Source organism: Silene latifolia, chromosome 6 (genome assembly GCF_048544455.1).
Source record: "Silene latifolia isolate original U9 population chromosome 6, ASM4854445v1, whole genome shotgun sequence".
In the NCBI taxonomy this organism is placed as follows: Eukaryota; Viridiplantae; Streptophyta; class Magnoliopsida; order Caryophyllales; family Caryophyllaceae; genus Silene; species Silene latifolia.
Window position 1 is genome coordinate 17,854,097 of NC_133531.1, and position 72,089 is coordinate 17,926,185.

General features: G+C 36.2%; 4 protein-coding genes across 4 annotated transcripts; all 4 read left to right on the forward strand.

The window, feature by feature from the left end:
• The first annotated feature begins 7,983 nt into the window (after positions 1–7,983).
• On the forward strand, positions 7,984–19,859 carry LOC141586467 (uncharacterized). The gene is made up of 5 exons (XM_074407683.1): positions 7,984–8,228; positions 9,550–9,700; positions 12,540–12,918; positions 14,788–16,020; positions 18,652–19,859. Exons 4-5 carry the CDS (start codon positions 15,051–15,053, stop codon positions 18,657–18,659), a joined length of 978 nt encoding a protein of 325 aa, XP_074263784.1. The 5' UTR covers positions 7,984–8,228; positions 9,550–9,700; positions 12,540–12,918; positions 14,788–15,050; the 3' UTR covers positions 18,660–19,859.
• Positions 19,017–32,796, forward strand: LOC141587677 (uncharacterized). Its single transcript, XM_074409150.1, has 10 exons — positions 19,017–19,176; positions 19,719–19,770; positions 19,915–20,127; positions 20,698–20,803; positions 23,082–23,131; positions 25,574–26,826; positions 27,862–28,749; positions 28,935–30,247; positions 30,786–31,226; positions 31,302–32,796. The coding sequence occupies exons 1-10, from the start codon at positions 19,017–19,019 to the stop codon at positions 32,595–32,597; spliced, it is 5,772 nt and encodes a 1,923-aa protein (XP_074265251.1). The 3' UTR covers positions 32,598–32,796.
• Positions 32,797–39,003: 6,207 nt separating this feature from the next.
• On the forward strand, positions 39,004–50,125 carry LOC141586466 (uncharacterized). The gene is made up of 5 exons (XM_074407682.1): positions 39,004–39,164; positions 40,222–40,379; positions 43,150–43,258; positions 43,610–43,714; positions 49,999–50,125. Exons 2-5 carry the CDS (start codon positions 40,226–40,228, stop codon positions 50,021–50,023), a joined length of 393 nt encoding a protein of 130 aa, XP_074263783.1. The 5' UTR covers positions 39,004–39,164; positions 40,222–40,225; the 3' UTR covers positions 50,024–50,125.
• Positions 50,032–52,965, forward strand: LOC141587678 (uncharacterized). The gene is made up of 3 exons (XM_074409151.1): positions 50,032–50,048; positions 50,123–51,276; positions 52,553–52,965. Exons 1-3 carry the CDS (start codon positions 50,032–50,034, stop codon positions 52,963–52,965), a joined length of 1,584 nt encoding a protein of 527 aa, XP_074265252.1.
• Positions 52,966–72,089: the final 19,124 nt, after the last annotated feature.

Here is a 72,089-nt window from a genome sequence, read left to right on the forward strand (position 1 = left end):
CCATGCAAAATATTTACCTTGATCCCCATTAAAAGATACGATTTATATCCTTGGTGCATATAACTTCAACACTTCCATTAAGACATTTGATTTATAATCTGTTTGTCGACTAATATATTTGATTTATAACATGATTGACAAAATACAAGTTGAAGAGTACACGGAAAACTAAAAAAGTGCACGAAAGGGTATAAGACAATTTATTACAATTTACAACATTTGTCAATTAATATTCCAAGGGTTGGAATATATAATGTAACATGTCACCAATAATTATAGATTCATAGTACAATTTGATATTGTGCATACATCATAATAATAATAAAAAAAAAGGAAAACTCAATGAAACTGAAAAATATATTCAAGTCAAAAGATAATTCCAAAGAAGTTTCATAACCATATATTTCCAGATTTCATGCAATGTTTTTGATATGTGAGTATGTCATCATCCTGCAATTTTAATACAAATACAAAAATAATAATTAAATAAGATTCTGACTATTAATTAGTTTAAAACATAAGAAAAATAAAAAAGTTAAATAATTCAATTGGTTATATATGCATACTTTACCTACCAACTTTTTGGATAAAAATGAAAAATAGGATTGTTGTAATATTTATATAAGATTGAAACTATTAATTAATTCAAAACATAATAAGAATAAAAAAGTTAAATAATTCAATTGGTTATATATGCATACTTTACCTACCAACCATTTGGATAAAAATGAAAAATAGGATCGTTATGATATTTATATAAGAAAATTTTTGTAATTAATTATCAAATTAATTTCAATAATTTATTTGAGAGAAGAAGAATATTGTGTGAACTAAGGGGAAGATAAAAAAAAAAGGTGAAATAAATACAAAGTATAATAATTGTGAGGAAAACCAAAAGACCAAATATTAAATAAAAGAAAAAAAAAGTTAAATGAATATGTAAATTAATACCAAATTTATGAGAGGAAAACAAAGAGTTTGTATTAATTTGTTTTTTGTGTTTGCCACTAATATTTTTTTATTTTGTTTGTATTTTATAAGCATGTAACACATGGTATTTAGAGATTACTTTTAGTTAGATAATTACTTACTTTTAGTTAGATAATTATGTAATTGAATTATTAGTAACCAATAGAAAAATTACACGTGGATTAAAAATTAAATGCATTAAGTATGCTTTTAACTATATTGCATAGATAAAATACAAAGAAAAATAACATAAAATGTGGCACTTAAAATTGCTTAACATGACACACGTCAAATAATAAACTACTCATCTTGCCTTTTTATTATATTGTATAGATACTAATAGTTAAGTCATTTATCATACTAAATTTTGAAAAAACAATTAATTTGGAATAAATTTTAAAGGATAATTAAACAATAAAAGTGGAATAGAGAAGGTCTCATTTAAATTATCATTTACGTGATATAATTTCATGAACTAAATACATGGTATTACTATCCTTTTAAAATTCTATTATTATTAGTGTTTAATTTACTTATGTATTTACAGAATTTGTTTGTAAATTATTTAAATTAAATAAATATTTTCATTTCCATATATTTTATATTTTCCAAAACCTTATCCTTTACGTGAAATAATTTCATGAACTAAATACACGGTATTACTACCCTTTTAGAACTTTATTATTAGTGTTTAATTTCATTTAAGTATTTACAGAATTTGTTTGTAAATTACTTAAATTAAATAAATATTTTTTTCCATATATTTTATATTTTCCTAAGAAAATATTTTATATGATATTTTATATTTTCCAAAACCTTATCCTTTACGTGAAATAATTTCATGAACTAAATACACGGTATTACTACCCTTTTAGAACTTTATTATTAGTGTTTAATTTCATTTAAATATTTACAGAATTTGTTTGTAAATTATTTAAATTAAATAAATATTTTTTTTCCATATATTTTATATTTTTCTAAGAAAATATTTTATATGATATTTAATACTCATTTGTTGATTAATTAGTTCTATAAAACATCTTCTATATACAATAAAGTTTTAATAACAACAATAGTGAATTAGTGCCTTTCAAAAAAAAAAAGTAGTGAATTAGTGTCAAATCTGACAATACAATTTTTTTTTGGTTTTCAACTTCATTTATTCTTCTTCGTTCTTAATTTCTTATGTATTCAGTTTTTTATTTTATTTTATTTCGAATACATATAATACTAATCCATATGATATTTCTTGAAATTATTAACTTATAGTTAATGTGTATTTTTTTATTGTAGTTTTTTTGAGTTAATTAAGTTTAAAGATAATGGAATATGGATGGATTTTTAAAGAAAATAAGTGAATTAAATTAATGCAATATAATAATAAATTGATAATCCATGTCATATTAGTTTGCCAAGTCACATTGTTATTGTGTACGTGGCTTTTTTTCATCCCATGTGGCATTGTCTACGTGGCATTTTTATCCTAGCCTTTTAATAGTATTTATAGATTTAAATAACTGAATGTAAAATTTAATCTTGCCTATAACTAATTCTTATTTTCCAGACAAACTCATTTTCTAATCAATCTCTTTTGACAGTTTATTCTTCGTCTAAACTATAATCACTACAAGAAAAAGGGTCATTAGCAACCAACCCTCGAGACCAATAGTTAATTAGTTGCTAATTAGCGATCAAAATGAAATTAGTTGCTAATCTGCATCCAAATTAAATTTGGTTGCAAATTTAGTTGCAAACTAGCATCTAATTAAAACATGGTCGCTACTTTAAAATTACATTTATGTTGGTCGCTAATAATAGTTGCTAAATGTACAGCACATCTCAACTTTGAAATCAATTGGGCGGGGAATATTGTCATTTCAGTTTTGGTTTCCGCCAAACATGAAACTCTTGCTTTCAAAACTTCAAATCCTATATTTCCCCCCTTTTAATCTCTTCTTTTTATTAAAAACTCCACAACTCATAATTTACCTCTTATACTTCTATGTTAAGATTTTCAACTTTCTTTCGCTCCTTAATTTCTTATGCTCAACAAGATCTAATTACATATGATTTTGGATCTCACCAAATCTATCTCCTCTTTAAATGGTGGCTAAAATACCAAGTCCTACTCATCCGTTTAAACTTTTGAGCCGACATCAAGTTCGATTTGGGGGTAAATCTCGAATCAACATCGAATTTATTCAGGGGTTGCTTATTTAAAGGTTAGATCTTTAACTTTCATACTACTTGATTTAATTTATCTTTGTTATCATTGATTGTTTTGAATCATTTGTTATGCATGCTTTTTTAGCATTTTCCAATTCATACAATAAACTCATATAAAAGTAAATCTAACCTAATTTGTTCAGTTTTGCGTTTTAGGAGCAATAATTGATTTGGATGAAGACCTCAAAATTTCAAATCTCTTTGAAGGAATTGGGCAGCAGCTAGTTAATTTTTTTTGTTTAGAGAAAGTATTATTCCTCTCAAAAATTGTGTAATATAGTTACAAAGGAAGTTTATGTATTCCTTTTTCATCTACCCTTGAATAAGCTGGACTTGTTACATATGTAGATGTTAGACATGAATATAAGGTTGTAATTTTCTGGGCAAAAATATGAGTTTGTAATTTTCTGGGTTGTACAAATAATGCACTGTTTGTGTATATTAAAAGAACCCATCTTATAATTTGTGGGCCTAAATGATTATGAATTACATGTGATTTTTGATTAACACTTTCCTCTCATCCTAAAATGGATTAGGGGAATGTATTTTGTAAAGCTTTCCAAACATTAATATATTATTTAAAGTATATTATAGTACGTATTTACGTATATTTTGACCGCTCTATACTCCTTTCAAGCAAAATAGCTAGGGGAGGACACTTTTTTTTAAAACCTCTAAATACATTTTGCAACCAATTTAACCGACTTTGCTACCAAACTTTGGTCGCTAATTAGCATCTGTCCCAATTAGTCGCTAATTAGAGTCCAACTTATATGGTCGCTAATTTGCCACTATCAGTATTGGTCGCTAATTTGCTACCATTATCATTGGTCGCTAATTTGCTACCATTATCGTTGGTCGCTAATTTTCGACTAACTCTGCAACCAACCTTAATCTGCGACTGAGCTTACAACGACCAACTAAAATCGGTCGCTAAATGACTTTTGCGACTAACTATTGGCTGTTAGCGACCAACTAAGTTGGTTGCTAATGAGGGTTTTCCTTGTAGTGAACATATTTAGGCGTGTGTCCGACAGTGTCGGGTGTCTTGTAACACCCCACGTTAATTGAAGATGTCTAGTGATAGATTTAAATGACTAGTGCTTAAAGGGATGAAAGTACTACTCATATCAGTGTACTTGGCTAAGAGTAGTCTTGGGATAGGTGACCTGGGAAGGTTCCCGGGATGTGCACGAGTGATAGTGCATTTTCTATACATTTTAACTCCTTATATTAGCTTTATTTCACATGTCATTTAGCACTTATCTTAGTGTTTTATGAGCTAATATGTGTATTCTAGTATCTTTGCTTGTCTTGTCACATTTTGTAGGTACTTAAGCTTTTTGAAGGTAAAATATTACAAATAAGCTACTAGAAGAAATAAGCTAAGTAAGAGCACAAGTTTGGACTAAGTGTTAGAAGTGCATGAGTTTTGCATGAAGAAAGTGTTGAATCAAAATGAAAATACGAGCAAAGTCAATGTGCAAAGTCAAGCCCAAATTCAAAGTCCAAATTATGGTGGAAAATATTGGATGCTAAGAAGAGCTTAGGATGCTTGGAAATTATTAAGATGCTAATCTTAACGCTCTTAATCTCACCATTAAGCAAGACATTAATCGTCAACATAGGATACCATTTGCAATTAAGGACAGAATTAAGAGAAAATATGATGGACACTACGACCCCGATCGGGGTTGCCAAATCCGATCGGGGTTGGCTCCTCCTTGGTGCATGCGTTACTCCTATTGTTTTCCTATAAATAGGAGCCTATGCTCGACCATTGGGGACACCTCTAACAACTCTTACACATATTTTTCCATCTAAATTCTCTCTAAATTTTAGTAGTTAGTTTAGGTTAGCTTAATATAGTTTAGTTTGTTTACATTTCCTTTTAGCAATTACGTTACAATTCCATTTCAAGTTTAATTCCAAGTTACATTTCAAGTTTGTTCTAGTTTCATTGTTCTTCTATTTCCATTTCCATTTCCATTTCCATTCAAGGTAATTCTTATTCTATTTTCATTATGTTATTTATCATTTCATTTAGCATTAGTTTAGTTTGCATTTACATTATGTTAGAGTAGTTTCATTTGTCTAGGGAATGAAGTGAGCCATGCATAAAAAGTATTTGTAACATGATAAACTAGGATGATATAATTTTGTCTAATTGTTTCTATCACATGTTTGCGTCGTCACGTTTAATCTTTGGTTATCGGCCATAATCGTAGATTAAGCTTGTTCATTCGTTCTAAAGTCGAGAGGCACGGAATTGAATTAGACTAAGCATGTGTAGTAGGACGACTTAGTCATGGACGAAAGTTTTTCTAGGACCCGGTCTATGTTTGACACTAATGCCGTAAGGTGGGTGTCTCTAAGCCTAAACAATTAACGTTTCATCAACTCCTATGTTTAAATTAAGCATTTATATAATTTGCATGTGTGACCCGACTTCCCTAAATTCCTTTTATCATTTAGTTTATTGTTTTCTAATCATCAAACCAATCAACAAACCAATTCAAACGATAATCGACCTCAAGGTAAAATTCACTCCATAACAACTAATTAACAACTCCCGACTCTCTGTGAGTCGACCCCTACGTACTACATTCATTGTTTTGCTAGGGTATAAATATTATCTTTGCATAGGTGTGCGATAGCCTATCAACGAGTGAGGACAAAATGCGTTATAAAGGACCCATGTTGATCTGTGGGCCATGTACACAACATGGTGAGCTATCATAAGTAACCGCTCCCGACCAGATTTGGACCGGGTGTTACACGTCGGACACGAGACGGCTAGTTAGGATTAGACCTGGCAAACGGGTCAATCGGGTCGGGTTCAGGTCCGACCGGTTTGGGTCCGGTCATTTTGGGTTTCTCAAATTTTCGGGTTAGTTCAGTTCGGGTCAGGTCATTTCGGGTTACGGGTCTGTTTCGGGTTTGTTGGTCGGGTGTGTTTTAGGTCAAACGGGTCGAGTTATTTCGGGTCGAGTCAATGATTAAGAGAAAAAAGGCATTTCAAGTCTATTGGGGTCAAATAAAATTATGTTTTGTCGGGTCATTTTCGGGTTTGGTGGTTTCAAATCGGTCATTTCGGGTTGGGTCTGCTACGGGTCCATGAAGGCTCAGGTCATTTAGGGTCGGGTCGGGCCGATTCGGGCTTCAGGTGTAATTCAGGTTCAGCAATTCGAGTCGATTTCGGGTCTCAGGTCACCCTTTTCAGGTCGGGTTAATTTTGCAAGGTCTAATTAAGGAGTAGTGTCGGTGGTACCAAGCGTACTAGTACTTCACTACTTCCCTAGCCTAAGAGCATGAGCAATAGAGAAGATAGTATGATCCTCTTATTTGTTCGTTCACCCTCTCATTTTTTTATATATCACTTTTTCTATGACCCACCTTCATTTCCACTATGTTTATCCCCCCCCCCCTCATCTCTCTATATATTTTTGTCCACATTAGAGATGATCCTCTTATCCATCATCTACTCACTTATTTACATTTTAACTTTTTACGAAAGAAAAAAAAAGGGAAATAATACACATGAAAAAATATTATTAAATAGTTGGCACAATAGAGAGGACCTTATCTTAAGACTATGTTTATCAATAACATTTGATATTAAAAGACAAAAAAAAATCACCATAAAGTAATACTCCCTCAGTCCCGGCCATTTGTTGTCCTTTGGTTTTGACACAAAGACCAAGAAAATGAGAGGGGGCAATTACTAAATGACAAGTGGAATGAATTGAGTGTGAATGAGCAAATTACTCATCAAATTCATTCTTAAAATAGAAAGGACAACGAATGACTGAGACACCCAAAAATAGAAAAAGATAATAAATGATCGGGACAGAGAGAGTAATAAACAAATGCTTGGAAAGAAAAAATCACAACATTATGTTGCCTTGCAACACTAAAATGTGACATTTGTGTAAAAGTGTTACAAGAAAGAAGCCAATAAAAAATGGACAATTGGCATGATAAAATATAAAAAATAATGAAATGAGAGTGTCACACCAATGTTATGAATGGAGTAAGAAAAAGTAAGTATGAATATTATGGGTTGGAGGAGTGATAAAAAGTCAGAATATTAATTTTTTATTCATAACACTCAAATTATCAGTGTTATTGATGTACATAGTCTAAGAGGCTAACACTAGAGTTGGCATAAAGGGCCGCGGGCCGGCATGACCAGGCACGGCCCGGCCCGACCCGACGGGAAAATCGAGGAAGCACGGGCACGGCACGAATGGGCTTTAGACGGGCTCCGACACGATTTTATTCAGAAATCCGTGCCTAGGCACGGCACGACCCAGGCACGGTGGAGCCCGACACGCACCAGACACGACGGGCTTAGCACGACCCGGCACGAAGAATGGGCCGTTGATCATTATTTATTAAACAAAAAGTACATTGATATTTAATAAAATATATATTTAAACCATTAATCATCATCTATTAAACAAAAAGTACTAAAAATTTATCAATTATATAACGTTTTTTTTAAATAAAAAAAATATTAAAGCGTATAAGTACGGACAAGACATACCTAAAAGCCCATGGGTCGAGACACGAAAGCACGAAAATGGTCGTGCCTTGAGCGGCCATGGTGTAAGTTTGGATCGTGGGGTCGTACTGACAAGATTTTACGGCGAGATATCAATATCCGTGTCAGGGCCGCCAAATTTGAGGAAAAGACGATGACTAAGCGGCGGCACGCGCCCATTGCCTACTCTAGCTAACACTAGTCACAATCACTACCTCACCCATGTGTCCACCATCCATCTTCCCTAATTTTTCCCCCAAATTAACACAATTGCTTGATGATTGATTAATTTCCCCGCAATTATCTCTCTCCTAGGGTTTAACTTCAACAATGTTGACAACTACTACTATAACTTATCTCTCCCCCGTCGCCGGCCTTTCTCGGCGACACGTGGAATTCCGCCGCCGTCTTAACCGCTGAGAATCTCAAAATTTTCCCCAAGGAAACGACGTCGCTCCGATTGTTCTTGATCGGCTCAATTTTCAAGGTGCCGCTTAAATTTCTTGATCGTCTGGAAATTTGTTTACTTTGTTGTTTAATTCTGCAATTAGGATCGTTTATTAGGTTGCAGTACTTGTATATAAGCTATAATTCCTTTACTGGTTGCGTGCCGGGTCTGATTCATGACATTTGGATATTTCGCCTGAGTTTTAACGGATTTGTAGTTTGAGTCGGAATGGAGTACGGTGTGAGTTTGGATAATTACGTTACAGTGTAGGTGGTAGTTAGTAGGAGTAATGAATAAATTACCGGTAGTTAGTAAAATACTGTAAATACTAGGTGGTGACTGCCAACTGGTAAGTAACAGTTTTTCTTCGAAATGATTCATTTGTTTACTTAATGAGTCGAAAATGAATCAGGCAGTTTGTAGTTTCTACAAGACCGTGAGTTTGGATATCTACGTAGGTGGTAGTTGGTAGGAGTAATGAATTGGCAGTTTGTACAAGACCGTAAATACTAGGTGGTAACTGGTAAGCAACAGTTTTTCTTTGAAATGATTCATTTGTTTACTTTTCTTTTATTGTTCTTGAGGATTATTTTTTTATTAAAGTTAAACAAATGATTGAAACGGAGGGAGTAGGACGTAGAGTACATTTCAAGCAATTTAATGTGTTAGAATTTGTTGTGTATCTATATACAAAAATGTTAAGAGAAGAAATTCAAATATCTACTGTCTCAAAATTCACCGTTTCCGAGTATTTTTTTTTTTGTTTCAAAATGTCAAATAAAAGATGTTTCTTTTCATTTATATTAATCATGATTCGCTGAAAAAACGACACTTATTTTGGTAAAATGGTTTTTTGGGTAAGTTTTAGAGAACATTTCAAGAAAGAGTTGGTGTTCGGAAAAAAGTTAGAAGATGCGGGTGTTTTTAAAATGTGGCATAAAAAAGGTGGAAGTTATGAATTTTCTCAAAATGTTATATGAAAATTCTAGTATAGTGTAAGGCCTATATCTACAAATGTATAATGTATGGTGCTTGGTGCGTGGATTGTTTCATGACTTTCCTTAACATTTCTATCTCAACGACTTTGGTTCTTTAGACAATCCATACTCTATTGGGACTTTGAAATTGTTGTCTTTGTTTGTTAGTAGAATTATTTGTTGGATTGTAGATGTTCAGATGGTGACTGATGATAGTTGTATGAGTAGTGAAAATCATGGTGTTTCTGTAATTTAATGGAATCCGTACTACATGTTTCCCAACTGTGGTTAGTCAGTTTTCTAAGATACATGTATTGATGTATAGCAAGTATTTTACTGCTGAGTATTTTGTAAAACAGTTTCATACAATATGTTGTTTGTAGATGAAATTGCAAGAATTTTTTAAAATGGTCTGGATGCTTAATCTATTTTATCGCTGCTGCGGAAGGAGTGGTCTACTCCTGGATACTGTGTTACTGCTGCGTCTGATGTTATGAGTCTTCAGAAAGCTGAGGGAGCTTCTCCTGTGATGTGGTATGTCACTATGTCTCCTGTCAATTGCTCTTGCTTGATTTTTTTAATTTACTTTTGCCTTCAACTTCTGTAAGAGTTGCTCTGAGGGAGTCATGTATGATGTTTCCTTATTGGTATCTTTGTCCTAAACTCGTTGCAGCAACACTTTTCTAACCTGGTCGTTTAGTGTCATGGTTTTAAAGCACCCCTGTATGAATTAGTTGTTATTTAGTGGTTGCGACAAGTCCATGGAAGAAGTATTATTCGGATACATCTTGCAAGGGAAGCTGCACTCCGGGTTATTTGGTCAAACGATGTGACCAACCATTCATACTATCCAATATCTCACCACACTGGCTGTGTTAAGCTATCCTACGTTCTCTAGGTCTCAGCTCTAAATAGTGAAAATTCTGCCCCTCCTAATTTAGCAGCAAATTAACTACTAATAGGGATGGGTAGTAATCCTCAGTTTGAGTGCATGATAGTTTATACTTTATACACAATTTGTTATTATCATTTTGCTTCTTTTAAGATAACAGGTGGGTAAAATAGCAGTTGGTGACTTGGTGCAGTACTCCTAGACCCCCCTAATATAACCTTGTAGGGAGCTTTGGAGGCTTGGTATCTAATAAACTGGCATAAACACGACATTTCGTAGAATTCGTACCATGCTTTAAACTATTTAACAGAACTCATGACATCTTCAAAGTAACAATCAATCGACTTTAGCAACCTCAAATGTAAGCTTACAAATACAAATTAACATAATATACAACATTTTCATACTAATTTTCTTTTACACTTGGCATGAGACATATGTGTAATCGTGTATCATCGGTACAAATCCATACGGTAGTTGCTGACATAATTGTTGGCATAAAGAGGCTCATCTTGTCCATCGAATTCGGATTGTCCTTGTCTATTACTGTCGTGTGTAACGGAATAAGCTGATGATGATGTCGATGGCCCTGGAAGTGATTGGAAATCTGAAGAGTTGCTACTTAGCATGAGGACCACTGAAGCCATGGCTGGTCTGCTAGCAGCATCCTCTTGTACACAAAATAGTGCTACTTGGATACATCGAAGGACTTCTACTCTCGAGACATCGGTGCTTAATACTGGATCCACTAGTGCCATGACATCACCTGAATTCCATAATCTCCAAGCCTGTGTCAACAACACATTACCCCAGTGCCTCTATGGCCTCCGCAAATTGCGGTGCTATGGAAGGGTCGAATGTACGCAACCTTACCCTTGTGTTAGCAACACCAAAAGGTTGTTTCTGATTGACCCAAGAAAAAAAAAGCATTAGTTGGTTGGCAAGTTGTGACTTCCCCGTGTGGGGAAAGTAGCAAATTGCCCCCAAACGTTTGGGCCTTTGTACAGCTGCCAAATTTGGAAGGGTTAAAGGTTGAACATAGCGATTCATTGGAAGAGTTGTTTGAAAAAGAGGAGTACAATGGTGTCAATGATGCTTTGGCATTGTTTTGTGGGCATGTCAAAACATTAGAGTTGAATTGCTTGCCATCACTGAATATCATACCTCTGCATCTCTTTAAGAGTATTGTTTCCCTCACCTTGTTCGAATTGAAGTGGAATGATTTAATTTCATCTGACCTTAATTCATTACAACAACTTCAATTTCTATCAATTGACCATTGCCCACACATGGAAGCACTTGTGATCAACTTTGGTTCGCAACTCAAGCTCCCTAGCCTCAAACAGTTACATTTAAAGGAATTGGATTCGTTTATAGGCATTTCTTCCACGCCGGAAAACGAAGCCGTCCTACTTCTTCCATCACTTGAATCACTTGAAATCATAATCTTTCACAAGCTGGAACACTTTCGGTCGAGCTCAATTTCAGCTCCTAGTTTAGAGAACGTGTACCTCGAAAGGTGTAATAACCTGCAGCTGTTTTTGGTCAAGCTCAATCAAGGTGAATCGAGTTGCTGTCTTTGCGAAAGGTGTCATTTTTAGACTGTGATAATATCAAGTCCATTTCAACCGGGTCTCTAGCAGCACCCAAATTAGGAGAAGTGGAGCTAAATTTCTGCGCCAACATGCGATGCTTTTTCCCAGGAAACCAAAATCGTGATGGCGATCTACAATTACCTTCTCTGGAGGTTGTAGAAATCTATGGTTGTCGTATTCTCCATGCTTTCTCACTCAGACGTTTAGTGGCACCCAAATTAACTCAAATCAAATACGATGGAGAAGAGTATTCAATACTGCCATTTGACGACCTTTCACGACCTGAACCACTTCCTCCAAATAGGAAGAGCTTGATGATGATGATGATTGGTAAGTGACATCATTTATTGTATAGATGAGATCGGATACTTATATTCACCATTTCTCCTATGAGACGGTCTCACGCTCTAACATTAATCTTAATGCGAGACTCCTCACAAGTAGTAATTATTTCTTTAATTTTAGTTTTTCCTTCTTTTTTTTTGGGTCATGTTGCATGTCTATACAAATAATCATCTAAGCTTTTAGAAGCATTTTTCAACTGTGAAACACTTTTCAAAAGAAAATTAAATATTACGTTTCTTTTTCAACGGATTGGCTAGTCATTTTTTAATGTAATTTTGACTTGATCTTTCTCTTTTGCCGACAAACAAAGTCATGCTTCATTCTTGAATAAAATGAATAGAATGAACAACATTCTTACATGAAGCTAATATCTTGAACAATAATGTTGTTGGGTAGTGACGAGTACAACACTTGAATATGTACCCGTGATAGCACTTGTGGAGTTGTAGCTGCGTAGTTATTAATTAAATGGTTGATGTGCGGAATTATAGAATAATGTGTTTATTTTACATGTCTTTATTTAGGTGATGGTATTGTGTAGGTTTTGGCTCACTTTGGTGCTTCATGGTGCATCATCGGTTGGTATGGAATCCTCTTTTGAAGAAATGGCAAGTACTGTTACCATTGATGTTGAGGATGTCAATCCGCTATCAATGCTACAATAGGACATGTCTATACTACTCCCAAATATTAAGTTGGTGTTGCGATTGATATTTTGAGGGTTATAAAGTATGCAAGAAAGATATTTCAAGAACGCAAATAACACAAAAATTTTAAGGTGCTTCGCTAGCGATGTGGTAGCTACGTCCATTGTGCAAGGAGATGATGAAAATTGTATCACTGTTGAGGAAGATTATAAAATAATCATGAGGATCAATGGGATTCCTTCCTTAACACCTGCCAATTCTTAGAAACTTCCTGTAAGTTTTTAATTATATTCAAGTGTTGTCAACATGTTTCAAAACACACAATAATATACTCCCTCTGGGATGGTCATATATCAGTTTTACGGTTTCGTTATTTTTGCCATAGGAGTTTTAATAATATGGGTACTTGGTTTTGAATGGAGGGAGTAATAAGTAATTTGCTATTTATCGGGGAAGTAGAACTAAGACTAAATCTTTTATTTGCATCGCTCAGGGCCCATTGTGGGTTTAATAAAAAAAAGATGGCCACAAAGTGATGAAGATTGTGTAGACTCAAATTACGTGTCTAGATGGGGAGTTCGCGTCAAGTCGACTAACTGTTTATGAGCTATGTCGATGTTTTAGTCACAAAATTCTACTGTTTTTCATCTCTATTAGAAGTGTGTTAATTTTGGCGATTGCTTCTTGTTTTGTTTCAATCATGAAATTCATGTATGGGTGTATGGCAGTGGTGGAACTACGGGGCTAGCATGGGCGGCTACCCCTGAGACCCTGAACATTGAAAATTATGAAATTTTAATTAGAATTTTCAAAATTTTACTGGTATCCCTTTTCAAATAATTGCCTCAACTACAAATTTTTGTTCCGTTATTAATGTTTAGTGTGTGAAATTAAAGTATACAGTGAAGTTGGGAAAGTATAAGGTGAATTTATGTCAAATTTCTGACTTTCTTGGTAAATTTGAGTTATTGGTCGGCCATCATTGTTTTTTTATTGATAGTTTGATACCCAGTTTAGGCATTCACCCATTCTAGCAACTACAGTTAAGTCCCATTAACTGTGATTACGATTGTTGAAATTCTTTTTTCTTCATGTGTGTTTGCCATTGGGTAGTGACGAGTCCAACACTTGGATACATTAACTGCTTGGTTACGATTATTACACTTCCCTTGTTAAACTTCGTTTTTCTTCGTGTGTGTTTATGGGTAGATAGTGACGAGTCCAGCACTTGGACATGTACCTTTACTTAAGTATCAAGTCATTGGTTAATGTAGGGGACTACAGAAAGATTTGAGATAATTTTGCTTATTTTACATCTATTTTATGGTGTTGTGTTTATTTGGTTGTGAGGATGATGATGTATTAACTCGTCATTATTTTAACTTTGTAACACGACTATGATATCTGTATTTATATGATTATGATATCACTTATCCGTTGTTAGTGCCATGTTTGACTCAAAAAATTTCCCATAACCATTTCAACGTCATCACTTCTCCTGAATCTGTGTTTCTAATTAGTAGATTATGAAAAATATAGTTCTTTACTGGTTACTTAATGGTCGGAATCTGTGTTTATCATACACTTGTAGTTAAGTCATTAGTTATAAGTATGTCTTTCCCGTTTCAATGGAGTAAATTACTTACTATTACCTGACTCTGAACGGAGTATGTTGGGAAAGTGACAATGGATTTTAAGTGATGCAATGGAGTATTCACAAGGACAATATATTTATTTAAATATTACTCTGTATCATGTTTACTATAAAATATTAGATGATGAGAATAAGCTTTAATTTAAATATAAAGAATGATTTACAAGAGTTGTCGGCAATGAAAGCGGGTTCTAAACATTCCCACTCGTAAATTTTTTAATCAAAATAGACCACAATTTGCGGAATCTAACTTTTTCTAGCACATTAGTATAATCAAAAGGCACGTTATAAAATATATAAACCATAGCCGTGAGTCGAAGCAGTACGAATTAAGAACTAAACCATTTACATTAGTTTATTCTACTTCGTTTCTTCATTTTTTGCCACGTAAGTATATTAATTAGACAGTGATTTTGAGCAATTTACAGCTTTTGTTTCCTTTTTATATATGTTAATTCGTTGTTATTTAATTTGTTGTTTGTTATTAGGAGATACTTGAAGAAAGGTGGTAATGGCAGAGGAATGCGGAGTTATTTTGAAAGTGGTGAAGCCAATTAAGTCTTTTGTGTTTGACGCTGTGGGCGAGTATGTAGGTTACATTGGAAGCTACGAGGACAATATAGGTGCACTTCGTAAACGTCTTAGTGAGCTGTGTGATATGAAGGATGACATCGATAAGAAGGTGAAGGAGGGGAATGATAGGTAGGAAGAGATTACCAGAGAAGCTGCGAGTTGGCTTAAAGATGTCCGGATGTTGACAGAGGATGAAGAGTTGAAAGGTCTTATGTATAAGGATACTGAGACAGCGAAATTTGTGGTGAAAATGATGGGAAAAAGGCATCTGAAGACTCGTATACGCGAGGAAAGTGAGATGCAAGAGTTAGTGGTTAAAGTGATGAAGAAGCTAAAGAAAGAGATGGACAAATCCGAGGAAGAGATGATGAGGAATATCCTGGAAGTGGATTATAAGGAGGTGGCTGAATTAGTGGTGGAAATCATGAAAGACACTATTGAGGAGTTTAAGAAGCTTATGAAAGAGGACAAGAGAATGGCAGTAATCGCCACCAGAATGTTAAAGGATAGAGACTTAGAAAAGCTTACAAAAGATGACCAGGTGATGGAGGAGATTGTGAGAGAAGCTGGAAACACAAGTGATGAGGAATTTTGTCTGAAAAATAAGGATGAGGAATCCAACTCTCTGCTAGTTAAGATACCGGCTGTGGACATGCATAAGAATACGGTTAAAGAAGCTGCTAAGAAATTGTTTACGCTTCTAGCTAACCTGGTTACGCCTCTTGAGAAATTGATGGATGATGCTAATTTCAAAGAGGCTGTACCTGAGGCTGAGGGTGTCAAATTAGGGTTGGAGGTCATTGATGGACTTTTGATCAGGGGCCGTGGGTTTAAGAAGGAGATGGACGACAACAATAAAGAACACCGGGTTTGTTGTTGCTCTTCACAATCACTTTGCTATGATTTTCATGGCCGTTACCTAATTAGCAAACGTGCTGAATTTATGGCAAAACATATACACGATGATTTTATCAGTAAACTTCCGCGAGATTCAGTTATTTTGCATATACGAACAGAAGATTTACAGCCAATTCCGACACAATTCCTTAAAGGTTTGGATTCCAGGACTCAACTCCTCCACCAAATTTTGGAGAAGCTTAATAATGATCAAGTTGATTCTGTTGGTGTGTATGGCATGGGTGGGACAGGTATTGGTTTTTTTACTGCTTCCTTTTATTTTGTTAGTGCTTTACCATATTACCTTATTATTTCCTCTTTGTTTCATTTGATAGTTACTTTAATGTCATCCATTTACTACTGCATATTATTTCCTCTTTGTTTCATTTGATAGTTACGTTTTAAGTTGTCGATTTAATACTGGATAATACTTACGGTAGTAATGTTCTTGCACAAAAGATCTATGACCCCCTCTGCCATGTGGCTACTCTTAAAACTCGATTTCAAAAATAGTTATAAATAATTAAATTGAACAAAGGAATTATACGAGGGAGTAGACTACCGTTCATGGGCGAATGCAAAGGGTGGGCCCTATGGGCTATAACCCTACCTGATTTTATGACAAATCATTTTTACTAACATAAGCATTATAAGTTTGTAACAAACTAGCATTCTAGCAAAGTTGGTTGACCTTAGCAACTATGGGTAGTATGAATTAGAGGTCTCGGACGCTCTGGGTTCAAGCCTCCTATCCATCATTTTTTGTACTTTTTTGTACGCTTTTTAACCTACATAAATAGTATGGTACTTTTAAGCTAAAAAGGATTAACTGGGGTGAATTAAGCAATTGATTTTTGTAAGCTCTTTAACCCACTTCGGCCACTTGACACGTTCGACTCCTTTAAATTCACATCTAAGATGACTTAATCAAAGCGTGAAAATAAAATAATCTTTTCCTCTTTTTATAAATGTTATGTGGTAGTCATAGAAAATATAGGATTACCACATCCCGTTTGGATATTTATTTAGCTTGGTTTAGACCTATATATGATAAAAGGTCTTATGGGTTAAATGGATTAACAGGTAAACCCAACATGATTTCAACCCATTTGGATTAAATAAGTTACTCGTGTCAGGTTTGTGTCAAATTAAACCACACCAAACCTAAACCAACCAATTTAACTTTCGTGTTGTGTTGTGTTGTGTTCATGTCGACTTAGTTACTTAAATGGGTAATGAAGTTTCAACCCGAACCCGCTAACTTTGTTTTTCGGTCGTGTCGTGTTTTTCGGTCGTGTCGTGTTATTCAGTGGAAATTTTTGGAATACCCTACATAAAAATAAATATTTTAGACTGTAAATATATATAATCATTTTTGCCCCTTAACTTACAAATATTGGCTACAATGCTAGATTATTAAGTGGACAATTTTTTTTAATCATATTTCAAAAAATTTAAAATATAGCCAATAGCCCTACATGTATATAAATAATGGCTCTGCCTTGCTGCCGTAGGAAATATGATACTCCCTCCTGGTCAATCATTTTTCCCTCTTTCCTTTTCAAAGCTAGTCGGATTTTCTTCCCTCTTTCCTTTTTTAGAATGTTTTATGTGGTCTAAATTTAAGTGCATGTGGGGTAGATGGTTTTGTGTGGTCCAAAATCAATTCCTTATTTCTTGTACAAAGTGGAATGGGGAAGAAATGAGTGACTAGGAGGGAGTATATTCTTGTGGCATTTTTTATATGACTAGCTATTATAGTTAAGGTATATGGAAGTTTTTTTTTTCTTTTTTTTAAAAGAATGTGTTGTCCACCCATAAAGCTGAGACTTGACTCACTTGAGAGGCAATCTTGTGGAAGAAAGGTTTAGACTATGTTTATCCACAGACTCAAAATGAATCTTAACAACAGTAAAATATTATTATTTTATCTTAAAACTCAACTCAGACTCTTTTATTTCTTCTACTTAATCCCTAAGACCCATCAAAAATCTCAACAACAATAAATAGGACCCACTTTTACCCACACAAAATACTATTTAGAAGTCTTAAGCACCGTCTGGGAAATCAAAGACCCATCTTCAGATTTTGCTACAGCAACCCCCACTTTATTCCTACTTTTTGGTTGAGAAATGGATTTTACTATTGCTCATACCAAACTTGATACTGCGATAAACACAGCCTTAAAGGAAGAAGTTTCCTCCTTGAATGTGAAAGAAAGAATCCTAAGCATCTGACATGTGTTAGCCTTTACTAATTCACAAAAAATTTCGGAGAGATGACCCCACTAAGTTATTGAGAGATCATTGTTCCATACTCAGTACTGTGTTTTTCGTGATCCTTTTATTGTTCATCGCGTCACCCAAATTGACTCTCTAGTTTCTTACTTAGAGCAATAACAACAGTAGTTGTTTCGGAGTTGTCACCCAATACTTTATTAAAAAAGTTTATCTACTGTATTCAAAACTCAAAAGTTTGTTCATACTTTAAAAATTGTTTCCTAATATAAGTACTAAGTTTGTAAATATTGAGATTGTGATTGTTGTTAAATTATGATTAAAAAAGATTATGATTGTTGTTCAAAAGTGGGCACCTTGCAGGGAAGCGGGAGCCTTGGAACCTTGGATGTGATTCCTCATGTTGAGTGCATGTACAATCTTAGATTATCATTTTGCTTCTTTTGGGACAACAAGTTATTTTGCAGGAGCCTTGGAACCTTAGAAGGCCCAGTAAACTTGTGATTTTTGAAGCGTTTTGATGGCTTCTACTGTTGGCTTGCATTGTTATCTATAAATTATAAACAAAAAGTCGAGTTATTTCTGCTTACTGTTTGTACTGTACCTACATTTACTGTCGTAACACTCACTGATTTTCATTTTCAGGATGGTGATGCTGCCTTTTCATCATCAGATTTAGGAGAGAAGTGGGTTTGTATGGATATATTCACAGCTGCCAAATTTGGAAGAGTTACGATTAAGGGTAGCCAGTCATTGAAAGAGCTGCTCGAAAACGAGGAGTACAATGCTGTAAAATGTAAATGATGCTTTTGGACGTCATTTTGTGGGCATGTCAAAACGTTAAGAGTTGAATACTTTGCCATCACTGAATATCATACCTCTGCATCTCTTTAAGAGTATTTGTGATTTTTTTCCCCCACTTTCGCTGAATTGAAGTGGAGTTATTTAATTGAAGCTCATGTCCTCGAGGATTCTGTACACCAACTCCAATTTCTTTCAATCAAGGTGACATGGAAGCACTTGTGATCGATGCTGGTTCGCATATCAAGCTCCTGAGCCTCAAGCAGTTAAATTTATTGGGTTTGGCTTCTTTTTCGGCCATTTCTTCCATCCTGAAAAACAGAGCTGCTATATTTCTTTCATCACTTGAATCACTTGTAACCATGTCCTGTAACAAGCTGGAACACTTTTGACCAGGCTCAATTTCAGCTCTTAAATTACAAGACGCGTCCCTCCACCATTGTAATAAGCTGCAACAGTTGTTGGTAAGTAATCCAGAGGATACAATCGAGTAGCCATCTTTGCGAAAGGTGTCCTTTTTGGACTGCAAAATTATCAAGTCCATTTCATCTGGGTCTCTAACAGCACCCAAATTTAAAGATGTGATGCTCTATGTCAATGCCAAAACATGCAGCGCGTTTTCCCAGGAAACGCAAACCACAATGGCGATCTACAATTACCTTCCTTGTAGATTGTGGTTAATACAAGTTACTGTAGCTATGCTATAACTTTTAAAGTTAAGTCAAGGGACTGTAGCTTATAACATCGGAGTTGAGTAAACCTGGCAAACAGGTTACTCCGTTCGGACCATCAGTCAGTTGGGTCGAGTGATTGGGGCTCAAGTATGTTTCAAGAGTATTGTTATTAGTCATTATGGTTTTAAAATTTTGCTTTCGGGTGTGGTACTGCTTGTAATCTGCTGTTGTAAATAGATAAGAAGTATTTGCTCATCAGAGTTTCAAATTCAAGTTGTGAGGCTATTATGTACTGACCTCAGTTTATCCTTGCACATTTGACAACTGATAGTCAATCTAGAAATTGTCTTGAATGGTTGAAGTATTTATGGTTTGTGATGGCATGGTCTCAAAATTCTCTTGCTATACTATACATGTGAGTGTTCTTCTGTAGCGACGAATGCCTAGTTGCCTACTACAGACCACTACTACTCTGTAGTGGGTTAGAAGAATTCGACAGTGAATCTTGTGTCCAGAACAGTAATGGAACTAGAAAATTCTTCATTCGTCTGTTTCTGTTGCGTTTTCAGCCTTGTCTAAATGGAGACCCAAAGATTTTGATGCTCATCAATTTTTCACCTGAGCCAGCGTCAGTGAAGGAATCACTGTGCTCACTAAGATTCGCTGCATGAGTGAATATGTGTCAGATAGGAGTTGTTCATCAACAGACTGTTGAGTTCTTCTGATTCTCAGTTCAGCATTGATTAAAGGTGATACTTCTTTCCTTTTCCCTTGACTTTTAAACGTAAAATCATAGCTTTTCTTAGGTAACTGCTACATGTATAGAAATTGTTTCTAGAGTACATGTAATGTGTATCACATGACGAATATCATTGGTTTCTATCTGCAGCTTAGGTCGCGTATCTTGTTTACTCATACGTACTGAGTATATTGAATATCCATGGCAAAGCTCCCTATTTGCCCACGTGTCTTTTTTTTCTCTCCTTTTTTGTCGAAGCCTATTGTTCATTTTTGTGACAATTAAGTTCAATGAAATTGTCGAGGATAAGATAAAATTTTACAGAGTAGTAATTTTGGTTACAAACATTGAAGTTGACCTGGTGTGTGCAAGTGATTGTGATTTTGATCTCATTTCATTGCTGGATTTCTGTGGGAGATTATCAAAGAGAACCATATTTTAATCAGCATTGCTGTTGGAATAAATATGGCAACATAGAAGAGCATCAACTGGTGAAGGCAGGGAGAGGCAACACAGCAGAGGTCTTGAAAGTCGATCAAAGTATGAAGAATTCCTTAACACAGCCAATTCTAAGAACCGCCCTGTAAGTCTGCTGACTCTAATTTCCCAATTTTTTACTCCATTACTGAGTTAGGATTTTCGGCTTTGGGTTAGTAACTCCATATGCAAGAGTCTTACCAGAGGAACTGAAGAATTTCTTTGTTTTGCAACTGAAATAGGTGAAGTTATAACTTATAGGTGTAGTTACTTGGTTTTACTGATTGCTTCTTGTTGCTTTAGAATCTTCAGTATGGCAAATTGGCAGCATTCTGAGATTTTAAACTTTAAATTGTACTCCCTCTAACCCAATTACCCAATGAGAAGTGATTTATTTTCGTTTTGAGGTTTATTATAGTTATCTACTATTTATATTTAGGTAGGTTTTGGTGGGGCTAGTTCCATGCAAGTGGAGTCGTTATGTTTTGTGTGGTCCAAAGTCAGTAAATCACTCATTTTCATCTCCTTGATTTTTGTGTCAAAAGCAATAGATAACTATTGATCGAGAGGGAGGGAATATGTATGTTAGAGGGTAAGTAAATTCAAGGTGAACTTACAGTTTCAGTTGGGTCAGCTTCTCTTGTACTTTCTAATTGCGAGCTTCAGCAAAACATCACATCGTCGAAACAATATTGCTTTCTAAATAAATAGAAGTATTTTTAGTTTGTTTTGATTAACTATTATTGGCCTGGTTCGGTCACATAGTATTACACAAGAGCATATGAGATGATAAAACTACTATTTGACCCGTTTTATGTTTAAGATGGATATAGACCGTCTTAAATAAGAATTTGTACGTAAAGAAATATGCGGGTCATAAATCACAATGGCCGTTAATAACACACAAAAAGAAAGATTACAAGAATGAAGCTTCGGTAATTGTAATGTAAGACGGTCTCACTATGAAACAGTCCATTTATGTGAAAAAACATTCATTTATCATTAAGAAAAGAGTTGTCTTTTTATACAATGGGACCGTCTTACACTACAATTGTGATGGAAGTTTATATGTTCCATAAGGTTAAAGTTTAAATATGATCAATTCAAAAGGTGAGAAATTTGATGGTAATAAGGAGTAAGATTTTTTAAGAACTTTTTAAATGCAGAATTTATTAAAAGGTAGGAATTACAATAAGGGCTCGCTTGGAATGTGAGTAATTATTAAGGGAGTAATAGAGGCTAAAATAAGAAGAAATGGAAGGAGATTGGTGGTTAGTGGTGGTTGTGGAGTGTGGAAAGAAGTGGCGAGGGAGGAATTAAAATATGATCAATTCAAAAGGTGAGAAATTTGATGGTAATAAGGAGTAAGATTTTTTAAGAACTTTTTAAATGCAGAATTTATTAAAAGGTAGGAATTACAATAAGGGCTCGCTTGGAATGCGAGTAATTATTAAGGGAGTAATAGAGGCTAAAATAAGAAGAAATGGAAGGAGATTGGTGGTTAGTGGTGGTTGTGGAGTGTGGAAAGAAGTGGTGAGGGAGGAATTATTACGTCTAGATGGAGGTAATGCATTACTTGAGGGGAGAGGTGGGTAATTATTACCCCCTTAATGGATAGACTATTACACTATCTTCCTCCATTTCTATCTACATCGTCCATCTCTTTCCTCCATTTTCTAGTTCATTTAAGCTCTATTACTCCCTTAATAATTACTCTCATTCCAAGTGAGCCCTAAATGATAAAAAGTGAAATGTTAATACATAGGCCTAAAAATTCTAAACAAACCACTTAAAGGTGACAACAATGTATACTAGATTACTAGTTAATGACATTGTCCAAATCATACAACGTATGATCTAGGAATTGCTATTATGTATGTTATTAATAATCCTATGACAATTAACCAAAGTAGGTGGCAATTATTTGTCTGTACTCTTAACTGTGGTTTGGTCAACGTTTTGCACAATATTAATATATTGTGCCGATCATGAAATGACAACCACCTTGCATATATTAAACTAACGTACATTATTAATTGAATAAAGGGATTATTATGATATTAATATTACAATGTTTCTGAATATGTCTCCTTTGAACATGTTAAATCACATTATCACTTCAGTTTAAGAATAGAGGTTGGCATATGTGAAGTGGAAATGAGCCGTCTAATCCATTTTTTTTTTCGCAAATTATAGAATAAAAATGTTTATTTTTTTTTTTACAGTAGGAGACGGTTCTTTTTATACGGAGTATATAATAGCTCAATCTTATACTATAAAACTGTCTTACGTAATATTTAATTCACCGTAATTTTTTATACAATTAGATGGCATTATATATAAGTACAGCGTAATGCCAACTTGTTTACTATACACTTATACAGTTGCAACAACTTGAGAAACCAGTTGCTTTTGTTCTTCAGCCTTTCCCAAGGTAAGTTCTAAAAACAATCTTCCCTTTTACTCTTTACCATTTGTAATTCTTATTTCCTTTTTGTGTTTTAATTCATATATCGTTTTTTAGTTTTTCATTTCTTAATATTTTCTGCTTTGTTTTTCAATTCATGTTTCCTTTTATGTTTTCCAATTCTTGTTGCTTGCTGTTTTCATTATCCCTTTGTTTGAATAGAGAAATTTAAAGTACGAGGGTGAGTATTTGAAAGGAAATCATTTCTTTTGTTCGGTTAGCAAAATGAGAATAAAGAAATTTGGTAGGGAATAAAAGCAGATTTCTCCATTTCTCTCTTAAAAGCCAAATAATTTTACAAATTGAAGGGAAAGCTCCATTTAGCCGTTTTCTTAAACTTCCCTTCCCTCCCTTTCCCATTTCCTCCTTCCTTTTCTCTCCATCCATGTTTTATCTCGAAACAAGTTCTAAGGATCAGACATGGGCACATTTGTTTTTTAATTTCTTAAATAATTATTACCTTAAATTTTTTAAATATCACTAATACCTCTATACTCTATGAAAAATACCAATCGTGAGATGACAGTCGTCTAATCCATTAATTTTGTATTTCTATTTTTGTTTCTTTATCTTTTCGGATGCGAGAAACTATTTAGCTGCTACCTTTTGTGCGCACTAGATATACTCCTTCTCTTCTTCTTACGAAGGGTTAATCCCCAAGTCACTAAGCACTACCCGCTCCATCGACCATGGATCCAATTCACCAAACCATTGACTCGCTAAGCAGTTCCCTGTTCACGAGCTCATCTTAGCTCCCTAGACTCCTACCAATGTTGACGTTAATTTCGTTACCCATAGCTACTTTATTTATATCCGGGTCAGGCGTTCTTCATGCTTAATTACTTAATTCCAATTTCTTTAAAAGGTAAATTACACAAAGTATTATATTTCCTTCATCCCTCTCCCAAGTCCCTATGTTCTCTGCTTCTGTTAATGGGTGATCACTCCCTCAATTCGAACTTAACTCAATTACACAGGCTAGTCATTTACTCATTTGTCTCAACAGAACATGCCTATTTTTTTTTTTTTTTGAAGGAGGCCTACTTTAATTTTTCTATAACCCTAACTGACCTGTTTAATGCATTTAATTTCAAGCAGATCATTTTTATTCCCTTTAAACCGTCAAATTAAATTCATTAATCCAACTTAACTATATATTTGTTATTTTTAACGCAAATATAGATGAATAGCAATCGTTATTTTTAAACAGTTGGTGGAGTTATCCAGTTGACCAAACAAAATTATAACTTATTCAAATAAATGGGTTGTTTGTGTCGTCTTTGTGTACAAAGATCTCAACCCTATCCCAGTTCGTAGAAGTTTCGTGTCGTGCTTTTGTTAATTGAATTACATAAGTGGGTCACATCGTCTTAACATTAATTCGCTCACTTCTTGTCGATTTCGGGTCGAGTAATGTTTACAACCTCTAACTGAAAGTCATTGAAAGGTACTAGCATTATAAAAATGACTACCAATTAAAATATTCCAAGTATTATTAAAAGAGGTATGAAAAACATAATAAAATTGGCATTTTTTAATACAATGAATTATTATGAGACAATCTTATATAATAATTTGTGTTAATTACTTTGTTTTTTATTTATTTAAGTGGACTTCATATGTCGAGGCACTCACTTTTCTATTCAATCTCTCTCTCAAAGTACGTGAGTAAATATTACTCCCTCCTATTCTAAATAACCCTCCCTATTCAAGGGGGCACAAGAATTAAGGAAGGGAGTATTATATGGTAAAATATTTGTGTGGGGGTAGGAGATTGGAGAGAGGGAAGGTATTGTGTGATTAAAATAAGTATTGTTGTGGGGTAAGATGATTAAAATAACCATTGTTGTGGGGTAAGATGATTAAAATAAGATAAAGTATGAGTATTGTGGGGGTGGGGTGATTAAAATAAGTATAAAAGTTTGCCAAATAAGGAAATATGGAGAGTAGTGTGAATAGACGAAAAAGAAAATAGGGAGAGTTATTTAGAATAGGAGGGAGTATGAAATATAGAGCTTGTTTGGCGCAACTTTAAGAAAACTGTTTATATTTTTTAGAATGAGTTTCTTAAAAAGCCATTTCTTTATCAAGAGCATGTTTGGCCTAACTTGTTGAAAATGAGTTTTTGTTTTTCAAGCTTAGACCATGTTTGGCCTAATTTGTTAAAAATGAGTTTTTGGTTTTTAAGCTTAATTTTCTAAAAGTGTGTTTCAAAACTAGAAACACCAAATTGGTGCTTCTATTTCTAAGGACAAGAATATGTTGTTTGAGTTTTTAAAAAACTATTTTTAACTTTTTAGAAAATGGTGTGTTTGACCAATTTGTGTTTTTTAACCAAAAACACTTTGAAAAGCAAGACCAAACAATTATCTTAACGTATTCTGCAATCAATGTCTATTTTTTTCGTAGATTTGTTGGTTTCCTAGGAGAAGACGCTTCAAAAGAGCCGGTAGTGATGGTATGCGACGTTTTAACAGTGTTGAAGGCGACTAAATCCTTTTTTTATGACAATGCTAAAGAGTATGTGGGTTACATTGGAAGTTGCGATAATAATCTTTGTGCACTTCATAAAAGCCTTAGTGATGTTTGTAATAAGAAGGACGACATCAAAAAGAAGGTGAAGGAGGGGAATGATCAGCTGGAGGAGATTACAAGGGAAGCTGCGAGTTGGCTTAAAGATGTCAGGATATTGACGGAAGATGAAGAGTTGAAAGGTCTTATGTATAAGGACATTGAAACAGCGAAATTTGTGGTAAAAATGATGGGAAGTAAGTACCTCAAGAGGCGTATAAGAGAGGAGACTGAGATGCAGCAGTTGGTGCTCAAAGTGATGAAAAAGCTCAAGGAAGACGTGGACAAGTCTGAGGAAGAGATGAGGAAGATTCTAGAAGATGATTATAAGCAGGTGGCTGAAGTTGTAGTGGAAGTGATGAAGGATACCATTGACGAGTTTAAGAAGCTTATGAAGGAGGACAGGAAGATGGCAATAATAGCCATAAGAATGTTAAAGGATAGTGACTTAAATAAGCTTACAAAAGGCGACAAAGAGATGGAGGAGATAGTCAGAGAAGCTTGGTATTCAAGTGAAGAGGAACTATGGCCAAATCACGAGCATGACGAATCCAATGTTCGACAGCCTCTTCTAGTTAAAATACCTGAGATGGGTGTGAGTGAGAATATGGTAAAAGAAGCTGCTAAGAAGTTGCTTACACCTTTAGCCTATCTGCTTACACCTCTTGGGAAATTAATGGATGATGACGATTTTAAGGCGGCTGTGCCTCATGCAGTGGATGTCAAATTAGGGTTGGAAGTCATTGATGGCCTTTTGATTAGGGGTTGCGGATCAAAGAAGGAAATGGACGACATCACCAAACAACACAGGAGTTGTTACTGCTCTCCATTCACGCTTTGTTGTAACTACCATGACCGTTATCTAATTAGCAAAGCTGCTGAATCTATGGTCAAATATATACAAAATGATTTGATTAGTAAATGTCCGCAAGATCCGGTTACTTTGTTTATAAGGCCACAGAATTTGACGCCCATTCCATCACAATTCCTTCAGGGTTTGGATTCAAGGACTCAACTCCTTCACCAAATTTTGGAGAAGCTGATTGATGACCAAGTTGATTCCGTTGGAGTGTTCGGCATGGGCGGGATAGGTATTTCGTGCTTTTTTTTAAATTGCTTCTTATTGTACGTATACCAGTTTACTACCTCCCTTTTGTTTTCCTTTTGTACTTGTTATTACGTGTTTGGCGAAAATTTCAGCGAACGGTATTATTTGCAAGTGTTTGATAACTTTATCTAAATAAAAAAGGTACATTTGTAACTACCTCAAATAAAAATTTACAGATGTAGCATTATAAGTGTCCACGGGCCAGGCTCTACTCCTATGTATTGTCGGGCTGTGCTGAATTGGGCTTAGAAATCACTGGCTCGAGCACGGACTTCTGACCGGCGGACAGGGCTTGTTATTTTTTTAATTTTTTTTTGGAGGCTTAACCAGGTTGGGGCAAGGGGAGGTTGGCACTGGCCCGGCCCGTTGTGAGAGCCAGGCTATGCCGGCCAGGGAAAAGCGGCACATATATAAAAGCACTCCTTTTAAAGCTAGTTTTATTTTATTTTACCGAATTCAGCTACTTCATTCATGAGTTCATTCCGTCTAGTTTGCCAAATATCTTAGGGTTAATCGGCACCTCATCCACCTCTTATTTTCAGTTACCTTTTCACATTTCAGTTTTCATTTAAGATTTATTTATCTTCTCGATCAGATGTATACAAAACTTTTCAACTAGTAAAGTAGTAATTACTACCTACCATCGTTCCATCCTATCATCATCTCATCAATTTTGTGTCTTTGTTTTAAACTTTATTTTCATCATTATATTGTGTATTTAACATTCATTTCTACTTTATTTACGGCACCATCTACCCACATAATTTTTAAGGCTAAAACTAATAGATCACTTTGACCTCCTTAGAAAACGGATTAATTAATTTGCTCAATTTTTGGCTAAAATACTACCCTTGCGGGTGACTTTTGACCGATGTAGTATTTCATCGAATTGTGTATGGTTAGCCAATGTAACTAGAGTGGATAAGTTGAGAAGATGGATATTGTTTTTTTTTTTTTTCGTTGCATTCTAGTTACTATGTTCATTTGATAAATTGGCATCTTCTAAACATATAAACAGGTAAAACTACATTGGCGAAAGAAGTCACTAATAGAGTTAAAGACACATTCACTGTAAAGGTGATGGTGGAAGTTTCGTCTGCCCCAGACATTGTGCGCATTCAAGCCGCCATTGCTGAATCGGTTGATCTACCTTTGCATGATGTCAGCAATGTTGGTCAAAGGGCCATTAGACTATATAACAGACTAATCTCAGAAAAGGATAAGAAAATACTCATTATCTTGGACAATGTTTGGAAAAAGTTGAATCTAGATGAAATTGGGATTCCTGATACCTGTAAGCTTTTGTTCACAACTAGAGATAGAGAAGTTTGCAGAGTCATGAATGTACGAGATGTTAACATACTTAAGGTGGGTGTGATGAATACAAATGAAGCTAGAGAACTTTTCAAGAGTCAGGCTGGAAAGCAAGCTGATCTTCGATTATATAAAAACTTGGTTGAGAAATTGTTAAGCAAGTGTGGAGGCTTACCTCTTGCTATTGTAGCAACAGCGAATTCGCTAAAGGATAAGAATTTGTCTAGTTGGGTAAAATTTGCAGATGACTTGGAAAAGCCTATCTCAAGTCAAATGAGTGGCGATTATCATGATACCTTCACAATCTTGAACACGAGTTACAAGTTTATACAACCTGATGGAAAAAGGATATTCTTCTTGCTTGTTTGTTTATCCCCTCTTGGTTCAAGTGTATCAATTGAAAGCCTAATGAGATACGGCATGGGTTTAAACTTGTTTGAGCATGTGAACAATCTTTCGGAAGCCATGGAGCAAGCTGTTACATGGGCTAATGAGCTCATGCTAGCGTCAATGTTACTAGAAGGTGATGTCAAAGAGGATGTCAAGATTCATGATATTGTTCGAGACTACGCAATTTCACATGCCGCAAGAGGTACGTTGTATAAAATTAGCTTTTTGGAGTTTATGTTGCTTTCTAATGACTTTTTGAGTAGTTTCCACTCTCATAACTATTTGTGTTTGAAATATTTGAATGGCCTTGAAAGCCATTGCGAAGATTAACATCCACGGGAAAAACTAAGATAATTGTTTCATTTTTTGTCTTTCACTTGTATGTAGAGGAGGAGCACAAGTTCATGGTGGAAGCAATTCCTCGTTGGCTGGATGATGAGACTTTGAATAAGTACACTGCCATGTCTCTGACGTCTAAGAATGATTATTCTCGTCTGAGCGGAGTCGAAGCTTGTAAGCTTCAAATCCTGATACTGAAAGGTGACCTGTCGCCAAATTTCGATGACTACTTCTTCAATGGAATGTTGAATCTAAGAGTTTTAGTTGTTTCAAGCATGAACTTTCAACCTAGTTTACCAGAATCAATGCGTAAATTAAAGAAGCTGAGAACGTTGTACATGGAGAGTTGCAAGTTGGGGAACTTTGAACTAGTTGGTGAGCTGGTTAATCTTCATGTTCTTAGTTTACGCGGATCATCTATGGAAAACATACCCAATGAAATTGGGAATTTACGCAAGCTTCGGTTACTAGATTTGGGTGGATGTACATCTAGTAAGTTGCCACTAATTCCCACTAGCGTCTTAAATAAACTCTCTACATTGGAAGGACTCTACATGTATAATGAGAGGCAGTCGGTTCTCACGAAATCTGAAAATGAAGAAGCATATGCTATTGAGAATATTAGACTGACTTTCTTAAGTGCACTTGAGATAAAAGTAGAGGATAAAGAAGAACTGCCATTTGATGGCCAAACTATCAAAAATTTAGATAAATTCAAAATCACTCTAGGGACTGGTGGCTTCAGCGGAGGGGATCTCCAGAACTTTTGTCGTTCCTTATATCTTGTGTTCAATTACGACGTGAGTAGATTTATAAAGTTAGATTCTCTCAAGGTATTGTTTAAGAAGGCTGATTATGTAGAAATGCTGGACAGTACAAATTTTGAAACTGTTGTCCCACAGTTGGACCAAGAGGGGTTTAGTAGCCTAAGATCTCTCCACCTTGATTGGTGCGATGATATCAAATGCATTGTGGATGGACGCACGATGAATAACATGATAGTTTTTCCATGTCTCCAATTACTAAAACTTGAGACTTTGATGTGTTTAGAGAAGGTATGTAATGGAGATGTTTCACCAGGATCTTTTTCTAACCTACAAACTATTGAACTCTATCAATTGAATGAGTTACAGTATGGACTACCTCTTGTCCCACGTAACTTGAAAGAGATACAGGTGTCTAGTTGTAAAAAGCTCAAGTTCATATTCATTGAGGATGAAGAAGTACTAGGTACTGAGCTACCTTTTCTGAAAACATTGGAACTCAATTTTCTTGCTTCTTTGGTAAGTTTGGTTGGTCCAAAAGAGTTTTCTAATAGCTATGACGCTTTGCCGGGGCCTCGAGTTTTCTTTGGTGAGAAGGTATGTTTTTTTGTTTTTCAGACTTCCTTTACACCAAATTATTGTATACCTTCTTTGATAAGAAGATATGTTTTTTCTGAAGTTTTTGTTTCCTACTTTCTTCTCTAAATTGTCTTGTTGAGATGTGAGAATTTAAATATTTTCCGGTTCACTATGTCCCTTCATATTACAACAACATTACCCCAGTGCCTCAATGGCTCCCGCAAATTGCGGGGTAAAGGGAGGTCGGATGTACGCAGCCTTACCCTTGTGTTAGCAACACAAAGAGGTTGTTTCCGAATGACCCAAGATGAAAATTGCGTCGAGAACTGCATTGAAGGACCAGCCACTTTAGTGAGCCATTTTGATTTATTCCATTATAATCCATAACCAAAGAATATGAGTCTTTGGCTCCCTTCGTATTGTATTACCCTCATTTGTTTTGCATATTTTCTCCACAAAAACTTCTGCTTGAAGACTAATGTGCGTATCAAATACCAAGTATCATATAAGGGATAACTATACGAAGAGCGTTACATGTATCTTTGAAATGTTGCAGATTGGCTTACCATCTTTGGAGTTGTTTAAATTGGGCTACTGCGAAGATGTTGGTAAATTGTGGAGCAAGGAAATTCATACACCTGCTTTTCAGAATTTGAAGGAAATAGAAATTTCTGGCTGTCCAAACTTGTCAAGTGTCGGCTCAACTTCTGTATTTTCTAACCTTGTACAACTTGAAAACTTAAGAATAGCCAGCTCTGATGAAATGCATGAAGTCATATCTGATGAAGAAATAGGAGCATCAGAGATTGGTGAACAGAGTATCGTTTTTCCCCAATTAAAGTCATTGGAGATATGTTTAATGAAAAATCTTCAGAGTTTCTACGGGGGAAGATCCAAACTCGAGTTCCCAAAATTAAAAACGCTGAATTTGGATAACCTTGAGAGCATGAAAATGTTTGCCAAGTTAGAAAATTCTTCTGCCTTTTTCCATGAAAAGGTAACCAGTTATTTGTGAACCATTATTTACATATACTCCTTAGTTAATTGGCTAACGGAATTGTTCTAACTGTAGATTGATTTTCCATCTCTGGAAAAGCTAAAGGTGAAAAGTGTATATGATGGAGTGACGGGACTATGGGATAAGCAATCATTGACGACGACTTCAAACCCTGCTCCAAGGTTAAGCCAACTGGAGCTAGGCAGTTCAGTGCTGCTCGAAGAAGTGGAGCAACGCACTCTAGCAGGGTTGCAACATATCCCAAACATAGTCCTCGAGAATCTCTCTTCCCTCACACTCGATGGTTTCTATTTTCCAGATGGTGAGGCTGTATTTTCATCATCCAATTTAGGGGAGAGGGGTGGGTTTGTATGGATAAATTCACAGCTGCCAAATTTGGAAGAGTTAAAGGTTGAGGCTAGCGAGTCATTGAAAGAGTTGTTCCAGAAAGAGGAGTACAATGCTTTGACGTCGTTTTGTGAACAGGTCAAAACATTAAAGTTGAGGCGATTGCCATCACTGAATCTCATACCTCTGCATCTCTTCAAGAGTATTGCTTCCCTCACTTTGTTCAAATTGAAGTGGAATTATTTAATTTCAGCCCATGTCCTTGAGGATTCACTACAACAACTTCAATTCCTTTCAATTGAGAATTGTCCCAACATGGAAGCACTTGTGATCAACGTTGGTTCGGAAATCAACCTCCCTAGCCTCAAGGAGTTATGTTTACGGTATTTGGATTCTTTTATAGGCATTTCTTCCATGCCGAAAAACGAAGCCGCCTTCCTTCTTCCTTCACTTGAGTCACTTGAAATCTACGGCTGTCACAAGCTGGAACACTTATGGCAAGGCTCAATTTTTGCTCCCAGATTAGAAGACTTGACCCTCTACGATTGTAAAAACTTGCAACACTTTTTGGTGGGTAATCTAGAGGATACAATCGAGTTGTCTTCTTTGCGAAAGGTGTTCTTTAGGTCCTGCCGTAATTTGGAGTCCATTTCAACTGGGTCTCTAACAGCACCCAAATTAAGAGAGGTGCAGCTAACTTCATGCGACAAGATGGAGTGCTTATTCCCAGGAAACCAAAATCATGATGGTGATCTACAATTACCTTCTCTGGAGGTTGTGGATATCGACCATTGTCCTAATCTCCACGCATTCTCACTCGGACGTTTAGAGGCACCCAAATTAACTCAAATTGAATACTGGGAAAAGGAGTATTCAATGCTGCCATATGACGACCTGAACCACTTCCTCAAGGAAAAATATCCAATATATGTGGAAGAGGTTGGTGATTGTGATGGTGACATACTAGTTTCGTACATATCCTCTTTATTAAAGCAACAACCACAGAGCTCGCACTCTGGTTGAACGTTCAATTTTTTATTTTTAGTAAAAGCCCCACCACTTCCCACGTGGCCACGTTCGTATAATGAATTTAATTTGCTTGCTTGCTTATAAAACGCAATTACAATGTACAAACTTTATATTATAGAATAAATAATACATTAGAAATAATTAAAATTTTTAGCTTTGTACTTTGTAAATAAACTAACTCGAATAACAATACTATATTAACCCTTGTCAATGTGATATACTTCCTCCTATTCACAATAAAATTTCCTATTTCTTTTTTCGTCTATTCACAATAACTTTCCTATTTTCTTTTTTGGCTAGTATTTGTGTGATCCAAATTTAATTGTATGATGAGATAGAGTATTTGTGTGGTCCAAATTTATATATATTTTTAAATTTGTGAAAATTTGGAGGAAAATTTGTAAATTCATCTATTCTTTTAGTAGATAGGGGATGATCTGATGAGATCTGGTAATTTGAATATATTTTTTGAAGATATATTATCTCAAGTGCAATATAGCAATGATTGACAATATATTCTTTTTGGCAATGATTTTATATATTTCGATTAGTGAAAAATATATTCCAGATTTGTAATATATTAACCCAAATTTTTGGCAATGATTGAGGATTTTTTACTTGTAGCAATATAGCAATGATTGACGGTATATTCTTTTTTTTTTTTTTTGGCAATGATTGAAGATTTTATATTTATTTTTTGGCAATCAATTTTTGCGTTATTTTTGGGCAAGATCATTGATATGATCTAGATTTAACACATACTTCCTCCGTACCACACCAAAGGTAACACTTACTATAAACGGATGTACCACACCAAAGGTAACATTCCTTATTTGGCCCACAACATTACCAAGTTATCCTTATAATCACTTGATATTTACACAAAATGCCATTATATACCCCACCTACCAACCCACAATTAAACATTCAATTACATACCCCACCTATTTATTCCCTTTTTACCCTTACTTTTTCCATTTTTTCTTAAATACTCCATTTTCCTTACGTTACCTTTGGTGTGGTACGGAGGGAGTAGTAGAATAGAAGGACGTTATACATATTTTTTGGAATCTTTTTTTACATTATACTTAGCCCATAGTAGAATGTAAAGATTAAAAGCCCAATTAGAAGATAATATTTTAGGCGGAAAAAAAACATAGATTGGTCTATTCATTTAGTAATTAGGGGATGTTTTCACAGAGTTAAAGGTAAGATAAGGACCTAGACTATTCAATTTTTTTCAGTTAAGGGACTATACTATCAAATTTTCCAGTTAAGGACCTCAATGCCTTAATCTGTTAATCCTCCGTTAAAATTTCTAAAATTATATTTTCTTCTTTCTTCTTTCTTCCCTGCCATCAATTGTGTGTGCCATATCCATTTCCCTAGCTCTATTAGGCCCTATTCTTTTTGGTTTATTTTCAAATTTCACTTCAAATTTTCAAATTCTATTGATTCGATTCATTCATTTCGGCTCCATTGATTCAACTCGGCTCCATTTAGTTCAAATTTCGATTCGATTCGTTAAATTCACTCCACTAAATTCAGCCCATTTCAATTTTGCACATCTTAAACTTAATAGTTTTTATCAATATTTTTAATATTATTTATTTATTATTTTATTATTATATTATTATTATTATCATTAATTTATTATTAATTAATCATCCTCATTATTGTTATCATTTTGAATATTATAGTTATTAAAATCAATAGAATTTATATTAATAAAATAATACTATTACTAATATTATTTTTAATATGAATATGAATATTAATTATTAATAATACGGAAAATTCATGTGGTACCGTCAAACTTTGTCATTTTGCACGTGGTATCCAACTTTTTAAGTTTGTGTACATGATACCCTATATGTTTGATTTTCATGCACAACATGCCCTTTTTGTCGCTAGAAAAAAAATACAATTGCATATAACTCCGAGACCGGAATTCAGAATCGGCCAATTTTTTTTCTAAAATGATTATCTCGTCATAACCTACGATTTGAGAAAAAAAAATTGTCGACTGATATTTTATGGGGTTTTTTTAAACGGAAATCTTAAATCAACCATATTTTCGATGATAAACTTCCGAATGACCATTTTTGTTTTATCAATTTATAGATCTCGAGAAGATAATCAATTTGAAAAAAAACTTAGTCAATTCCGATTTTTGGTTTATGATTTATGCTCAATTGAAAATTTTAAGAACGATAAAAATGGCGTGTTGTGCTTGAAAATCAAATCTCAAGGATATTATGTGCACAAACTTAAAAAGTTGGGTACCACGTACAAAATGGCAAAATTCGAGGGTACCACGTGAATTTTCCGTTAATAATATGATTAATCACATTGTTAATTTTAATATTACTATTATTAATACCTAATTGTTTATTCATATAAGAACTTTACTCTTTCACATACATTTTTTCATAAACGTTCTATTTTGTACTCTTTTCACCTAAAACTAAATCAAATGGACTCTTGAATCAATATTTTTTTCCTAAAACTTAATTTAATTGCTCAAATGACTTGAAACTTACAAGATGGATTATAATTTATCAAATAATAAATTAATTTACTTTTTCATCAATTATTAATATTATTTGTTGAGTTTTAATTAATCAATCAAATTTTATTTGTTTGTTAAAGATGAAATTAGGGTCTGTCGATTTTTATTTATCTAATAATTAAATTAGGATTGTCGTTGCTTCGTGATGGCTACCTAATCACTCAAATTAGGATAATACATGGCTAGACTTTGAACAACAATCTAGCAAATCGGTGCTCCATTATTTCACTTAATAAAATTGATGGTGTACTGTGGTTCATGGTGGCTACCTAGTTAATCACTCAAACTAGTATAATTACTAGTATTAATGTTATTATTAGTAATGTTCTTCTTCTTCTTCTTCTTCTTCTTCTTCTTCTTCTTCTTCTTCTTCTTCTTCTTATAGTAGTAGTAGTAGTAGTAATAATAATAATAATAATAATAATAATAATAATAATAATAATAATAATAATAATAATAATAATAATAATAATAGTTTGCGTTTTTATAAACAAAAACAAATAATAATAATAATAATAATAATAATAATGATAATATAATATTATTATTATTATTATTATTATTATTATTATTATCATTATCATTATTATTATTATTATTATATTTAGTATTAATATTAATAATAATAATAATAATAATAATAATAATAATATTAATATTATTTCAGTTCAATTCAGCTCCAATCAGCTTAGTTCAATTCAGCTCTATTCGATTCGATTATTGTGGCTCATTCATTCATTCGGCTCCATTCATTCATTCATTTCGATTCAGCTCACTCATTTTCGATTCGGCTCAGCTCGATTGATTCACTCTAAAAAGCTAGAAAGAACAGGGCCTTACTCCCTATATATTTTCCATCTCTTTGTCTATCAGCCATCACCTTTGTTGCTCATTAGGACATTAACTAAGTCTCCCGCCTTCTGGCCTCCTTAATTTATCGACCAATTTTCTATACTTTTTCGGTAAAATTTGCATATATATGCCAATAGCAGTGGGGCAGCTAAGTTGGTATGGAAGAATTGCTGCGCCGCGGGAAATCCTTCTCTAAATATGCCTTATATAACTCTATTTCAAATCTACTCAGTACTACGGGAGGCGCTATCAGTGGAGTTTTAGGCAGCAAACTTTCTTCTTAATGTCTTTCTTAAGGTATCGTCTTTACAGATTTTAGGTTAGCTAAGACAGATAATTTTAACCATTTTTTGGTATTTGGAATAGTGAATGCTACCCGTGAATGCTACCCAAAGCTACTATGTAGCGCCTCGGCCCCTGCTACCCTATTCTAAGTGTTTGAGTGTTAGAAACGATAGTTTCTAATGGGTTGTTCTAAAATGAAGTGTCGAAATGTCTTACCATAATTAAGTCCGACATTTTTTTATCGTGTCAGACACTCCAAATGTCGGACTGTTAGTTTTCGACACACAAAATAAAGTGTCGTGTAACATAGACCATAATCAATTGATTATCCTGTTTATGAGATTTTGCCCTAAATCATCATATCGAATGCCTAAGAAGTGAAAAACCCATACCAATCATCAAAGTCCACAATTTGAGTGCTACAAAACCAAATGGGAAAATGCACGCGGTGCCCTTCAACTTTGATGTTTTGCCCGAAATACCCAATTTTTTGATCCAGAGAACTTTAAGAGACTATAATTCGTGTTTACGAACTCAGAAAGTGACGGTTTTTTTTCAAACTGATTATCTTTTCGAGAACTACGACTTGAAAAAAAAAATTGTCGAGTTTGAAATTCGTGAGCAAGAGATATGGTCACTCAAAGTTTGTTCGGTAAAAAAAACTTTGACGTACAAAAACTCCTAGCCACGGGATCCAAATACGATAATTTTTTTTTTTTTCAAATCGTAATTCTCGAAAAGATAATCGATTTGAAATTTTTTTTTATCATTTTCTGAACTCGTAGACACGAATTATAGCCTCTTAAAGATTTCCGGAACATAAAATTGGGTATTTCGGGCAAAAATCGAAACTTCAAGGGCACCACGTGCATTTTCCCAAACCAAATTGTACAAAAAAAATTGCTTCCATTTAGGCTTCCTTCAACAACATTATTTGAGTGCTGTTCTTATCTGATATTCCTAAAATAAGGATTTCTCTTCCATAGTTTGGCCGGAAGACCATTGTGTTAAAAAAGGATTGTGTAACTTGAATAGTTAAATTCTTGATATAAGATGCGGGAGACTTGAAAAATTAAATAAAACAAGTCCCAGTATTTTAGGACTTTTTTGTGAGAAGGGGGATGATATGTAACAGAAAAGTTAACGGGAGTTAACTCATAATCCCTCAAGTGAAAAGTTAAATAGTTGAGGTCCTTATCTAAAAAAAATGTGATAGTTTAGGTCCTTATATTACCCTTTACTCTCGCGCATTTTAAAAAACTATAGAGCTACTATTGCTAATTGAATTTGCTATTGCTCTTTTTAAGTTCCTCTCCCACTTTGCCTAAACTAATACTCTCTCCCAGTCATTATATTGTTCCCATTTGATATGGGTACAATACTTAAGGAAAAGTATTAAAATAAGAGTAAAAGAGTTGTGTGAGGTTGGTGATAGCAGAGAAGAATGAATAAAATAAGAGTAAAAATTATCAAAAAAGAAAATAAAAACATCCCCCTACTACTAAGGGGGCGTTTGGTTCAACAATATGGAATGGAATGGATTGGAATATGAATCCATAATGGTATGAGGTTCTAAATCCATTCCCTTATAAACTTATTTGGTTTATCTTCAAATTGTAGAAGGGAGGAATGGAGTTTGATACCAAGGGGAGAAGTTGGGTATGAGATTCTAGGGGGTTGGAATGGAGTTAGAATCCATTGGGTATCTAACTCCATTCCAAAAAACTCCAACCAAACATTGGAATGGAGCAAATCCATTCCAATCCATTTCAAGAGAGTCAACCAAACACCCCCTAAGAGAATAAAAATTCTCTTAGTTTTCCCGCCTAAAGAGAGTTCTTCTTAAATGGGCCTATTTTTCTGGATACCACTAACACAATAAGATTTGATGGATTGTAAATTCTGGACCTTATATGTATCCCACTTTTTCTATCTCATCTATGAAAGTAAAAGTTATTAATAACCCATAATTTTGGACTCTACATGTCATATTATAAACGAGATGAGTGAACTTGGTTTCGTATAAATTTAAATTTATATCATATTTATATGTTACCTCTTTTGTAAGAAATCATCAGTAGTTATTTATTATGTAAATTTTTGTCTTAGTAATATGGACTATTTTTTGAAGGATGTAAAAACACTTGTGTATTTTCTATTAGAAATAAAAAAAGTGAAAACATTATTTTAATAATTCATAAATCGTCTTTTTCGACGCGAGGAATAGTTTTTACTGCTTTTCGTTTTAAGGTCAATACGCATTTTAATAAAATTATACAACTAAATTAATAATTGTACTATTAATGTCATAAATTAGTTGCATGTAACGGTATAAAATTATTATGTTATTTTTAATAGTAAAAAAAATAACTTAACTTAAAATGTCTTCTTATGGTAGTAAATTTTTTTTTTCAACCTCTCATTAAGTATTATATTTAGTAGATTATAACATTAAATTAAAATTATACTTTATTTATGCAAATAATTTAATTGATAATATCTCTTTATAAAATGAATCTAAAAATTACCGTGCTATAGCACGGAAACTGCACTAGTATTAAAATAAGAGTAAAAGAATTGTGTGAGGTTGGTGATAAAGAGTAAAAATTATCAAAAAAGAAAATAGGAACATTAGTTAATAATTCGTTTTGAGAAAGTGGAAAAATTATAGTGACTGACAGGGATAATATATTAATCCTAGTAATCTATCATCATCAAACATCATCATCATCATCATCCTTAATTCCTCAACACCACCTTCAGCATCATCATCAACAGCAATCTGAACCAAGTATTATTCCAGTAATTTCATTTTCAAATTCTTCTAATTTATGGAATTCGCGGTATCAAATGTGAGTATGAACTTGTAATTCCCTTTCCTTTTAATTTATTTTACTATTTCTCGAATTAGGGTTTGTATTTGTTGCATTTTAGTTCTATTGCGCTGTTATTGTGATTAAATTTGTTCAATTGAAGTGAGCTGTTATTCATTTCAGCTATTTCGGGTTTGTTTATCTGGTGATTAGGGTTATCTTCTTCAATTTTAGGACATTTCAAGCAATTTAATGTGTTTTATGATGATTATATATTTTGTTAAGTACAAAAATGTGATGAAAGCTTTATGGAATGACGGCTATCGACAATTGTTTCATGTATGGTTACTCAATTCGCACATATTTTGCGTTCCTATCACAATGTATTGCGATGTTAGGATTGAATCCATCATATTACGGTATGTATACTAAGTGTGTATCATGGCATCTGATGCATGCGTATTATGTATTCGTATTGGGGTGTAATACGAAAAAGGCATTGTAATAGGAACGCTAAATATGTGCGAAGATAGGACTGATTGTTGTCTTTGTTTTTATTAGATTTATTTGTCGGATTGTAGTAATTGATTAATGATTGATGATAGTTGTATTACTGAAAAAATTGATGTTTCTTCATGACATTTCTGAAAGTTATTTGAATTTGCACTACAACACAACACATGTTTAGCTAGGTTTGGTCATCTGCCTGGGATAGATGCATAGCAATTAGCAAGTATTTAGTAAAATGGTTTTACACTTTGGTATTGTAAAGGCATGGATACTCATATTGTACATAATCTTATGGTGGTTAATAGAGGTTCCATCATAGATGTATTTTTGTCAAATAACATGCAATTGTACAATAATACATTTGTAAAACTGCCTTATTGTTGGAATCTTTTGAGTTTGCTTTTGCATTCAAATTGAGTGTGAATGATCAAATGCTTCATCAAACGCAATTCTAAAATAGAAAAAACAATGACCGAGACACCCCAAAATGGAATAGGACAACAAATGACCGGGATGGAGGGAGTAGATGTATTTGTGTCAAATAACATGGGATTGTATAATAATACATTGTTAAACTGCCTTATAGATGTATGTGTGTACATGCGGACCGTCAGCCAGCCAACATGCTTAATCTGTTATCAGTGCTACAAAAGGGCATGTTTGTGCCCTATTGTTGTTGGGACTTGGGTATATCTCTTGCCAGTTGCTCGTACTTGAATCTTTTGAGTTTGCTCTCGCATTCAGGTATTCTATATTGTTCCAGTTTGCTATTTTCGGTTAGCTCATGTGTTCCCTTATTGGAGCCAACATATGCTGCTGCAAAACATTTGCCATAGCATAAGCAATTATTTTTGTTTTCTTGTGTTTATGGGCGATTGTCTCCTCTAGTGACAAGTCATGAGCTTTGCAGAGAGATGAAATCATATCTAATATACATTGCCCTAGCTACCGTCGCTGCTAAGTGTCAAAATTCGTTAATTGCTGACAAGTGATAGTGAGAGATTGCCTACTATATACAAGTAGGTCAAGAGAAGGGGCTATGTACAAAAGTCCTTGGAATATCTAGTCTAGATTGCTGAGTAATCACATATTTTGATCCAAGTAATAGCTTAGGTTGAATTTATTTTTAAACTAGCACATGGTAGAGAAAAAAATGTGATAATACAATACTTTTGGCATGCCAAATTGATTTAATGGAATAGACTATAGAGAGATAAACACGAAACTAGAAACGATAATAACTTAAGGTCAAGGCTTGAATCTATCTACTTGGCATTTGTCTTGGTGAAGTCCTAAAAAAAATGGTAGTCATAAGTCATACATAACTTCAGTCACAAGAATAACAGATTTAACCACTAGACTTATGTGTGTTGTCAATAAACTAATGAGAATTAGCCAAAGTAGATGCCAATTTATGTCTCTACTATCAAATCTATCGGAGTATTATGCTTTTAGTTTGTTACTATGTTTTCTCAACTCGGCTCCAAATGTCGATAATGCGTCAAATACATTAAATATTCATAAATTTTATAATTTATTTATGGGCCAAAAATGACGTGTCAAACACATTAAATATTCGACCAAAATGAAATTGGCTTAATGGCTTTAAAATAACTAAAATTTCCAAAAGGAGTGTCATCCTCACATTTGACACTAATTGTTACGGTTAATTAACTCAATCATAAATTTTATCCGTCACAAGTTTATAATGGGTCAAATAAAATTCACTCGAATAGATAAAGACGAGTCATTTGTAACTTTTTAGACACCCTAATTTTGCACAAATACTACTATACCTACAGTTGTATAATGAGCCTTGTACAACCACTATACATTAATCCGAGCTTATGTGTAACTAGTTTAGACCCCGTGCAATAAATGCACGGTATAAATAGTTTTTTTTATATAAATAAATCACTTATAACATAGTGTTATTTCATTAATTGTCCATATTTCTTGTTATGGTATTTTGCTTTGTTGACAATTAATCAAGAAAATTGGGTAATGTGCTGAAATATATGTTAAACAAATCATTTTTTATCCACAAAGCTAATGATTTCAATTTTTTTAAGTTTCTCAATTTTTTGTCACGAAAGTAATTAATAGTGATTTACAGTTTTGTTTTATATGTAGTATGTATAAGTCATTTCAAATAATTGTATCAATAAAAGTAGCAATTTATAGTCTTATATAAGTTTTATTTATATTTTAATTTAAGATTTTATAGTTTAAAATTAGGTGAAAATAATATAAATTAAATAAAAAGATTAATTTTAATTAATAGATAATAATTTAATGAAATAAAAATGTAATTATTAGTTTCCTTTTTTAGTGAATGCACATAATTGTAGTTACCATCCTTATTTAAAAAGATGCTTTTTGGAGGGAAAATTGTGGAGAATTCCTATTCTTTTAGCAGATAGGGGATTTTTCTGAGCTTTTTAAAAGTTTAATTTTTTTATGGTTAAGAGTGTGAGTTCAGAAACTTTCCAGCATAACTCAAATTCTTTAAAACAAAACTCGAAAACTTTAGTAAGAGCTCGAATTCTAAATCATACAACTAGTGGTATAGTTGTTAATTATTTATCTACCTAATACTTAACCCGTTAGAGGCTGATATCAATCACAAGTGATAAATCAATTAGCAACTCTTGATTCCAATTTAATTAATCTCATCAGGGTTTCATAAATCCCCATAATCACTGCTGTAAAAAATTCGCTGGTAAGATTAATTCATCTAACTTTACTCTTAACTCATAAGTTTTGACATTATGCATTGGAATTTGATCTAGAAAAGGTTTGATTATTGTTGGGTATTCATTATAGTTTTGTAAAGATTACCATAGATAATTACTTCCCGCATTTCAATCATTTGTTTACCCTTTTTGTTCTTTATGAGCGGTATTTTAGTTAAAGGTAAACAAATGAGTGGAAGTTACGGAGTATTAATTTATGATTAATGTATTTGATCTACCTTTTTCTGTTCTTTGTGATATATTTTCGTGATATTTGATCTATTTATGGTGAAAATGATGGGTATGGATTAATTTGCTTTAATTTGTAGTGGGTTGTTCAAAGATTTGATTTTTTTTTTCTCTGATGGTGATTATTCTATTTGAACTTGGGACATTCAAAGTAATTTGATGGGTTTTCGTGATTCTTTGCAATTCACCATTTGTTATCTACTCCGTATAAATTCAGTAAAAGAGGTGAACTTTTGTAGTAAATGGCTATCTTGATGCTGGTACATTGGATATCTCTGTTGTTTCCTGTTTGTACTGCTTAATGTTAGTCAAATACACTCTTATTAAGGGATAAAGACTGCTCAAGTTGCTGTCAGTCCTGTTTGGCATTGGAAATATTTGATGGATTTTAGTGAGTAGTGTGGTTGATGATGGTTGTATGAGTAGTCAAACTGACTATGTATGCTTCTTAGCGATTCTGAAATAAGTTCTAATCTATATTAAAAGCTTTACCGGAATGATTGGTCCCTTATTTTGATATTGTCTTATAGAAGAGATGCTGCAAAAGGATCGTTTTAAGCTCAGATATTTTGTTGCTGCCGCCACTGATGTTACGAGTCTTCAGAAAGCTGAAACACTGGGAGTTCCTCTACTGATGCGGTATGTATGTGTGATATATTGCGGTGATATTTAATCCCTTTTTGACGAAAACTTCTGATCGGTATGGGTTAAGTTGGTTTAATTTGTAGTGGGGTGTTAAAAATTTTGATTTTTTTCGGGTGTGATTGTGCTTAAAGCAATTTGTGACATTTAAAGCAATTTGATGGGTTTTAGAGTTTGCTTTGTATTCTTATCTACTCTGTAACTTCTATAGTATACGGGATATCGACGAAGTTGTACATTGGATATCTTCTTTTTTGTTTGCTTCTTTGCGATTCTGAAATAAGTTTTAATTTGTACTAAGTTTACCCATTATGGTTGGTCCCTTATAACTATGGTCACATGGTACAGATGCTGTAAAAGGATCGTTCTACACCCGTATATATTGTTGCTGCTGCCACTGTTGTTACGAGTCTTCAGAATGCTGAAATATTTGAGAGTTCCTCTACTGATGCGGTGTGTTTCTGGTTAAGATTGAATTCAACTCTTGACGTATTTCTATAGCATTGTAGTTGGCTATTCCTGTTTGTTATCATACTCGGAAATTGCCTTGGTGATTTGACTTTTAACTATTAGATTGAGTACATATCTATTTCTTATTTCCAAAGCTAAAATCGCTTGCCATAGCTGAACCTATTATTTCAGTCATTCGGTGTTTTTTTTTATATTGGATATGCAATAATACCGTTCAATCATTTACGCACAAAGAATTATATATTTTTTTTTTCAAGTTGAACATTAACTCGAACGATTACAATTGTAGTTTCCCAATGTGGCGGTGATTGCATAGAAGCATTCTAGTTCATCTCCTATAACTTTAATCATCCTACAGTTTCTAAAGTTCTGGAGAACCAACCATCTTGAAGAAAGAATGTACCATTAACATGTCTATGGTAATTGGTATTGCGTATCACGCCGTATCAGCTATTAGAAAAACACTCAATGACCGAATTAATTGGCGGTTTTTCTAACATGTCCCTAGGGGCACATGTTTAGGTAGCTTAAAAGTAAAGTTTATGGAAAATATCATGTAAAAGGTAAGTGTCAGTGATGGGGAATGAAGCCGGTATGGCTAAGTGAGTGGCTGGGATGTTATGAACAGAATGACAGATGTTCAGTGGGGGGGTAATTTTGTCCATTCATGTGTTATTATATGTCTAAATAAGGAAATAGGGAAGAAAGACGACTAAGCCCAATAAGGAAATTAGGATAATAAAATAGGCTAGGAGGGAATATGTACTAAAAACTGACCCATTATGGCCGGTCCCTTATTGTGATGTGTTCACATGGCAGGGATCAGGGGCGGAGCCAGCTTTTCAAAACCGGGGTAGCGGAAAAAAGTAACCGCGAGTTCTCATATTTTGAAACATAAAATCTCATTTAAGACAATATTATCCGTCTTAAACTTAAGACGATCAAATAACCTACCATTTACATAGATAAGATAAGAATAAAATGCTTGGATATTAGCAAAACACTTGTCTCGTCTGTGCAAATGGTAGATCATTTAACCCATTACAAATAAATCTCTTCCGTAAAAGTAACCAAATAATTATTCAACAAATCATTTCCCATACTAATGCGAATTTTATTTTTTATATGAGTTATCATCAAAAATGCTCTTTCCATACTTATCGTCGTCAAATGTCCTCAGAGATAGAATCAAGATGAGTTTAAGCTATCAATAATGGAATAAGAGTAAAGAGGAAGAAGGATAAATTGAAGTTTTACTCTAAAAAGATGAATAATTGAGAAGTTAGAAACATTTGATTAATACTTATTTTATTGGGAAGCACACAAAATAAACACAAATATAAAACTTTAGGAGTAATACCCAAGGACTCCTCATTTTTAGTCAACTCAAAGCCTATTTAATTGGTTAAGAGGGGTAGCAGAATGATTCTCTCTGTTTGATTTTTGTGGACTTGGGGTAACATGGGCAACCCCATGTTACTAGCTACATCCGCCCCTGGCAGGGATGCTGGAAAAAGATAGTTTCATGCCTTTATTTTATTGCTGCTGTCTCAGATGTTAGGAGTCTTCAAAAGGCTGAACCAATTGGGAGTTCCTCTGCTGATGTGGTATGTTTCCTGTCTAAGGTTGCATTCAACTTCTGTCATAATTCTATTTAGAGAGTCATGTATCGTTGCAGTTAGCTATCCCTGTTGCCTGTTGGTTATCAAGCATTTTCTTATTGGTACCATTTTTTCCGGAATGACCGAGTGATTGCTTTCTAATTTTCGAAGGTAAAAAAAACTTGCCATACCCATAGCAGATTCAGTCATTTAGTGTTTCTCTCTTGACGTTAATGCTAAGCCAGCTAATTCTTTCTTCAAGATAGCTTGTTCTCCAGAAACCTAGAAATTTTAGGATGATTGTGCTTTAACCTTAACATTTAGGAGATGAAGCTAGAAGGCTTGTATGCGATCGCCTTCAGATAGGGAAAACATCAACATAATGTTCAGATTGGATCACATCAAATTTCTTGCCATAATTGTGTGTAGTTTAGGACGAGTTTCGGGTCAAATATTCAAAGGGTAGTTTTATCAAGTCTAGTTGGAAGAAAAGAAAATTAAACTAAATGAAACTTTTTTTGGCAACAATGTCACCATCTTTCACCTTTTTTTTTAACCAATTTGTTATTAGTTATAATTTTTTTTTTCACTTATTTGGCAGTTTAACCGTTTCAGAGAATTTTTCAATGCAATGATTATAAAATCCATCATTTTATGTTATGCATATCTCTATCATTTAATGGGTTTTGAAAATTTTGAATAGTCTACTTTAAGATGATGACTATGTCTACAAGTTAATGATGTCGTTTAATTCATACTCAGATCTAGAATTTGGCATTATTTGTGCTGTTAATAAACTAATGAGAATTAACCAAAGTAGATGGCATTCTATATCTGTACTCAATTATGGATTGGTCAACGCTTAGAAATTATTTTGTTATGCAGATCTTGAGATGATAACTTAATATGATAGTGATAATAGTTTAGTATTATAGTCTATCTGAACATGTCTCCTCTGAACATGCATAGCATCAGAAGATAAAATCTTGTTCGTTTATCACTGTGGCTAGGGGTGTTCGTTTATCAAGCCGTTGATACATTCAGCGCTTTTATGTAAACCTTTAAAAAAAAGTTTGGTATTGTATCACTACAATAACCTTTTTTTGAACGTTTGTTTTACTAAGTAGAGCTACTAAGCTGCTGAATGATATTTTTTTTTGTATTTGTATTTTTGTACAAGTCATCAAAAGTGCTGAATTATTTAGCGGCTTTAGTCCAAAGCCACTGAGCGATTCAACAACTTTGAACCGAATCTGGAAGAAAAAAATCAGACCTACATGGAACCATTTTCGTTTACTGTAAATCGAACCCCACTTTGGTAATTTATTTATTATAAAGGATCGGTTTGGAAAAAAAATTATAAAAATGATTTATATTGTTATTTTTTATTTTTTATTTTGTTTTGTAAAAGAACATAAGTCCTGAAAAGGAGGAAATGATTTACAAGGAGTTGAAATACTGTCAATTTAAAAGTTTATAATGGTAACAAGTGGGACTAAACAAGGTTATTTGTTTTAAGACATTTTCAAACACAGAATTTGTCCTTATTTGGATTGTAAAAGGTACGTAAATGTCAACTATAAATCCATCATTCTATATATTTAGAAACCCTGTATTAATCACTTAGAGGTGACAAGGATGTCAATCTATCTATTCATCTGTGCTGTAATTCTGTGAATAAAAACACAAAAATTAACCAAAGGGGATGGCAATCTATCTATTCATCTGTACTGGCAATTATGGTTTGGTCAATGTTTAGCTCTATTATTTGTTGCGTAGATCGTGAAATGACAACTACTTAATATGATAGTACTAGTATTATACTGAAATGAAAACACATCCGTCCGGCTATTTGTTTACCTTTTGTTGGCACAAAGACGAGGAGGGGACCATTTGTGGATATTGTGATTGAATGACAAGTGGACAATAGGTTATGTGGATGATCAAATTATCTTTAAAAAAATTCCTAATATAGAAAGGTAAACAAATGAATGAGACACCCAAATATGAAATAGATAAACAAATAACCGGGACGGAGGGAATAGGATTCAATCAATAATCTTATACAGTACGTTAAATAAAATGAGCAATTAATAATTACGACTAGCAAGTATAATGCCGTTTAAGTAAAGCTCAGAGAGGTGGGCAGAAGGTAGAGTACTTAGCTGTTGTTGAAAATTAAGATAAAATGTTGACTGTAAATTGAGTAATTAAATAATATTGTCAACTTAAATTATAGATTATAGATTGAGATCATGTCAGTATAAGTAAAGCATACACCCAATTTGATAAACTACACAGTTGCAAGAACTTCAGAAATCAATTGCTGTGTTCAATCTTCTTTGTTTCTTCAACCATTCCTAATCCAAACGTAAGTTCTAACGGAAATCTTCTTGTCTGTTCTTTATCAACCGTGATTTCTATTTGCTTTTTTTGTTTTCCAATTCGTATTTCATTTTTCGTCCTATTCTCTTTTGTTTCTTAGTTCAGTTTATACTTCCTTCTATGTTTTCAGTTCTTATTTCTCGCTGCCTACATTACTCATACTCTTGTGAGGGTTAGACGCAAATGCATTTCGGAGAATTACTTCATAAAATACAACTATCGGGGAAAAGAATTTGTGTTCTTGGCCGGAAATTCTATATGGCAGTGTCTAAGTGTCATATATTATGTATATAGGACTATGCCGTTGACGATGACACAAACCTAGTCCAAAATTAAAGTATCACTATGTGGAATCTTGTGTTTTGCACGGTAACTTTATATATGGAGCAAGTCTTATAAGGGACGATCTCTCATTAAGTTTATTGAGGTACGTATTATAATTTGCAGTAAAAATGGTACAAAAAATAATAAAATTGGAATGTATTATACATATTGGAGTAATAATAAAAATGGCTACCATCTTTTTCACTTTTTTTTTAACCAAATTGTCTGAAGTGATTTTTTTAATATCTACTTTTTTTTTTACCATCTTTTTCACTTTTCACTTTCATCAAAGGATTATAAAATCCATCATTTTATATTTTTATATTATGCATATGTTGAGGTGGATGTGCGGACATATAAGGAAAGACCGATTAAGGAATGAGGTGATTAGGGAAAAGGTAAAAGTGGCGCCAATAGAGGACAAGATGATTGAAAACCGACTAAGGTGGTTTGGCCATGTGAGAAGGAGACCTATGGACGCACCAGTTAGGAGAGCCAAGAGGGAGGCTGGCTGGCTGGAGAGTGGAGACTTGGAGAACAGAAAAGGTGCCTAGAGGTAGAGGAAGACCGAGACAGACAGCGTTGAGAGTGATAGAGCACGATATGAGATTTCTGAGGCTTGAGGAGAGTATGGTGATGGAGAGGGCACAATGGAGGGAAAGGATACATGTGGATTTTTAGTATTTGATGTTTTTTTTGGGACATATTTAGTGTTTTTATTTAATTTAAAAAAATTAAATTATTTGTTTTTCTCTCCTTTATTACACTTTTTTATCAACCACTTTCTTATATATGTTACTTGGTTTACTTTTAAGGCATTCCGGATCCTTAATTCTATTTCGGTTTTCAAAATCGTTTTAATCTTTTCTCTTGATTTAAATTTTAAGTTTTTATAAAAGAAATCCGGAATTTGATTTTAAAACCCGTAAGTTTACCTTGACTTTGCATTACATTTTCGCTCTCCCTTTTGTTTTTCATTTTCCCTTTTTTATTCGCATTTTGAGGTGTGCGTTCAACCATGGACGGTTCTAAAGGATGATTCATGTCAGCCGACCCCAAATCATTTTGGGATTAAGGCTTCGATGTTGTTGTTGTATTATGCATATCTCCATAACCTAATGGATTTAAAAACTCTGAATAGTCCGATGACAACAAGTTAATGACATCCAATTCGTACTCAGATCTAGAAGGTGGCAGTATCTGTGCTGTCAATAAACTAATGAGAATTAACCAAAGTAGATGGCAATCTATATTTGTACTGTCAATTACGTAAGTTGACAACTATACAAGTATATAATTTGGTCAAAGTTTAGCTCTATTATTTTGTTTTCTAGATTGTGAAACGACGACTTAATATGATTATATTGAAGACGATCTTAGAGTGTAATAACGGTCTATTTATTGGTTATATACTTATATTATTTTTATTATTTATTATTATTATTATTATTATTAATAAATGCGTGTTTTTTATATTTAAAATGACCGTTTTACACTGATCGTAAGTTGACAACTATACAAGTAGCAAAAACTTAGAGAAATCAATTGCTTAACGTAAGTATTCATCAACAGTGATGCTTATTGCTTGTTAGTTTTACGACACTTGTTTCCTTTTTTTTTTTTTTCAATTCTTATTTCTTTCTTAGTTTTTCAGTTCATACTTGCTTTTATGTTTTCCTAATCTTATCTCTGGCTGCCTATATTATTCATACTCTTGTGCGAGGGTTAGACGAGGGGTGTGTGTGGGAGTATTAAAGTACAACTATTCGGACAAGAATTTATGTTCTTGGCCTAAAATTCTAAAAGGAAGTGTTTAAGTGTCATGCGTCGTATAATGAATGTAGGAGTATAATGTCAACAACACACCACTAGTTGAGAATTAAAGTAACATGGGGGTTGCATTATGTATCTTACTGCGAACTGCTTTTAATGTGTATTTTTTTTGTTCACTTCTAGGAGAAGAGAGAAGACACTTGAATAGAGAGGAAAATGGCAGGAGAATGTGAGTTATTTTGACAGCTGTGCAACCAATCAAGTCCTTTGTGTTCGATAACATAAAAGAGTACGTGGGTTACATTAGAAGTTGTGACATTAGAAGTTGTGAGGGAAATCTTGTTGCACTTCGTAAAAGTCTTAAGGAGGTGTGTATTAAGAAGGATGATGTCGAAAAGAAGGTGAAGGTGGGGAATGATAATTTGGAGGGGATTACTACAGTAGCTGCCAATTGGCTTCATGATGTTCGTATATTAACAGAGGACGAAGAGTTAAAAGAACTTATGTATAAGGACATTGAGACGGCAAAATTTGTGGTGAAAATGATGGGGAAAAAGGATTTGAAGAGGCGTATAAGCAAGGAACATGAGATGCAAGAAGTAGTGGTCAAAGTTATGAAGAAGCTGAAGGAAGAGATGGAACAATTAGAGGAAGGAGAAATGAGGAAGATGAGGTATTTGGATTATAAGCAGGTGGCTGAAGTAGTGGTGGAAGTGATGAAGGATACTATAGACGAGTTTAAGAAGCTTATGAAAGAGGATAAGAAAATGGCCATAATAGCCATGAGAACGTTGAAGGCTAGAGACTTAGAGAAACTTACAAAAGACGATGAGAAGATGAAGGAGATTGTTACTGAAGCTGGGAATGCTAGTGATAAGGAACAATGGCCGAATCACGTTCTCAATCATGTAGATGAGGAATCTAATGCGATGCAGCCTCTTCTAGTTAAGATACCTTCGGTGGGTGGTAGTAATAATAATACAATAAAAGAATTTGTTAAGAAATTATTTACACCTCTAGCCAGTCTCATTATTCCTCTTGGGAAATTGATGGATGATGCTGATTTCAAGAAAGCTGTACCTCAGGCAGAGGGTGTCAAGTTAGGGTTGGAAGTCATTGATGGACTTTTGATCAAGGGTCGCGGGTTAAAGATGGATATGGATGGCAATACGAAACTACGAAGAGGTGGTGGTTGTTCGCTTTCACTCTGCAGTGACTACCATGGTCGCTATCTAATGAGCAAAAGTGCTGAATTAATGGCCAAACATATACAAGATGAAATTATTAGTAAATGTCCGCCAGATCCCGTAACTTTGCATATTAGCAGTGTAAACTTGAAGCTTATTCCTACACAATTCTTGAAGGGCTTGGATTCTAGAACTACACTCCTGCTCCGAATTTTAGAGAACCTGAATGATGATCATGTTGATGCAGTTGGTTTGTTTGGCATGGGTGGGACAGGTATGTCTCCTTTTTCTTTTCTTTTTTTTTTCTTTTTTTTGTCATTGTACCTTGTATTTTTCTCTTTGTTTTACTTTATGGTTTCCGCTCTCATTCTTGACAAATTTTTACAATATCAATTTGAGAGTTCCCAAATTCATAGTACAGTCAATTCGGATATATAATCCGTATTCGCAATTCGTTCAACATTACGTATCCGATTTCGGGGGCCATATTACAATGAACATAATACAACAATTTCTTTTAATATGCTTGATTTTCTTAAAGATTAAAATCTAAAAAACAATACTACTTAGAAAAATACCTGACTAAAGATTAATAGTTAACCTGAAGTTCAAATACTTTATTAATAATTTTGTACAACTAAAGAAAAAAAATATTTTACAAAATTCACTGATAAGGTATTAAGGTGTTATACCAATTAGTTTGCTGTTTTTGCAACTGTAACCCTTATAAATCACTAGTTAAATAAAGGGACGTCATTAAGATAACTTTTCTTGGAAAAAAATTGTTTGGGTGTCAGAATCGCAAAAAACCAATCATCACTAAACTAAGAAAAACATCGCCTATCTACGAATTTCTTTTTTGGTTGTCAATCTTTAAAGTTCTTTGCAATCTCTCCTCGCTTTTTTGTATTTATATATATATTTTCTCACTATTTATTTTTCACCGCATATTCTTATACCCCTTAATTTTTGTGCCTAATAGAAGATGAAGATTATTAATGGATAGAGGGAGTAATAGTGTTGAAAAGAAATTATGAACGGTTTAAAGTTATAAATTTAGGAACATTATAGGAGTAGTTATTATCGGTTTACCATAAATTTAATACGTTAAATAATGGTATTAGTGAGTATACTAGGCTCTTGGTGTCACTTAGGTCTTATTTGGATAGCAAAATAGAAGAGAAAGAGAGGGGAGGAGGAAGAAGGGAAGGGAAGGGAAAGGGAGGGAGGGAAGGGGAAATGGGGTGTGAGTGTTTGGATATAATTTCCCTCCAAATCATTCCTATTTTGGAGAGATTTTGATTTGTCTTGGAGAGGAGGGAAAATGGGATCCCTCCTCTCCATTTTTCTCCACTCTTATTTGCTATCCAAACAAGAGATTTTAAATCCCCTCCCCTCCCTCCCTCCCTTTCCTTTTCCTCTAAATCCCTCCATCCAAACACATCCTTAAGGTATGAACAACAAATGTCATATCAACCCATTTAAGTTAGCTGATTCAGTTCCGGCTACTTATTTTCATTTGATAAATATCTTTCAAACATTATGAACAGGCAAAACTTCATTGGCGAAAGAAGTCATTGCGAGAGTCAAAGGTGCGTTTGCCATAAAAGTTATGGAAGTTTCACATGCCCCGGATTTTGTGCGTATTCAAGCTGCTATTGCTGAATCAATTGATCTGCTGTTGCATAATGTCGATGATGTTGGTCAACGGGCTATTAGACTATATAACAGACTAATTGAGGTAGAAAAGGAGAAGAAAGTTCTTATAATCTTGGACAATGTTTGGCACAAGTTGAATTTAGATGAAGTTGGGATTCCACGCACCTGTAAGCTTTTGTTAACGACCAGAGATAAAGAGGTTTACAGGCTCATGGATGTAGAAGATGGTAACATATTTGAGGTGGGTGTAATGAGAACAAATGAGGCAAGAGAGTCTCAAATATTAACTAGGATAGGGATTTGAGAGTCTCAAATATTAACTAGGTTGGAATTGGAATTGATAAAGATTTGAGTCCAAGTTCTACAGATTCTCAAACGCTTGAAATATCACAATGACGGAATCACTTCCAATTTTAGATTTGCAAACATACCATAAAACCATTTACAAAAGAAACAAATTATCAAATTATTTAAGAAAAAAATATCTTCCTATCAAAGAAAGTAGACAATTAATTTGGGAGAGGCCACAATTAATTTGGGAGAGAGGCCATATAAATTGGGTAAAGGGAGTTGAAAAACAAAAAAAAAAAACATACCTTTCCTCCAAATAAAAGTCGAGGCCCACGCAATGCATCATAGCTATTAGAATATTCTTTTGGTCCAACCAAACTTGACAAACAAGGAAGATGACTGAGTTCCAACGTTTTTAGATAAGGTAGCTCAGTAGCTAGTACTTCTTCATCCTCGATGAATATGAACTCGAGCTTTTCACAATACCTCACCCGTGTCTTTTTGACATTACATGAGTCAAGAGGTAGTCCATAATGTAACTCCTCCAGAGAATATACTGCCTCCGGCTTGCTGTTTTCTTCCCACTTCATTATAATACTCCTCACATATATTAGAGAAACGGGAAAAAAATTAAAAGCCAGAGGGAGTAGTTTAAAAGCTTGTAGGTTAGAAAATGATCCTGGTGAAACATCTCCATTACATACCTTCTCTAAACTCCGTAAACTCTGAAGTTTTAGTGTTTGGAGACATGGAAAAACTATCTTGTTATTCATGGTGCCTGCATCAACGATGCATTTCATATCATCACAGTTATAACAGCGAAGAAATCTTAGGCTTTTAAACCCCTCTTAATCCAACAGCGGGACAACATTTTCCGAATTTCTACTTTCCACCATGTTTAAATAATCAGCCTTCATAAGCAATAGCTTGAGACAACTTATTTTTAAACATTCACTCTCGTTAATATACACAAGATATAAGGAACGACAAAAGTCACGGAAATTCTTTTTAGGAGCTGCGCAACAAGTCCCAACATAAATTCTGAATTTATCTAAATTTTTGAAAGTTTGGCCATCAAATGGGAGTTCTTCTATATCCCATCCTTTCATCTCAAGTGCATTCAAGTATGGTAGCCTAATATTCTCAATAGGATTTGCTTCTTCAGATTCAGGTTTCTTTTCAAGAACCCACTGCCTCTCATTATACAAGTAGAGTCCTTCTAATGTAGAGAGTTTATTTAAGATGTTGGTGGTAATTAGTGGTAACTTACCACATATACATCCATCCAAATCTAGTAACCGAAGTTTGCGTAAATTCCCAATTTCATTGGGTAAGTTTTCCATAGATGATCCGCGTAAACTGAGAACAAGAAGATTTACCAGCTCACCAACTAGTTCAAAATTTCCCAACTTACAACCGTCAATGAACAACATTCTCATCTTCTTTAATTTTCGCATTGATTCTAGTAAACTAGGCTGAAAGTCCATGTTTGAAACAGCTAAAACCTTTAGATTCACCATTCCGCTGAAGAAGTCGTCGTCAAAGTCCGGCGACAGGTCCCCTTTCAATATCAGAATTTGAAGCTTACAACCTCTACTCCACTAAGGCGAGAATAATCATTCTTAGATGTCAATGACATGGCAGTGTACTTTTATCAAAGTATCATCATCCAGCCAACGAGGAATGCCTTCCACCATGAATTTGTGCTCCTCATCTACAAGTGATCAAAGAAAAGCAAATGAAACAATAATCTAAGTTTTTTTGTTTTCTCCGTGTTACTCTTTGGACCAGCTTTCAAGGTTTTACATATTGCAAAACAGATTGTTGATTTACATAGTACCTCCCGACTTCGACCCATTTCTGTCCCGCCAAATTCCAACTCTAATTCAATGGGTTTCCCAAACTATTTTTTGGAATTGAATTTAAACCATTTAATTTCTACATTTGAAATCATAATAACAAAATCAATTCCGAGTTTTCAAAGACTACCTTATTAATATGTGAGAAAAAAAAGGGACATGCTAAATCCACACACAATTTTAATCGATCCCGCACATTTTTACACCTTATTCCATGTCTACCCCTCTCATTTCTCAGACAAATCAAAAACCCCAAAAGATAAGGTTGTTGATTTACATAGTACATCTTTTTACCGTACACGTTGACCATTTTACTCTTCTCATTCACTGTACTACATTAAAAAGAAAAAAAAGACTGCTAACTCACATCGCCACTAACGTTGACCACCCTTCACCACCATCCCCCACCACACATGCCTGCCCCCCGATGCTTCCTCACATCTCCCCCCTAAACCCACACCCCACGCCTTCCTCTCCCCAGCGACACCCCACCATCCCGTGATCACCAACGACATCCCCTCCCTCCCCTCCTGCTCCTTTCCCCAATACCTCACCCCCTTTAACGCTGCATCATCTGGTAGTGCACGAACGCCGCCATCCCACCACCGCTAAGCAACCATGAACAATCATTTGTACTCCAATTAAGATAAACCTTGAATTAAAAGAAAATTTGATTCATAATCATGCAATTAACCACGCCTGTTTGGTGGGTTAATTGACAAGGGCCCAAGTTTGATAGGGGCCAATGGAATGTTGTGGCCATGTTCCAAATATCGGGTGGAGGCCCTTGCGATAGTAATCTCGAAATTTTTAGTCATAGTAAGAAAATATAGTACTTTTTACATCACGCCAATTTATTGATTTTAACCATAAAGTTTAATCTTCTTATTTCGTTTCTCGTAAACAAATACTCTCCATTTCTTACATTTAGCCTATTGACAAATATTGATAAATGTAAATGCATCATCGATAATAACATGTTTTTAACACGTGCGTAATGTTTTTTTAAGAAGATGAAAGATTTCTCAATAAATAAAATCATTTTTTTAAAAGTAGCAAACTTAATAAGTCACTACTTACACTAAAATAGTACATTTGTTTTAAATAGTTAAAGGAGTATTTTAGTTAAATTCATATATTTTTTAAAATTTACAAATGAGAACATAAGAGATGAAAAGAAAGAAACAAAAATGACTAATTAGAGTTAACAAAGTAGTGAAAAGATAAACTACTAAGTAAAAAGCCAAAAATATTATCAACAAGATCGAGGTGGAGGTTAAACAGCTAAAAAAACTGACGTAAAATTAATAGCACCAAGATTCGAGACGTAGACCTCTGTGAACCTTAAAAATTGGCTGGCATACTACCGCTAAGGCGCTAAGCCAAAGACAGAATTAGCAACAATATAACACATTTAAGCATCTTTATAACTAAATTAACATTCCCAGACGAGGCCCCAATCCTTATTTGGCCCCGGTTCGGCGAACCGAATTGCTCATGTCAATGGCCGCCCCTGCCTGTTTGGTGGGTTAATTGACAAGGGTGCAAGTCTGATAGAGGCCCAATTGCGGAACTAGAAGTCCACTATGTAGGCTAGGCTATAACACGAGGCTTTTTGTCAATTAGAATTATTACATATAAAACTCAAAATTAAGAAATTGTAGTCTAGTGGTTAACTATCTTATCTAATTGTAGGTGGTCTTGTGTTCTATCCTTTATGGCCACTTTTAATCATTTTTTTAATACAAATGATACATTCAATGAATTCATCTAATAGAGCTAATATCTATAAAAAAAAGGCCAGCCCGGTGCACGATGGCATCCCTGCTAGGCGAGGGTCCGGGGAAGGGTCCCGTAATTGGGGCAAGCCTTCCCTTGCCATTTTGGCAAGAGGCCGCTCCAAGGACTTGAACCCGTGACCTCATGGTCACAAAGCAACACCTTAACCGGTGCGCCAAGGCTCCCCTTCAATAGAGCTAATATCTATATTTGAAATAATTTCGATCTTTTGCAATTTTGACGATAAAAGAATTGAATTATAAGATACTTTAGTGAATAACTAAAATGGAGTAATAAAATATAGTCGAATTTTCCTATGGTACACATATGTAGATTTTAAGTTTTAACCGCCTTTTAAGGGTTACCACTTGAATATAAAAAAAGTATTGGTGCGACACACACATTTATTAATCAATGTCGCTAAAGATTGAATTGTATTGAAAAATGACATGTGAATTACTTAAACAAAATTTTTAAAGAGGCCCTATTTTACAATTTTATCCTAGGGCATCAAAATGTAGAAGACCAACCCTGCAATTAACAAATTAAAAACTTGTTCTACACCCAAATTAACATTTATAATCGAAGAAATTTGTTGAAATTTAGAGGTTGTAGAGTAGTTCTTGATGCATAGAGGTTGTAGAGTTAACAATGAAGAGAACTAAGTTGTTTTTTTAGCAAGGGGTATGCAATTGGAGTATGGATCCTCTCCATTTCTTTTAGGAAATGGAGAGTCCATTTCCTTCTCACAATGTAACATTATATTGCAACTCCTCTTCTTACTACCTTTTTCCTTTATTTTTCGTGCTAAAACCCGGATCGTTGGATCGTCCCCAAATGAAATGTTGTCTATTAAACAGAAATGGACCCTCCATTTCTTTTAGGAAATGGAGAGGATTCTCATTGATGCAAATGGGAATTTTTTTTTGTAAAAGGTACGGAGTTGAGTAAAGTGTACTATGAAAATAAACTACGAAAAATAATAAATTTCCCCCAAAAAAATACCCAATAGAGATGTATAGAGAAATTAATAAACTTTAAATTTAATATTTAGAATCTACAAGAGTTTTTCTAACGTGTGCCCTTAGAACACACATTAATATTAATAACCCATATATGGTAATATATAGATTATTAATGTGTGCTCTAAGGGCACACGTTAGCCTATTTTCTCCACCAAAAATTATGCGTCAAGAATAGTACGCTTATCAATTACGTACCATATAAGTCTCAAGAATAGTACGCTTATCAATTACGTACCATATAAGTCTAATATTATTCATTGCATTACTATTGCATTACCATTGCGTTTTGCACATATTAAATCAAGATGTTAATTCCTTATTCATGCAGGGATATATAAAATATATATATTTTTTGACAAAATTTCTCATTTAGGACTATATATTGATTTACTCTTCACTCGTGTCCTTTCATATTCTATAAGTATAATATGCCACTCTCATTTGTTTTCAAAAGAGAATTAATTAGTGTTAATTAGCAAAATAATTAGGTAATTAACGTTCATTTGAAACTGTTTGGGTCCATAGTGTCCATGTCATCATTTTTTATTTTTTTCCAATTTTTTTATGAAACCGCTAAGAAACCTAGCGGTTTCACTTAGTTTTTTTTTTATATATAAAAGGCAAAATCGCTATGAATCTTAGCGGCTTACCTTGCAGGTCATTTTATGGTGTAATTAATGCAAGTTGATGAAAATGGTTAGAATAAGCCGCTGAAGTTCTCAGCGGCCTTGCTTTTTTTTTTTTAATAAAACAAATACAAATATTTGGACAATGACATTTTGTAAAGCCGCTAGGTTTCTTAGCGTTTTGTATAAAAATAAAAAGTGATGACGTGGACACTATGAACCAAAATAGTTTAAAACTAACACTAATTCTCTAATTAGCTGACTAATGAACACTCATTAACCAAAAAATTCAAAATAACAGCCGCTTCTGTTCACTAAAAAAAACATGGAGAAAAATGTTAACGAAGGAAGCTCCATAAGAGCCGTTGGGCAGCTCCATAAGAGCCGTTGGCTCTGCTTCCCAATAAGGCAGTACATTATTTGCCTTCCGTAATTAGCGATGTAAATTATCTTCTACCGTAAATACCGTATTCTTTACATTGTATAAATAGCATAGAATAAAGCCCATGTAAACACAAGTTCGGAAAATCAATTCAACTATTACGTTTTCCATACAAAGTCTATCATTCATATCTTTAACATGGTATCAGAGCTAGGTTTCTATTTTTTTCTAATCTGCCGTCTTCATCTTTTCTTGTCTATCAAATCACAATCTCATGACAAATTCTGAAGTCATCCCAACTCCATAAACTCCATCTTACACTATGGTTCACGTTGAACATACGGGGCACAGTATCACCCCGATTGTCTTCAACGGAAACAATTATGATGAATGGTCCCGTTCCTTTCATTTAGCACTCATGGCTAAAGGAAAGCTTGGATATATTGACGGATCGATCACCAAATCTGCCACCACAGCGGACAACTTCGAGACATGGCAATCCGCTAATGCTCTAGTTACTTTGTGGATTTTTAACACCATCGAAGGCAGTCTACGCAATCAAATAACTCTCTGTCCTGAGGCAAAACAGGTTTGGTTAGATATCAAAACTCGTTTTAGTCAAATTAACGAATCCCGAATCTATCAATTGCAGGCCGATCTATTAGCGTGCCGTCAAGGTCCGACTGAGTCTCTCGTTGCATACTATGGTCGGATGACGGCTCTCTGGAATAGCATCTCAGAACTTGATGCCCTTCCGCCTTGCTCCTGTAATCCATGCAACTGTGATTGGCTTACTATCATTAACAATAGACGGGAGAAGAAACGAGTTCGTGATTTTCTCATTGGACTCGATGACAGGTTTGCAAACACTCGTTCTCAAATCATCGGTATTAACCCTCTTCCTTCTTTAGATCTTGTTTACAATCGTCTCTTGCAAGATGAAGGGGTTCGACAATTATCGCCGCACAAAACCGAACCCACTCCTGTTCCCATGGCATTTGCAGCCCGTATCACTCACGGTCAACGACAGTCAGGGGGAGGGGGGCGTGATAATCGTCGTAATTCCGAACCCTCAAAATATTTTTGCATAGCTTGTCAAAAATCTGGCCATAGTTTACAGTATTGCTATCAAGTTACGGGTAATTTTCCCGAATGGTGGGGTGATCGCCCCCGTAACCGCATTTACCTTGCCCCAAATGCCACTGACATGACCAATGCATTTTTCGTCCCCGATCCCCGCGGTAAAACCGCATCCTCTGTTTCTGCCCCGAAGGGTCCTCCTGCTTCGTCCTGTGTCTCTGTCCCTAAAGCTCACATGGTCTCGGGTAAGGGTGTTGTTTCTAGTGCGGGAGAAGGTTGCTCTCGAAATCCTCTGTCCAGCTTCGACAAAGTTGATTTTAATCTGTTGTCTCCACAAGAATTGGAGGAAATAAGTGCTCTCTGGCACGCACGCAAATCCGAGGCTTCCACTGACCGCTTAAATGGTAATATGGTGGACAGCGGGCCGCCCACGGGGGCGCTTGGTGAGAACGAAACAAGCGTTTGCATTTTTGTATGGAGTCGCCACCAATTTTTATGGGAAATTGGAACCGTTCGAATACCTCGTGTCATGTCAAGACACAAAGTAGTGACATGAACACCAAACAATCGTTACCCTTAGCATTCTATGTCTAGAATGACTCTCGTGGATGCCAATGAACACGGGTGCTCACGGAGATCTGGAGTAAGGGGTGAGGGTACGTATTAGGAAGCTCTTTTGATCGAACATCTAATCCCGCCCGCCTCGATAGCGGCCTCTACTAATGATTAGGGAAGTTATTCATACTCGATATATTGTCGATTTATATGCATGCAATGCAACATCCAAGTTTTAATCCTAACATGTGAGAATTAGACTAAGTCGGTTGACAATTAGTTAGCATACAATTGGGTCGAAGTAGGATTTAATGCTCATTTACATGTGAAAACATACAAATAATACAAAATACAATAATTATAAAATTACAATAATGGAAATTAATTACATTGGAATAGGCGATTTATGTCGAAAATACCTTTAAAACGGATAATTTGAGAAAAAGGAATAAAGAATAAATTAAAGAAATAAACGAACAGGAATTAGCGTGATATTACGAATAATAGTTAATTAATACGTAAGCTAATTAAACTAAGTCAAGGCAGAAACGGAGTTCGGGACGTAACTCGGCCAGAACAATGCAGTGAGTCAAAGTGCGTCCTTTGAATAGCGCAGCGAGCCGCGTCATTCCTTTGGCTTCGGTCCGGCCGTGAAGCCGTAATTGCGAGCCGTTAATGTTAATTGGTGATTTAAATGATTGATTGATGATTTTTACTCGGATGAAAGTGATTAGCATGTTATTTACATATGAGTGATGGTCATGAAAGCAATAAACATGGATGAGACGGAATTAAGATGGATTAATTACAAGATTGAACGATTAATTAGTGACATCGGTGAATGAAACAAACTAAACATGATGAATTAATGACAAATTAGTGACGAACATGTGAATGAACAGATGAAAACTATATCAAAAACGAATTCCAGAAACTCAATATGAACAAATCGAATCTCTACAACCCGGAATTGAATTTAATGACGAAAACCCGCAAATATTGGATTATTTGGGATTTAAGTCGGATTTATGACAATTTAAACATGCTAAAGACGATAAATAATATACACATGTGATTTATATGTTATCATGACGAAGAATTAACAAGCGAACAAGCAAAAGAAAGATTTCGAACACGAATTACAGAGGACAAACGAAGAAGAAAGGAAGCAGGAACTGCAACAACCTCACGAAGAGGCGGCAGAGGCTGCGCTCCTTCAAGAGGCGCGGCGATTCTTTGCGTCCTTTCTCGACGGTTATCTCTCGGAAATCCGCAAAAACGAGTTTTAACAAAGGGTTTTAGAAATCGGTTTTAACGGTATTTTCGACATACACCTTACAATTGATGATACGAAAAGTAAAATACAATAAATAAAAGGAGAGATTTACACCCTCAGACTTACATGTTGACGAAACGAGAAGAACTAAGATATCGATTAGTGATGCTCGACGCGAATGCAAAGAGAGTGCCCTCGTAAGAGGAAAACGATTGATTAATTAAGTTGATTATGTGTAGTTGGTCAAATTGGTCGGTCATGCAACGGAGAGGCTGGTACCCGGAAAGATCCGAGCTTACGTGGTCGAAAGTTCAAGCACGTAGGCGCCAATAAGTAAGAACAAAGTCTAGAATGCAAAGGGAGAAGAGAAGGGCGGACACTCGCGTGAGAAATATGAGGAGCGAAGGCTCCTATTTATACTAATCACGTGAAGGAATTAGGGTTTCGGAGACTCTTTGGAAGTGAATCTCGGAAAGATATGAAAAAGATACGAGAAACACACGAGAAAAGGGCACTGGGGAAGAGGCGCAGCTAGCCCATCTGCGTCTCTTGGAAGAGGCGCAGCACTGCCTTTGCGTCTATTCCCGGGAGGTTTCCTCCGAAGGAAGATTTCGCGTTTGAGTTATGGTAGGACGAAATAATTCGATTTCCTTAATATCTTATATGAATATTACGGGGATATTATTTGCCAAAAGATAAAATTTGTGAAATATGGAATAGAAATATCAGGAACATTCCAGAACATTATGACTCGGGATTTAACGAGTTATCGAGAAAATGGAGACGGTTTTAGGCCGGACTCGAATGTACTCTAATTATCGCCAAAACGATCGTATCGGACGTAGATGACAACTAAGAGGTCGACATTAATATTTGAGCAATCACTTGACGATAATCTTACGAATTGTCACAAATCGTTCCGCGTATCAAACATGCTTTGCCCAATCATCAGGGTGGTTTGCGGGAGGTGTAGAAATGAGGTATCTCTGAGCCCCCACTTTGACCGAGGCTTGGACAAGGCGAAAGTCAAAGTATAGCCATCAGGTCAATCGAAGATTACAACCTGACGACTATGGCGACGCGAGGCGGTTCAAGGGGTCTGAACCAAGGACCTGTCGTCGGGAACATTTTAGAGTCTGTCGACTATCGGGGAGGGTCGTTTAAAGTCCATTAGACTGCGTAAGGAGGCTCGCCAGCCATAAGAAGAGACCATACCTGAGACTTCTTCCTCGAGATGCTTCCGGAGTTGCGTAGGACCTAAGGTTGAGCATGGGAGCTAAGGGTAAGACCTAAAGGGTATATAAGGATTGTGCTAGGGTGTGGGGCCCTAAAGGAAAGCATTGACGGGAAGGAGGCCTAAAGTAAGTTCAACTTAAAGGGGTAAACCGAAGGTTGGGTATAGGAACTCTATTGTTTGGGGAACTTGAAGGCTTATGAACCTAGAAGGATTGGGATCCTATAGTTAAAAAGTCCTAATTTCGGGTTTACGAACCTAAGAAAGAAGGCTTTGGGTTTGGGAACTTCTGGAGAACGACGCCCTCGTCGGACTTCGCGGGGAAACACGAAATATTGAGAGTAGCAGGACACGGCTGGGAACTGCTGAGAGGAAATTGTTTGGGTAATCTTCGGGAAAATATTGCAAGTAGCAGGACACGGCTGGGAACTGCTGGAGGGAAAGATCTGCTTGGGTAGATGTTAATCCTCGCGTCTTGAGAGAGACAGTACGTCCGCTTACTCTCGCTAGAGACATAGTTGGGATTGTTCTTCTTGTCATGAGAGGGAAAGTATATCCGCTTACTCTCGCTTGAGACATAATGAATGTGTGTCGAATTTTGTAAATAAGTAAATGCTCGTTGCGACAAGCAAAATGAGTCTTGGAAGGAATAAACAGTCTGCTGCTGGCTTGGAAATGCGAGCCGGAACGAAAGAAAATCGTCGAACGGACCCAAAAGAGTAAAATAGCATCGGGGAAGAGGCGCACCAAAGATGGGCCCACAAATAACGAACTTATAACGAATTTTTGAAAATCCGTATGGAGGGAACAAAAGGAAGAGGCGCAGCAAGAGCTGCGTCTCTTGGAAGAGGCGCAGCGCCTGCTGCGTCTATTTCCCAATTTGGCTTTCCTGCGTAAAAACGCGAAAATCAGAGGGATTGTATCATTTGCATTCGAAACATAAATCACTCATTTCTCTCTCAAATCTTCACCATTTTCGCCAAGGTTTGATTCAAAAGCTTGCTTTAAACACGACTAATCGAGGTATGTGTCTTAATCTTGCATTAATCATCTACATTTGTTGAATTTTGAGCCGCGAAATTTAGGGTTTTCGACCCTTTTGATCGAAAATTTGGGGCTTTTCCCCCAAATGGATTTGCCATGTCAAATTGATGTTAGAAATGGATAGTAGGTGATGTTAGGAACATAACCATGTATTTGTTTCGAATTTTTGTCGTGTTTTGAGCCTTTGAGTGAAATTTTGAGACGGTTTTACAGCTAAACCGTAAATTGCTTCGAAAATAGCCTTAGGACTGCCCATTTGCGATGAAATTTGATATTTGGGATCCTTGAATGATGGGTAAACTTTCTACCATCTCGGAATTTTGGTTTGTGACAACTTTTTCAGGACACCTTTCTAGGGCATAATCGCCGTTATAGCGAAATGCTGCCGAATTTTCGACTTGAACCCGGAACTAGGCTTTGAATTAGGCTTGACTTGACCCCATTTATCACATGAGTGATCGAGTTGATGGTAATATGGCCAAGGATGGCAAGGGAAGAGCAATTTCAGGGCCTTGAAGGCTCGAAAACTCCTTAACAAAGGCTTGTCGTCATGTGACGCGGCCTGAATTTGCTTTGACGTTGCAGGTGATGAGGCTTCTACTTCCGGGAGAGCTCCCATGGAGATAGACGCCGCTACTATTGAGGAGGCTTTAGAGCAGGCCTTCACCGCGCGGTGATGGTCGCCGAGTTTCACGAGGAGGAGGCCGTCGAGGAGGAGGAGGTCCCGAGACAGGCCAACGTCGGCGAGGAGGTCGTCACCGAGGAGAGCTCTGCGTGGGGGCCGAGACGGGAGAGTAGGCACCTCGTGTGGGCTGCAGAGGGTCACCTGTCCTACAGGACGGTGAAGAGCTTGGTAAATAGGAATTCACTACTCATCCTCTTTCATTCTTTTCGTCCAAATTTCTTTCAAATTTCAGTCAAAACTAAAGATAGCTTTGTTTCAAATCATAATAGGAGGCCGGGAACATCAGGTCGTTCTCGGGGTACACGACGGCGATGGAGCACTACGAGCGGCTGTCGGCGGAGGAGAGGGCCATGATCGAGCGTGGAGCGTTCGGTCCGCTGGTTCAGGTCTGGAGGGATATCGTGAAGAGGAAGTTGCGGGCTAACCTTAGCCTGGTCCGCGCTTTCTTGGACCGATTCTGGGATACGACTTCCACTTTTCACATGCCTTTTGGTGAGGTGGGAGTCACGTTGGAGGATTACGGCATGATTTCGGTCCGACGTGTGGGGACCGAGGAGATGGTGTGGCGGAGAGCGCCATGAGGGCGGACTCGGCCGAGGCGAGGAGATTGATCGGTTGGAACTTGTCGCCGAAGGTGTTCTGATCTTAGGGTTTGGTACCCAGTTCTTACGTTCGAGACTACTTTGCGGGGAAGACCCCGGCGCTGGTGACGATTGATGGGAGGGAGACGGCTCCTCCTCCCTGTACACCGAGCGAGAGGGCTCGTACGTGGCTTTGGTGGTTTTGTCTTCGATTTACCTCGGAGACAAGGGCGAGAGGTTGTCGACGAAGCTTCTTCCCTTTCTTTCGACTGAGTTCCCTAGGCGCCGAGACCGGGTCATCGCTGCTGGTTTGCGGTCCTCATCCGCTTCATGAGGGCCATGGTTCGTCCGGAGTTGATGGAGAAGGGGACTTCTCCAGTGCATTGTCGGACACGGACTCTTGTTGGAGGTATGAACCTTCCTTTAGGCCAAAGTAAATTCCTTTCTTTATCAAATCACGAAAGATCGTCATTGATTATTCTCGCTACGGGCGTGGGTGTACTCCTACTTCCCGAGTCTCGCGCCGAAGAGGACGGAGCACCGGAGAGGGCCTATCCTGTGGTGAGGGATTGGGTGATGTCTTGACGAAGAGCAAGCGTTCTTCTCACAACGTCTCACCTGGCGGGACGTGAACGCCCTTCACCGTGAGCAGCGTGAGTATCCCATTCGTATTCATTTATACTTCTTATACTTTGCCTTCAATTGACCATAGGAATGATCTTTGCCTTATCTTGTCGCAGTGGGTGCCGGACTTGGGCGAGTACGCTGGAGCGCCTCCTTTTGTCGCCGAGGTCCTTCGACCTAGGAGCCCGAGCCGGCTGCTGTTGAGGACGTCGATGGGTCCGTGTGGTACTTGGGCGAGCGGTTGGCTCGTCGGTGCTCTCGGGACGCGTTGACGGTTCCCGTCGATCCTCCCGGGACGATGTTTGGGAGCCTTCGAGGCCGAGAGGAGGCGGACTCGGGTGGTGCCGTGGCGACGACCTTCTTCTCCCGGCGAGGACTACTCGGCGTTCCTTTACGGGAGGTTGGCGTCTTGGCCGGTAGTGGTGAGTATCTTTTACTTTTTCTTGATTTGATTTTGAGAATTACGACGAAAGATCATCGATTGGTGAGAGCTATTTGTCTTTGCAGGAGGTCAAGGCGGCGGGCATCGAGCCCCGGTGTACCCCGAGACCCTCGAGTACACCGACGCGACCGAGAGGACGACGATCTCCGAGTGCGTGACTTTGACGTAGCGTGACGGATCTTTGGCCTAGACGATCGGCAAGATTCGATTCGGAGGGTGAGCCTCTAACTTGTATAACTTTCGTGTAAGAACACATTTGATTGAGTTTGTTCAATTTGCTGAGAATTTCTTTTGATAATGCGCAGTCGCGCCGTCCCGGTTCGTGGCACTATGGAGGGTGGCCAACCGGGCTGCGAGCCATGTCATCGAGGCACTCGTCGGTGGTCGAGGTCGTCGGGTATGAACCTTATTTGATTTTTTTGATTTTTGATTTCCAATTTTGCTTGAACCGATTGATATGAGCCAATTTATTCTTGTTTACAGGTGACCGCGAGCCGGAGCGAGAGTTGACCCGATCTCGGGAGAGAGACTCGCTTGTTGAGGAGCTCGAGGTTCGGGACGCCGAGATCGCCGTCCGGTGGCGAGAGTTGCCGAGTTGAGGGCGCCAGCAGTAGTTTTGTGTAGTTTTGCGAGACTTGTACATTTGGACATCCGATTTTGAACATTTTTGGACTTTGTTTGGGCGCAAGCCCCGGTTGCTTGTACATTTGCTCTGTTTGGTGTATATACGACGGCACCGAGTGCCTTTCTTTCTGGGTTGTGTTGCTTGTATCTGCAGTTAGTTCTTGAACAGGTTTGGTAGACAAACGGTTTACGCCGTCATGCTGCCGAAATTTACATAGAAATCACGCAAAACATACATTTATATATACATATGGCCTTAATTAGCGCAAAATGAGACTCAAAAGAGCACCAAAATGCAAAAATTTTGCCGGAAATGAGCGGACGGTAGGGAGGGTTACCCCCTAAAAAAAAGAAAAAGAGAAATCTATAAGTTAGAAAATGTAGAAGTGAAATGCTGAAATTCGTTAAAAATGAAAACAAAAGAAAATTATTTTCCAAAAAGAAAATGAAAGTTATTTCCTAAAAATGAAAATGAGAATTATTTCCTAAAAAGGAAAGGAATTAAGTGTGCTGAAATGGCGAAGGTGTCGACGTCGTCTCGAAATGCGTGCCCGCGAATTTAAGAAACCTGAAACATGGTAATCTTCTCGTATTTACCAAAATAAAACCCCGCAGGAATAGGAAATCATGCGTTATAGAATTAGGAAAGATCCAACGCGGAAATCACGAAGTGAGATCGGGGAAGAGGCGCAGCATGAGTCGCGTCCTTTGAAGAGGCGCAGCAGTCTTTGCGCCTGTTCCCAAGCCGGTCCGTTCGGCGGATTTTTGAAACATCAATTAGTATAAATAGAAGCGTCGACGGAGCTTTAATTCACATAAATCTTCCGTCTCTTCTTCGTCTATTCACATAAAACTCCCAAAATAAATCTTCAAAAGAAAATTTTCATCATGAATACTTTGGAGATCCGCTTGAAGGAATGGACCAATGAATTTTCAAATATGGAGAAGCATGACATGGGTGCTTATAACCTTGGGTCTTTATTGAGTTTGAAACTCATTAAGATTGTAAAACCGTTCTTGGATGCTTGCCTTGACTATTGGGACCCGAATTATCATGTTTTCGCGTTCCCAGGAGGTGACATTTGCCCATTTCCTGAATAAATTGCTGCTATTGGTGGGTGGGACCCCGAACATTTACCTGCCATTCCTTCCACTTCACAAGGGTACAAGAGCAAATTCAGAGACTTGCTTGACCGACTGCGGACTTGAGGTGGATCGTCAGTTACCCCGAAAGGCGTGAGAATGTTGGACTTTGTGGACCGATTCATCAACAGGGCCGACCCTACTGTTTCTCATGTTGCTAGGAGGAGGGCATTTGGCTTTTTTTTGTTGCATGTGTATGTCTTCCAAGGGCATGTTGATGAAGACTTGAGAGGTGATCTCCGTCTTTTGGGCCTTATTGAGCAAATGGAGCTGCGCAGGAGCCCAGCTTGCTTATGCTTAGGAGAGATTATTTTGGGTTTGGATAATAGGAAATCCAACCGCGATCTGCCGTTCTTGGGAGTCCGTCATTTTGCGGGTAAAAGACATCTTTTTTTTTTTTTTTTTTTTTTTTTTTTTTGATGTCTAATACCGCTTTTGGTAGGTTTGGCTTATGGAACGGCTCCGATTGATCGAGCCCCCAGTTCATGCACTTTCCTATCATTCCCGTTCGATTGCGATGAGGACGCGGTTGTACATGGTGGACTTTACTCGGGTCTGTGATTATTGGAAGAACAAGCTGAAGAATGATGATGGTCCGTTGATTAGGTGGGTTGTACCGTGGTGGCACCTCAAGTCTCATCCTTTGGAGTATCTTCTTTGGATCCCACTAGGTCCGTGCGCATTCCGGGATTGGAGTTTATGGTATGCATCTTTCCGGAAAGACTGATGAGGCAAGTTGGGCCGAAGGCACGATCCCTAGGCTTGACACCGTCCCATGATCGCTATGGCGCTTACTACCGAGAGCCGAAGGGAGTGGGCTATTAAATGGGCCCAAAGAAACATGTGGTTCTTGAGCTTCTCCGCCAATGCTTTATGGGTGTCGGATTCCTATCTGAGGTGGAGAAAGGCCGCAACCCGAAGAGCGCGAGAGAGGCGAGGAAACACGAGCCTGTTGACTACAAGGTGCGCGAGGGAGAGAAAGAGAAGGAGAAGCATCTGACAGAGGGAGAAGAAGAAGCCGGGTTTCAAGTCATTCATCCCTCAAAGAAATCAAAGACTACTCCTGTCGCAGAGATGGTGGTTGGCAAGAATGGAAGAGTCATGCCTCGAGAAAGACCGTTGGTGATTAGGTCTGAAGTGGTGCAAGAGCGCCCAGCTCGAGGTCGTGACAAGAAATATGACAAGAATGACAAGGGCAAGGGGAAGATGGAGGAATAGCCCGAGTCTTTATTTATTTATTTGATTATTATTATTTTTGTTGTTGTAATAAAAAGGAGGGATTTTTAGAATCCTAGCCTATTCTATTTTTATTATGTAACGTACTATTATTATTTAGGAAACGAATGAAATAAAAGGTTAAATGGTTATGAAACCGTTGGGATTTTCTACTTATTATTCTTGTCGAATTTCAAATGCAATGCAAATGTCCTTCTATTTACATTTTATATATAATGGATTGAATCCTGTGAAGGATTGCCTACGTATTCACTTGAAAAGCGAAATCAAACCCTTGCGCGTAGTTCGAGTAAATGTAAAAGAATAATTGTTCGAAGCAAGAGCTTGTAATGAACATAGAAAATAAGCATGAGCTTTTGCTTACTCTGGAGGTGCGAATTTAGTTTATTTGATGATATGAGGATGACAATTTCGTCAAAATGCAAGAGCACAGTGACATTTAGCTTATTTCAGCTTGGCCAGGGGCCGTTTATTTAGTGCCACAAGAGCGACACATGGGTTTACGCGAGGCGCGTGTTTGGTCCTATTCTAGGCATAGTACCGTTTCAGTTGGTCAAGGTTTGTGGGGTTTGAAAACTCATTCCCATCTAGGTCTGTGATTCTAACCGCACCCCCTGGGAGTATGGATTTGACTAGAAATGGTCCGGCCCAGTTAGGTTTGAATTTTCCCCTTGGGTCAACAGGTAAAAGAGCTCTAACTGATTTGAGTACTAAGTCTCCTTCTTTGATGTTTCTTGGCCTAACCCTTTTGTTGAAAGCTCGTTTGATACGTGCTTGATATGTTTGGACATTATGTAAGGCACGTAGCCTACGTTCATCCAGGAGGATGAGTTCTTCATACCTATCCCTCTTCCAATCGGCCTCCGGGATTTGACTTTCTAGTAGAATACGCAGGGACGGTATTTCTAGCTCGACTGGTTGTACGGCTTCCATGCCGTAGGTCAAATAGAAAGGAGTAGCCCCAGTGGGCGTCCTGACAGATGTACGGTATCCCCATAAGGCAAAGGGTATTTTGCTTGGCCAATCTCTGTAGTTGTCAATCATTTTCTTGAGAATCGTGACAATATTCTTATTTGCTGCCTCTACCGCGCCGTTAGTCTGTGGTCTATAGGGCGAAGAGTGGTGATGCTTAATCTTGTATTTGGCTAGCAATTGATCTGTTTCAGCTTGGAAGTGTGACCCATTATCGCTAATGATCTCATGTGGGCAACCATATCGACAGATGATGTTGTTTTGTATGAATTTTGCCACATTTTTAGCCGTAAGACCAGTGTAGGAAGCTGCTTCTACCCATTTGGTAAAATAGTCAATAGCCACTAGAATAAAACAATGACCTCCTGTTCCGGCTGGGGTTATCTTCCCGATTATGTCAATTCCCCATGCGGAAAATGGCCAAGGAGATGTCATCGTGTAGAGCAACGAAGGAGGGACATGTTGTACATTCCCGAAGATTTGACAATTGTGGCAATGTCTCACGTATTTGATGCAATCGGATTCCATTGTGGTCCAATAATATCCCAAACGTGTGATTTTCTTTGCCATCATAGGCCCACTCATGTGAGGACCGCATTCTCCGTCCTGGACTTCTTCCATCACCTTTCGTGCCTGTGAATGATCAAGGCAACGTAGGACTACACCAAGAGGTGTTCTTTTGTATAATTCTCCTTGCATCAGAATGTATTGAGAAGCTAATAGGCGTATAGCACGTTGTCCCCTCTTGTCCATATCCGGTGGATAGGTACCATTAAGCTTAAAATTCAGGATTGCTTGGAACCAGGGTTCCTGCGCGATTTCCTCTTCGTCGGTGATTTGGTGGACATAAGCGCTCTCGACCGTCGTTCGATGCACAAAGGCATTTCCATCATGTGATCTGGCATATTTATCAAAGATGCAAGTTTCGCAAGAGCGTCTGCAAATTGATTTTCCTCCCGAGGTAGGTGTAGGTATGTTACGTGATCGAAGAATTGAGCGACTTGGTCTATCCTAGCCTGATAGGGTGCGAGGCTTTCGCTTCGAATTTTCCAAGATCCTGTAACTTGGTTGATGATCAGTGATGAATCCCCATGTACTCGGAGGTTTTTAATGCCTAAGCTTACTGCCGCTTGTAGTCCAATGAGACAAGCTTCGATTCTCGCAAAGCATTGTTTGTCACCTCGAAGTCGAGTTTGACAGCAATCGGTGTATGCTCACCTTCAGGAGAAATGAGCAATACTCCTATTCCGAATCCTCTTAAGTTGGATGCTCCATCAAAGTATAGATCCCAGGAGTCTACATCAGTTTGAAGTATATCCTCGTCGGGAAATGACCAAGTATCTATGGTTTGTGCGTCGTTGATAGGATTTTCTGCGAAGAATTCGGCGACGGCGCGACCTTTTATAACTTTCAGTGGCACATATTTAAGCTCGAATTCGAGAGCATCGAGTCCATCTTGCGTACGTCCGTTGAGGACGGGTTTCTCGAAGAGGTATTTGACTGGATCCATTTTAGAGTATATCTTGATGGAGTAGCTAAGCATGTAGTGACGTAGCTTCTTCGTTGCCCACACAAGAGCGAGGCATGTCTTTTCGAGTTGTGAGTATTTGCACTCATATTCCAAGAACTTCTTACTTAGATAGTAAATAGCTCTTTCTTCACTTCCTACAGTTTGAGCCAACATAGCACCCATGGCGGTTTCAGTTACTGTGAGATATAAACCAAGAGGTTGATCTCGTTGTGGCGGCATGAGCACTGGTGGTTTAGCCAATATCTCCTTGATTCGGTCAAACGCCTTTTGACAATCATCATCCCACATGGTGTGGTCTGTTTTCTTGAGTTTCTTGAAGATAGGCTCACAAATCATCGTAAGTTTCGATATGAATCGACTTATGTACTGTACTTTTCCCAGGAATCCTCTGACTTCTTTTTCCGTTTGAGGTTGTGGCATTTCAATCAGGGCTTTGATT

Excerpts from the sequence above, each read along its gene's own strand:
- LOC141586466 (XM_074407682.1), top strand. The coding sequence starts at position 40,226 with ATGTGTGTACATGCGGACCGTCAGCCAGCCAACATGCTTAATCTGTTA. Across the intron at positions 40,380-43,149 it reads GAGTTTGCTCTCGCATTCAG|AAGAGATGCTGCAAAAGGAT; the intron begins GTATTCTATATT and ends ATTGTCTTATAG. Across the intron at positions 43,715-49,998 it reads AGAGTTCCTCTACTGATGCG|GAGAAGAGAGAAGACACTTG; the intron begins GTGTGTTTCTGG and ends GTTCACTTCTAG.
- LOC141587677 (XM_074409150.1), top strand. The coding sequence starts at position 19,017 with ATGGAAGCACTTGTGATCGATGCTGGTTCGCATATCAAGCTCCTGAGC. Across the intron at positions 20,128-20,697 it reads GCGTCAGTGAAGGAATCACT|AAGAGCATCAACTGGTGAAG; the intron begins GTGCTCACTAAG and ends ATGGCAACATAG. Across the intron at positions 28,750-28,934 it reads AATTTCACATGCCGCAAGAG|AGGAGGAGCACAAGTTCATG; the intron begins GTACGTTGTATA and ends ACTTGTATGTAG.
- LOC141586467 (XM_074407683.1), top strand. The coding sequence starts at position 15,051 with ATGTTGACAGAGGATGAAGAGTTGAAAGGTCTTATGTATAAGGATACT.
- LOC141587678 (XM_074409151.1), top strand. Across the intron at positions 51,277-52,552 it reads GTTTGGCATGGGTGGGACAG|GCAAAACTTCATTGGCGAAA; the intron begins GTATGTCTCCTT and ends CATTATGAACAG.